General features: G+C 35.2%; 4 protein-coding genes and 1 pseudogene across 5 annotated transcripts; 4 read left to right on the top strand and 1 right to left on the bottom strand.

Annotated features, from left to right (window-relative positions):
- The first annotated feature begins 48,803 nt into the window (after positions 1–48,803).
- On the top strand, positions 48,804–49,930 carry LOC141696170 (xylan glycosyltransferase MUCI21-like). Its single transcript, XM_074500349.1, has one exon. It carries the CDS (start codon positions 48,872–48,874, stop codon positions 49,928–49,930), a length of 1,059 nt encoding a protein of 352 aa, XP_074356450.1. The 5' UTR covers positions 48,804–48,871.
- Positions 49,931–50,716: 786 nt separating this feature from the next.
- On the top strand, positions 50,717–57,346 carry LOC141698561 (tRNA (cytosine(38)-C(5))-methyltransferase 2). 2 transcript variants are annotated; one of them, XM_074503260.1, is made up of 10 exons: positions 50,717–50,847; positions 50,950–51,060; positions 51,640–51,733; positions 51,838–51,956; positions 52,079–52,201; positions 53,424–53,748; positions 53,890–53,984; positions 55,548–55,619; positions 55,696–55,760; positions 56,870–57,346. In XM_074503260.1, the coding sequence occupies exons 1-10, from the start codon at positions 50,800–50,802 to the stop codon at positions 56,943–56,945; spliced, it is 1,128 nt and encodes a 375-aa protein (XP_074359361.1). In that variant the 5' UTR covers positions 50,717–50,799; the 3' UTR covers positions 56,946–57,346. The 2 variants fall into 2 exon arrangements, with proteins under 2 accessions (XP_074359361.1, XP_074359362.1); XM_074503261.1 differs by lacking the exon at positions 50,950–51,060 and having other exon boundaries at positions 50,742–50,847.
- Positions 57,347–57,608: 262 nt separating this feature from the next.
- Positions 57,609–59,534, top strand: LOC141697771 (uncharacterized; annotated as a pseudogene).
- Positions 59,535–61,903: 2,369 nt separating this feature from the next.
- LOC141697870 (uncharacterized) lies at positions 61,904–63,699 on the top strand. Its single transcript, XM_074502425.1, has one exon. The coding sequence runs from the start codon at positions 62,122–62,124 to the stop codon at positions 63,367–63,369; it is 1,248 nt and encodes a 415-aa protein (XP_074358526.1). The 5' UTR covers positions 61,904–62,121; the 3' UTR covers positions 63,370–63,699.
- An 872-nt stretch (positions 63,700–64,571) lies between these two features.
- Positions 64,572–69,693, bottom strand: LOC141697651 (uncharacterized). Its single transcript, XM_074502144.1, has 3 exons — positions 69,479–69,693; positions 65,603–65,834; positions 64,572–64,977 (listed from the first exon to the last, which is right to left on the bottom strand). The coding sequence occupies exons 1-3, from the start codon at positions 69,595–69,597 to the stop codon at positions 64,681–64,683; spliced, it is 648 nt and encodes a 215-aa protein (XP_074358245.1). The 5' UTR covers positions 69,598–69,693; the 3' UTR covers positions 64,572–64,680.
- Positions 69,694–72,089: the final 2,396 nt, after the last annotated feature.

The raw sequence follows: 72,089 nt of genomic DNA, 5'->3' as shown, positions 1-72,089 counted from the left end.
ACAAGTTAATCCATTAACAGGCATCGCCTGGGAAATATCGGTGAGTTTTCCTTTCCAACTAGGTACGACTTCTTGGTGGAGCCGTATCAACAAGTTTCTACTTGAGGAAAGTGGGGACGAGCTTTACGTTTCAGAGTCATGGATTTCATCTGAACTAGGAGTGGCGTAAGTGGTCGAGTAGCGCCGGCCCAGCCTTATTATATTGGCCCAAATGGCCTGGAAGTTCCGCTAAGGCGGTCCATTCCTTAGGAGTTCAGTGTTCGGTTGACAAGTAAATCCGACAGGTTCTCCTCTACATGTAGAAAATGGTGGGGTCGTACTACTACGACTGATCATCGTAAGTGGTCTTCCTGGCGCGGCAAACTCCCGTAATGAGTTCATCATCCATTTGGATAATTCTGCAACACTACCCGTAGTATTTCGATCGAAAGGCTACGAATGGGTGGTTGCCGAAGCATTGACAGGGTCAAACAGTTTTATTGGTGTATCCATTGAATGAAGTATCTCGTAACTTCATTTCTTTTCAAAATATTTCAAAGATCAAATATTTTCAAGTTTTATTTGTGGTCTTATCTATGGGATGACCTCTCGAATCTTATTATACTTGGAACAGTAGTAGTTCTAATAGATTCTAAAATGGTATAAGTGTAGTGAAGTAATTGGTAACTTCATCTTCTTTTAAAACTTATACCCAGTAAGTAATTACCTTACACATGATAAAGGATTCTAGTAAGTATCCATTTAGATACTTGTATTATTGTTATCACTATAAATTATCTTGCGAGCTGTAAGGCTCACTCTTGCTTTATTTCTTCATCACACAACAACAGTTAGGAAAGATGGCCAGACTCCAGCAGACCCAGCGCAAGCGCGTGGGAAGCGTCCCGCGTCTTCCCGTTGATGTTGTAGCTGCTATAGCTGCAGAGGTAGATCTATTGGTAGATCAGGCATTCTACTTTTGAGAATCAATTATGTATAATTATAACTTAGTGGAAGATAATGGCAATTAACTGTAAATTTATCAAGTAATCATTTTGGGTTGTAATAACTTTTAATTGTGGATTCAAGGACTTATACTTATTTCAATTTCATCTCTGAGACTATAACGGGTTATGGTGTGTGTTAGTGTGGGGTCACAGCATAAGGATATTTATTATTAATTAAGTGAAGTGATAATGTGGAAAGAAAGACCGTGACGACCCGGATCCCTGACCCCGGATCTGGGGGTGTTACACTGTACCTCGAGATCTCCAGTTTAAATTAATAGAACACTTAGGCTTATCGAGATCTCTAGCACTCCATATTAAGTTTGGCTTGTAGAGGTCTTCAGCTTGTCGAGATCTCTAGTCTTCACATATTCACTTTAACTTATCGATAACTCAGAGTTCTCTACTGAATGTAGACTTGTCGATAACTCTAAATTTTCTAGTTTTTTTCGCTCCTCCAATCTTCATTTCTTCAATTTTGCTTGTCGATATCTTCCTGAGGTCTCTAGTAGCTTTCCTGACTTCTCCACTCTGAATTCATTCATTTCTTCTATCCCGGTGGATATTGTTCATCCGTCGAGTAGTGATTGTATCCCGACGGATGTGCCTAACAGCAGTCATCCGTCGACTAGCCAAACTACTATTCTGATGGATGTTCCTCATCCGTCGGTACTCTCTGCAACTTGAATGACTTCTCGATAAGCCATTCTGGAGTTCTCGAATGACTTCTCTATAACATTAAATCTGTGACTTGTAGAGATCTTGACTTAGGGTATTTTTCTCCAAACAGATTTATTCAACTCCAAGCTTCTTCAAAATTCTTCTGAGGCATGATCTTCTTGATCTTCTTCCAGATAGAATCCTTAGGCTTGATACTGTTATAGGAAAAAGTCTCCAGTCTGCTCCTTTGCATTTTTACAAACTTTAAGTGTTACAAGTACAAAATACAAATTTAGATAACAATACAACTTACTCAGGGTTGACCCCAAGCTTAACTGATTACTGAAAATAACTGTTCATTAATCTTCTTCTCAGATCAGATGTCCATTTGACTTGCTTCATACTTTGATCAGAGATGCTAATGACATTGTTATCTCCAATAATCTTTGACATCATTAATTATATATTACAATCTCCCCCACCTTGTTCATTATGAAATTATGCCCAAGTTCTGATTGATGATGTCAAAATTTTAACTAAATGCAGAAACCAATCTTCCCATCTGGTCTTCTTTTGTTGAGTTGCATTTAGATTTATTCTTCTCTCCCCCTATGAAGAATATAATATTTTATTATATGGCAACATCCATCAACTGTTTTGGCAGGCATTTAGATATATTCTCCCCATTTTGACATTATCTCCAGGTAGAAAGATCCAGCTAGATGCACATTGTTCAAGCTACTGTCATTGTCCATTTAGAACACTGTCTACAGCTTCAAGCTTCAGTGAGATTTGTGGTGATGAGTTTATCAAATAGAATAGAGGTTTCACTTAGATCTGCAGAAAAAGTCTGTCAGAAAAAAAAAATCCTAAGCTCTCTGTTCTTTTGAATAAGTAGTCTCACTACTTCTCACTGCACTAGTTTCATGACTTTTGAGAGTCAGAGTTCCCTCACAAGGATTATTAAATTCATACACTCATGTACCTCTCTTTTTGCCAGGAAGGATTCCTGCCTCTCTTATTCTCTGTTTTTCTCTCAATATTTTCTCTTATTCTCACATGAAAGGCTCAGTTGTGTTTGACTTACAGAAATAAGAGGTGGCTGAGAAGAGTTGTCTGTGATCGTATGATTAGGGGTAATCCATATAGGTCTAATCATACTCATTTCATCAGAAAAGAGAATATTGGCTTGAAGTTGTGAGGTGAATGAATCATTAAGAACACATGTGAATAGGGTCACAGTTTGACTCACAGATTGCTCTATGGTTTTGATAGTGTGTTATTCATCACTTGTAGTGGGAACCTCCAACTGAATTGGAGGGGATTTGACTAGGTTACTATCATGTACACCAGCCTCAAACCCTTGTGTGTCTTGCAACACACTGGCACATAAATGTGCTATACTTGCCCTTCTCATGCATTGTCATAGGCAATTGTACTTCTAGCTTTGACTGATAAGGCAGCTTGTGCTAGAGTTATGAGGGGAGTTGTTCCTTTTTTAGGAACCTCCAATTGAATTGGAGAGGATTTAGATAGCTCCCCCTCAGGAGTACTACCCTCAAACCTTTTAGTCTGTGAAAACTGTTTTGCACATGAAGGTGCATTAGGAATACTCGTGGGATATTCAGTAAAAACTGATAAATTTTCCATGTTTGTGGTGGTTTCTCTTCTCAAACAACAAAACAATCTGAAGAACATTATGAAATTGTTGTCCTTTTGTAGAACAGGTTTCTTAAAAGAGTCACCTGAGTGGGATTGTGTTTGAGTTTGTGTTTGTGTTGCTGTATTTGGGAGAACTGCAGTTTGGTTTATAGATGTTTTAGCTGCATTTTAACACAAATACCTGTTGATTGAAAATTTAAATATCCTGTTGTTGTCTGAGTGAATTGTGTTGAACCCGTAATGCATTGAACATATCTGGAGTTTTGATTAGGCATAAGCATTGAGACATACGGTTGTAAGCATTATGACAGGAAAACTAATAATTAATTAATTTGTAAATACGAGGCAATCATGACATAAACAATCAAGCAACAAAAACAAATTGATAAAGAAGAAGAGAATTTTCATTAATATTAAACATAGAGTACATTAAGATTCAGATTACATCAAGTAAATCCTAATCCTAACTACTCTATTTTGGGCTTCTTCTTCTCGGCCTCCAACCTCCTTGCCCTGCGCTGGTAAGCTCTGGACATGGAGTGTGCAAGAGAGATGATCCTCTCCTGCAACTCTAGAGCAGCAAGGCATTGCTGCTCAGCTACCCTTGCACGTCTCTCTAGCTCCAGAGAGACTTCCATCTCAAAGAAAATAATGCTGAGTTGATCATCCCATGAGAGTTCGTCAAAGATCTCTCGTGGAATACTAAAGGGGCTGCAAACAACCCCCTGAGACGAACACGAAGTTCGAAAGGATCAAAGTAAATTTGGTCTTCAGCCAGATGATGGACAGGTTGGTAAACTCCATTAATAAGTTTGTAGAAGACTGGGGCATCCATTTGAGAGAGAGAGATGAACAAGAGGTGATTTTTGAAATTAGATGTTTGTTGAGAATAAGAGTAGTGATGAATGATAAAGAGTGAAGCGTTTTAATTTATAGAGGGAGTAAAGATAGAAACCAAGAGACTCTTGAGTTGCCCGGATAATAAGAGTAATAATCACATAAGCATACTTGACAGTTAGAAATGACTAGTTACTATTCCCCATGCAAGTACTCAAGAATCTTAGTTCACTCTTTAGGATAACTATTCCCCATGCAAATAAACAAGTACTCCCTACACAAAAAGTAACTCCTCCTATCAGCATACAGTCAAATAAATTTAACCATTATCAGCTTTCTCAAAATATCAGATATAATGTACTAGTCTACTTACATTAGACTAACATATTTCCACATTAAAAAAATAGCACATAAGCACATAAATGTGTCAATAAGTCAGAGTAATTATAGACAAAGTATGTCAAAAGTATTTTGCTGAACATAATTTATGAATTAAATTATTTCATTTTTTCATACTTTTTACTTCTTTTGATCTGTTATTTATTAACTTCATATAGTTAGAATATGAATTAATAAATATTCAATTTGCTTAGAATTTCGAGAAAGTCCAAGTTAAAATATTCGAGAAGTCTGGGTATTTATAGTAAAAGAAGATGACTTGTCGAGAACTCAAAATAGACATTTGGAGTTTATCTATCGAGAAGTCATTTTGAGAAGTGAAGTACATGTCGAGAAGCCATTTTAAATTACTCTTATAGAGAACTCAAACTTGACTTATCGAAATGTCAAATAAATACCCAGTTTGTCCAAAAATTGGACTAAACTAATTCTAAATTTTACTTGAATAAATTCAAAATAATATTAGAATAAATTTTCCAAAAGTATTTTACCAAAATAATTTATCAATTTAAATTATCTCAGTTCTGAGTTATTGATAAGTCAAAAATTGTACTTGTAGAGAACTCTGTGAATGAACACTACTAGAGAGCTCTATAAGGACTTATCGATAAGTCATTTTAAGCCTATCGAGGAGTCACTCGAGAAGTCCTATAATGACTTATCGAGAAGTCAATTTATACTTATCGAGAACTCAGTTCTATAAATACTTTTGGTTAATGTAATTTTGTCTTGTGTTAATTTTATATATTAAGGATGTAAATTAACAACTAAGCAGTTTGCTTAGAATTTGAAAAATTCCAAGTTAATTGAATTTGAAAAACAAATATGCAGAAATTTCTGAAATATTTATAATTCATATTTCAGCTAATTTCCAATTTAATCAAATTAATTTTGATTTACTGGAGATTAATCTGCTGCAAAACATTAGCTGAGTTCTTGCCTTAGGATGAAGAATTAAGCATTCCAATTTCACTTACAAGTCTAGTGAAAGTTGCTTCATCCAAAGGATTAGTAAAAATGTCAGCTAATTATTTTTCTGTTGGTACAAAAATGAGCTCAATGGTACCATTAGTAGCATGTTCTCTAATAAAGTGGTACCTCACATCAATGTGCTTTGTCCTAGAATGATTAACTGGATTAGCTACTATAGATATAGCACTAGTATTGTCACATATTATAGGAATTTTGTGTAACACTAGGCCATAATCCATTAGTTGATTTCTAATCCAAAGCACTTGAGCACAACAACTTCCTGCAGCTATGTATTCAGCTTCATCTGTAGAAGTTGATATAGATTGTTGTTTCTTGCTGTACCAGGATACAAGTCTTTGTCCAAAAAATTGACAGCTTTCACTGGTACTCTTTTTGTCAACCCTGCATCCAGCAAAATCTGCATTTGTGTAGCCAACAGCTTCAAAACCAGTTCCCTTAGGATACCATAATCCCAAGTTTGGAGTCCTATTCAAGTATCTGAAAATCCTCTTTACAGCCATCAAATGTGATTCTTTTGGATTGGCTTAAAATCTTTCACATAGACATGTTGCAAACATGATGTCTGGTCTACTTGATGTTAAGTAAAGCAAAGATCCAATCATCCCTCTGTAGCTTGAGATATCTACACTCTTTCCCTTTTTATCTTTATCCAACTTTGTTGCAGTACACATAGGGGTAGATGCAGGTGAACAATCAACCATTCCAAACTTTTTCAAAAGATCCTTGACATATTTAGTTTGGCTGATGAAGATACCATCACTTCTTTGGCTGACTTGAAGTCCAAGGAAGTAACTCAGTTCCCCCATCATACTCATTTTATATTCACTTTACATAAGCTTGGAGAATCTTTGGCACAGCTTCTCATTAGTAGAACCAAAAATGATATCATCCACATAGATCTGAACTAGGATCATATCTTCACCATGTTTTTTATAGAAGAGAGTCTTGTCTATGGTTCCTCTAGTAAAACCATGCTTCAATAGGAAATATGATAGTGTGTCATACCAAGCTCTAGGTGCCTGTTTTAGTCCATATAGAGCCTTGAGTAACTTATACACAAAATTTGGAAATTTTGGATCCTCAAAGCCAGAAGGCTGTTGCACATAAACTTCTTCTTCTAGCTCACCATTCAGAAAGGCACTTTTGACATCCATTTGATACACTTTAAAATTTGAATGTGCAGCAAATGCTAGAAAAATTCTTGTAGCTTCAAGTCTTGCAACAGGAGCAAAAGTTTCATCATAATAAATTCCTTCTTCTTGTGAGTAGCCTTTTGCAACCAACCTTGCTTTGTTTCTGGTAACTATACCATTTTCATCCATTTTATTCCTGAACACCCATTTTATTCCAATAATGCTTTTGTTCTTTGATTCAGGAACTAACTTCCAGACTTTGCTTCTTTTAAACTGATTCAGCTCTTCCTGCATGGCAGATATCCAGTCAGGATCCAGTAGAGCTTCATCAATTTTCTTAGGCTCTACTTGAGACAGAAAATATGCATGTAGGCACTCATTAGCAGTTGCACTTTTAGTCCTCACACCAGCAGTAGGATCGCCAATAATTTCTTCTCTAGAGTGACTTTTATCCCATTTCCTTGTGTGAGTTTGTTGACTTGTGCCTTCATCATTTTCTTCATTATTGGTATGACTGGTAGATCCTTCTTCTCTTTCTCCCCCTGAGTTTGTGCTATCAAATTCAGATGTTTGAGATGAGTTTTCATTCCCATGATTTTCTTGTTCAGTAGTCTCTTCATTCATCAACTGTTGTGCATTAACTTCATCTTCTCCATCAGAATCACTATCAATGTTGAGGTTTTCAAATGCAAGGGCTTCAGCTTCATTACCATCAAGGCATTCAAAGCCTGGACACTTGTCATCATCAAAGGTCACATATGTGCTTTCCATGATCTTCTTTTGATCAATCACATAGACTTTGTAGGCTGTTCTTTCCAGTGAATATCCCAGAAAAATGGCTTCAAAAACCTTTGAGTCAAATTTTCCCACATATTCAGAGTTGTCTTTCAAAATGTAACACTTGCTTCCAAACACATGAAGATGCTTTATAGTAGGCTTTCTCTTAGAAATGATTGAGTATGGTGACTTGCCATGTGCCTTGTTAATGAGATATATGTTCTGAGTATAACAGCCTCTTCCCAGAAACTTGTCGGCAACTTGGCATCTTGCAGCATTGTTCTAGGCAGCTTCAACCAATGTTATGTTCTTTCTCTCAACTACTCCATTTTGTTGAGGTGTTCTGGAAGCTGAGAATTCTTGAACAATGCCTTTGCCTTTGCAGAATTCTCTTAATGTAACATTTCTAAATTCTGTTCCATTGTCACTTCTCAGTCTTTTCACACAATTATAATCTTCAGCCTGTTTTTTTATCTTTTTGATGTGCTCAATTATGATATGTGAAGTTTCATCTTTAAAGTACATGAACTCTACCCAAGTATATCTTGAGAAATCATCCACCATCACAAGTGCATATCTGTTCTTTGAAATTGATAAGACATTCACTGGCCCAAACAAGTCCATGTGAATAAGTTGCATGGGTGCACTAATAGAATTCAAAGTTTTTTACTTATGACTAGATCTTTTCATCTTTCCTTTCTGAAAAGCTTCACAGACTTCAACTTGAGCAAACTCCAGCTTGGGCATGTCTCTCACTAACTCCTTTTGACTAAGTTGTTAATTGCCTTGAAATTCAAGTGAGACAGCTTCTTATGCCATAGCTTGCTTTGTTCTTCTGATGCCTTGGTGTAGAAGCAGCAAATACCATCCTTATTTGTTGATTCCAAGTCTGCGACAAACAAGCTTCCTTTCCTTGCTCCTTTCAGAGCAATTTCACCAGTTTTCTTGCTGATAAAGGTGCATTCTTCTTTTTTGAATATAACTTCAAAGCCTTTGTCTGCAAATTGGCTAACACTGAGAAGATTCACCTTAAGACCAGCTACTAGTGCTACATCATCAATGATAATATTTTCAGAAACAATCTTGCCATATCACATTGTGAATCCTTTGTTGTTGTCTCCAAAGGTCACCAATGGGCCAGCTTTCTCCTCAAATTGTGATAGCAGGGCCTTATCACCTGTCATATGTCTGGAACACCCAATGTCAATGATCCATATGACTTTTTTCACTTTGCCCTGCACACAATGAGATTCAGGTGTGTTTAGTGACCCAAGCAGTGTTGGGTACTTTCTTCTTGTTAACTGATTTAGAAGTAGAGTGATTTGTTTCAGATAAAATAGAATTCAATGATTGTTGTGCACTATCCCGTTCTGATGTAGACTCAATTTTTGATTCTTTAAGGTCTACTCTCAGTTTGTGGAAACTCTTTATCACTTTCAAGTTACAAGGGATGTAATCAAACTTATCACAGAATGAGTATGGATCATTTAAATCTGCTTCATTGTATTTGCAGGCTCCTTCCGTTATCTTACTAACACCCTTTTTATAAAGGTAAGTTGCGTGATTTGCAGAGCCATATTTTTCACACTTCTTTCCTAGGAACATCTACAACATAGGTCAGATTATTGCTTTTATTTATTCCCATTCTTCCATTTCTATTTTTCTTCTTCTTTCTTGTATCTTCAATTTTGTTTTCTTTGACAAGAGTCTTGGTACTTTGATTGTCCATAAGATTTTCTTCAATCTTAAAAGATTGAGTTGAATTGGTATTCCTCTTTTCATTATCCTCATCTGCAATTTCTTGCTTGATAATCAATTCTTCTTCACTGAAGTTTACCTCACAAGTCTTAAACACAGGTGACCCAACATTTTTCAGCATTGTTGGAACATTTTCGCTCTTTGTTGCTTTTCCTCTGTCACCAGTGTTTTTTTTCTTGTTGTTTAAGGTGTCATAATCAAGACCAATAGCAATATTAGCACATGGTTTGTTTTTCTCATGGTACTGACCAACCAATTCAGATGCATTCTTGAAGGACTTCAACTTTACTTCACTTTTCTCCAGTTTTTCTCTTAGCACAACCTCAATCTCATTTGCACACTTGAGCTTGTTTTTCAGATAACCATTTTCTTATTTCAAGGCTTCAAGCTCCACTGTCAACAATTCAACTTCTTGTTTTTCACTTTCAAGCTTGTCATTTAACTTTGTTAATCTGCTAACTTCTTCATTAGCAGCAACCATGCTTGTATGAATGTGAAACATTTATGTGCTCGTCTTTTCAACAGTTTCCTTATATTGATTCACATTTAAATCAGTGGAGGTAAGAGTTGGTACCTGTGATTTAGATGAGGATGACTCTCCTTGCTCCAAGGCCATGAGTGCATAGTTTCCTAGATCTTCATCTTCATTATTTTCAGAGTCATCCCAACTTTTACCTTTTGCCATATAAGCTTTAGTTTTTCTGTTTCTTCAGAAGAGCTTCATACTTTGCTTTAAGTTCAAGATAAGCTTTATCTTTCTTTGCCTTCTTGGGTTTCCTGCATTCTATAGCAAAGTTGCCTAGTTCATCACAACTAAAGCACCTTATATTAGATATGTTAACAGATCCAGTTTTGTAGCCATTCTTGCTATCAGAATTGTACTTCCCTTTTTCCTTCCAGCTGCTATCTTTGTTAAAGGACCGTCCTTTACTTTTGAAGTATCTTGGCTTCCTTACTCTAATGTTAGAGAATTTTCTAGCCAGATAGGCCATTGACTGATCTAGCTCATTCAGTTCTTCAGGAGTATAGAACTCATCCTTTTCCAACTCTAGTATGACTTGCTCATGTGAATCAATTGTTCTCTGCTCACTTGTTGAGGCAACTGGAATATGAGATCTTGGTTCATCATTAGATGTTTGACCTTCATTTACTATTAAAGCACTTGAGCCATCTACAACATGTCCTTGGACAGATCTCAATGATTGCCTTTGAATCATCTCTAGTTCTTATGTTTTGAGAATTCCATATAGAACTTCCAGAGTTATTCTGGTCCAGTCTCTCCCTTCCCTGATTGCTGAGATTTTCTATTCCAAATGATCAGGAAGAGTAAGCAAGAACTTTAGATTCACCTCTTCAGCTTCATAGTGTTTGTCATAAAGCTGTAAGTCATTTATCAGCTTATTGAATCTTTCAAACACATCAGTAATGCTTTCCTTAGGCTTAGCCATGAAACCCTCATACTGTGAAATCAGTATCCTTCTTTGATTAGATCTAACCTCCTCAGTTCCTTCACAGAGTATTTCAATCTTCTCCCATATTTGCTTGCAGTGTCACAGTCACATTGTCAAGTGACTCAATCAATATCAATTGCAAGCTGCTATCCAGGGAGACTTTCTCCTTTTTAGGGTCAAAATACTCAGCTGGATCTTTAGGAGCATAATGAGCTGGTATGACCATGTCTCCATCTGTAGATTCCTCAACTCTTACCACAGGAATGAAGGGTCCATTCTTGAGGATCTGAATGTAGAGTGGATTGGCCATCTTGATAAACAGCATCATTTTCTTTTTCCAAAGAGTGTAGTTAGCTTTGTCAAAGGTAGGAATTTTGATGCTACTGATTTTCTGTGTATTCATTCTTCCAAGATCTTGAATCTGTTTACTTTCATATTTTGCTCTGATGCCACTTGTTAGGTAATGAATCACACACAGAGGGGAGGTGAATGTGCTTTTTTTGATTTTAGGCTTTTCTTAAAAGTTAATGGTTGAACAAAGTAAATTAAATCTTGTATAGAAAGGTGTTCATGCAGAATCTAAACTTGCAGAGAATAAAGAACACAGATCTTTAAAACTCACTTAATTTTTATATTAAAAATTAAGACTATTTTGCTACAAAATTTCTAAGCTCTTTGATGTTAAAGTGCTCAGCTTCTTCTTGAGAGTGATACAAGATATTTGATCTAAATTGTTACTTATAACTAGAGAACCAGTGTTAACTTTATAACTCAGTTAACTGCTTGTTTACACAGTGAATAATAAACATGCTATTAGCTTTTCTAAACTATCACTTGTCATTTCTATTTATAGAAAAGCAAATCTTCCATTTTTGGCTTAGCATATCTTTAGAATCCCGTGTTCACTTTAATCTTCCTCTGTCAGTTAATCTTTCTCATTGATCTTGCACACTCTTCAAGCTACTTTTTATAGACTTGTCAATCCAGCTGTTAGATTATTTGTTGATTGTTTATCTTGGATATTGAACTGATCTGCAATTCTGTACTTTGAGACTGTACCTCGAGATCTTCAGTTTAAATTAATAGAACACTTGGCATCTCAATAAGTACATAGGCTTATCGAGATCTCTAGCACTCCATATTAAGTTTGCCTTGTAGAGGTCTTCGGCTTGTCGAGATTACTAGTCTTCACATCTTCACTTTGACTTATCGATAACTCAGAGTTCTCTACTGAATGTAGACTTCTCGATAACTCTAAGTTTTCTAGTGAAGGAATGACTTGTCGATATCTCTAATCTTCATTTCTTCAATTTTGCTTGTCGATATCTTCCTGAGTTCTCTAGTAGCTTTCCTGACTTCTCCACTCTGAATTCATTCATTTCTTATATCCCGGTGGATATTGCTCATCCGTCGAGTAGTGATTGTATCCCGACGGATGTGCCTAACAGCAGTCATCAGTCGACTAGCCAAACTACTATTCCGACGGATGAGTAGTGATTCTATCTCAACGGATGTGCCTAACAGCAGTCATCCGTCGACTAGCCAAACTACTATTTCGATGGATGTTCCTCATCCGTCAGTACTCTCTGTAACTTGAATGACTTCTCGATAAGCCATTCTGGAGTTCTCGAATGACTTCTCTATAACATTAAATATGTGACTTGTAGAGATCTTGACTTAGGGTATTTTTCTCTAAACAGATTTATTCAACTCCAATCTTCTTCAAAATTCTTCTGAGGCATGATCTTCTTGATCTTCTTCTAGATAGAATCCTTAGGCTTGATACTGTTTTAGGAAAAATACTTCAGTCTGCTCCTTTGCATTTTTACAGACTTTAAGTGTTACAAGTACAAAATACAAATTTAGATAACAATACAACTTACTCAGGGTTGACCCCAAGCTTAACTGATTACTGAAAATATCTGTTCATTAATTTTCTACTCGGATCAGATTTCCATTTGACTTGCTTCATACTTTGATCAGAGATGCTAATGATATTGTTATCTTCAGTAATCTTTGACATCATCAATTATATATTAAACTAGATCTTACCATCCTCAGACTAATGGTCAAACTGAGGTATCTAACAGAGTGATCAAGCATATTCTAGAGAAAGTTGTATGTCTATCAAGGAATGATTGAACTTTGAAGCTGGATGAAGCTGTTTGGGCTTATCGAACAGCATACAAGACTTCGTTAGGCATTTCTCCATTTCAATTATGGTAAGGGATGTCATTTGCCTGTGGAGCTATAGCACAAAGTGTATTGGGCTTTGAAGAAATTGAACCTTGATATAAATGTAGCTGATAAGAAAAGGATGCTTCAATTGAATGAACTCGACGAGTTTCGACTTCAAGCGTATGAGAACAACAAAATGTATAAGGAGAAATTCAAGAGGTGGCACGATAGGGGCTTAGTGCTCAAATCATTTGTGTCGGGGCAACAAGTTCTTTTGTTCAACTCTCATCTCCTTTTTTCCTGGGAAATTGAAATCGAGGTGGTCAGGGCCGTTTGTTATCAAAACTGTGTTTCCACGTGGAGTGGTGGAGATTCTTGAAAATGATCCAGGCCAAGCGTTCAAGGTGAATGGACAGCGACTGAAGCATTACTATGGGAATACGGCAAACCATGAGGTGGTTAGTGCCATTTTATTGTCCACTTGATCTCGGGAATTCTACGTCAAGCTAGCGACATAAACCAAGCGCTTCTTGGGAGGCAACCTAAGCTTGTTGTATATTAGTAGTGGGGTAGAGAAGAAAAAAAGAAAAAAACACAAAAAAATCAGAAAAATAGAAAAAAAAACAGGGTGTTTACCAGTATGACTTTCCAGCCGGAGTTGTTGGAGAAAATAAAGAAATGTCAGGAAGATGTAATGGATCAAGATATAAACCGTTTGGTAGGTGAAGAATTATGCACGCAAAAGGATGATCAAGGTATTCTGAGGTTTTCATCTAGAATTTGGATTCCACCGGTGACGGAGTTGAAGAATGAAATTTTACAAGAGGCACATAGTTCAAGATATTCCATCCATCCAGGGAGTACTCAAATGTACAGGGATTTAAAGGAGAATTATTGGTGGCCAGATATGAAGAGGGAAATTGCGAAATGGGTTAGCAAATGTTATATCTGTCAGAGAGTTAAAGCAGAGCATCAGAGACCAAGTGGATTGTTACAGCCATTGGAGATTCCAGAGTGGAAGTTGGAACATATTACCATGGATTTCATAGTTGGATTACCAAGGACAAGGGCTAATCATGATGCCATTTGGGTTATTGTGGATAGACTTACAAAGTCAGCTCATTTTCTGCCTATAAATGAAAGATTTTCACTCGACAAGTTCGTCCATATGTACCTAAAGGAAATTGTAGTTCGTCATGGAACTCCTGTGTCTATCGTATCTGATCGAGACCCAAGGTTTAATTCAAGATTTTGGAAAAGTTTTCAAGAATGTTTGGGAACGAGATTAAATATAAGTACGGCTTATCACCCCCAGACTGGACGGCCAAAGTGAAAGAACGATTCAGACAATTGAGGATGTGTTACGTGTTTATGCAATTGATTTCAAAGGAAGTTGGGATGAGCATTTACCTCTGGTAGAGTTTGCTTATAACAACAGTTACCACGCCAGCATTGGGATGCCACCCTATGAAGCCCTTTATGGAATGTAAATGTAGATCTCCAGTGTATTGGGACGAAGTAGGAGAACGCAAGATACTTGGACCTGAATTGGTAAAGCAGACAAAGGAAGTTGTTGAAATTATCCAGAAGAGATTAATAGCCGCACAAGATCATCAGAGGAAATATGCAGACCAGTCAAGGAAAGACATGGAATTTGAAGAAGGAAGCTTGGTATTACTGAAAGTATCACCATGCAAAGGACTAACGAGGTTTGGAAAGAAAGGGAAGCTAAGCTCAAGATATGTCAGACCTTTTGAGATTCTAAAGCGCACTGGCAAAGTAGCTTACGAGTTGGCGTTACCTCCGTATATGGAGCACATTCATAATATTTTTCACGTATCTATGCTTAAGAAGTATAATCCAGACTCCAGGCATGTAATAGAATATGAGCCAATAGAGCTTCAGGCAGATTTGTCATATGTAGAGATTCCGATAGAGATTCTAGAGGAAAGAGAGAAACTATTGAGGAATAAAGTGGTAAAGCTAGTAAGAGTATTATGGAGAAACCCAAAGGTTGAAGAGTCAACCTGGGAGTTAGAAAGCGATATGAAAGAAAAGTACCCTCATCTATTTTCTTAGGAGATTCTGAGGACATAATCCTTTTAAGGGGGAAGGATGTAATATCTGGGGTATATCGTTAATTATTTTTGCCAATAAATAATTATTATATGTGTTCAGTATCTATTCTGTGAATTAATTGTTAAGTGTTATCTGTGTTTGGATATTTAAAAATAATATTAATTGAGTATCTTAATTTTTATATGTCCAAAATAAAATTTAGATAATTGTCATATCTTCCTAATTATTTTTATGTTGATTTATGGATTTATAAGAATCATATGAAATTTATAAAATCTTTTTCCGAGTATTTAAAATCTATTTTATAAAAACGGGAACCAACCGACGTAATCCGTTGTTACGTTTTTGGAACCCGAAACTCTTCCGAGAACTCCTTCCTAACCTAATTGCAATATTCCGAGCATTTTCCATGTTTTGACTTTTTCGATCTGGCATACGGTTTGTCATGCGCGGGTCCCAGCGCAACATTTTCGATACAATATTCGTTTCGGTAAATCAATAAAACTCGTATTTTCGATAAACGGGAGCTTTTTATTAAACTATCACAATTATCACCTCGTAATACGTGTAACCAGGCGCTGAGACCAAGATTGCAGTACAAATTGTACTGATTTGGATAATTATCCCGAAAACCGATACCGTTTGGATTCAGTTTTTATAAATAAACGTACCGTTTTATATCCGGAATGGTCCAACGGGATACTAATTTTCCGTAATAATAAATAGCCTTTTTCCCGTATTTTATTTCGTATCAAAATCATTTGCAAATAGTAATTATATAATTTTCCTGAGAAAACCCCTAATTTCATAAACTGTTCTACGAATCAAACAGCAAAACGAAGGCGTTATCGATCTCTGTTTTCAAAGCTTGAGTAACCAAAACGAAGGATTTGAAGAGTACTATCAGATTATGAGCCTCGTTTTACTGCAGAAATCAAGGTTATTTTTTAATATTTTTATTTAAATTCGAATTATTTTTAATAAAAATATGATTTTTTGTTCGGATGATTGTTTGTATGATTTGATGATTGCATGTTGTAGAGCTTGTTTTCCTGATGATTTTGATATATTATACGTTTGATTTGGAGTTCAATAACATGTTCAAATTTGAGTTTGATTTTCGAATTTTAAAATTAGGGTTTATAACCCGTATGAATGTTCTTAATTGAAATTTGGGGGTTTCTTATTTTGGAATAGATAGATGTTATGGTATAGTGGGTTGTGTTCTCTGTGAAATTTGCAATCCAGCCGTACAAGTTTCATGAATCAACGAGGTCTGTAGAGAAGGGAGTTGTGATTTTAAAGTTACGTCGAGTTCGCCGGAAACCGGCGAACTTCCCGGCCATATTCCGGCCAACTCAGGGATAGTTAGGAGGAATTGATTGCATGGTTGTGTTCCTGGTGTTGTGTAGTGTTGATCTGGAGGTGTTGGTGGGGTGAAAACGCCGGGATCGTCTTCTCCGGCGAGACAGAACGTTTTCCGGCGACCCCCCTGGAAAATTACAGTTTAGTACCTGTAGTTTTAAAAACGATACAGTTTGGTCCCCCAGGTTTCCAGAACTTGCAAATTTAGGATTCCTGTTTACAAATTATTTAAAAATCATATTTCCTATTTATTTTTATTATAAAAAATCGTTTTTAATTTCTGAAAATTCTAAAAATTATTATTTTAAATACCCAAGAGCCTATTTATGACCTGAGTCTCCTTTATAAATGATATATCATTGATTCTGTGACATGTTATGTGTTATATGTGACTTGTTGGTTGACTATCAGTCTGTATATTTGATGTTTACTTGTTTATTGCATAACTTTCAATCCGTTAATCGGATTTGGGCGAAACGAAGGGTAGATAGAAGTATGTGTTGAATAGAATCGTATGAGTTGAATATTGATAGATGCTTATGATATGTGAGCAGAAGAGGCAAGGCGTAGGAAAGGGAAACAGGTAGTTGAGGAGTAAGACGGTTGGAATTGGAAGCGAGTGCAGTATAATAAGCTAATACCAGGAAAGTGTTCTGAACTTTCTCGAGATATTATAGTGATTGATAAACCTGTTCTATATTGCAAGTGCTTTGAAGCACTGAACCCTAACCATGATCCCAGTTTTGATCTTGAGCCGTAAACCTGATTCTTTCTAGACCATTGATTGTTGTATACCCAAATACGAACCACAAATATACGTTACTACTCCACAAATACATACAAACTAAATACCAAACACTGAATCGAATTACCTACATACTCAAACCATTGTATCTTATGCTTTGAAAGACCAAGTCCTTGAAACCCTGAAACGTTGATTCCTTTGTTATCCAATTCTTTCAATACCCAGCATCCAAGCTTTGAAAATGCCATATTGATCCTCATGAAAATTGAAACCATTTCATTATGACACATCCAATATTGTTAATGATTCTGTTTATTGTTTATTATTGCTTATTCTGTTGTTATGTTAGAATTGGATTTTTTTTATAAAATTGTGGACCAGATTCGTGGTCAGACCATATAATGGTCAAGTTAGGCCAATGTGTGCCTTGGATCCAGTAGTAAGAGCAGTACTGTGTGCTTTGCTCGGGGTTAGTGCGTGACTGATCAGCAGCCTAACCTTGGTTTTTAAAATAAAAGTATAATATCCAATTCTAAATCATAATCCATTATTCACTTGATGTCATAACCATATTCACCTGATGATCATTATTCTCAGTTTTGTCATTGTGACTTGCTGAGCTAGTTAGCTCATTTGTGCGATATTGTTTATATTCTTTTCCAGTTAAGAAGGAACCAGTTGGTAACGAGGATCCCCATTCCAGTGCGAGAGCTAGGGGTTCAAGTTGAGGAAGTTGAGTTAGTAGGCTTCTTTTGGGATAATTTAAGTTTGTAAAAGTTTGTAATAATGTTTAATACTCAGTTTTGAGTTTGAATAGATGGGATTTGAGCGGTATGTAATATAATAGTGTGTTTGGCTTGTGTGCATACTTTAACCTGTTGCGGTCCGTGGTGGTTAGTAAGTAGGGTCACTGCACATTATTATTATCTTTATTATTGTTATAAACAGGTTATAAATAAGGTGTGTATGGACCCCAAACTTCTGACCCAGGTTTGGAGGGCGCCACAGGTTTGGTATCAGAGCTATAGGTTATAAGTCACTAACACAAGCCTAGGTTGACGGGAGTGGGTAGAGGGTTAGGATTAGAAGTAAGGAATAGAAAGATAGAACGTCGAGAGGTTAAGTGTTACTGGTATAACCGGTATTAGTATAATTCGCGTTGTGGTTAGAGATTCTTATATTGCGATATAATTTCAGATAGTAGCGACGGCCGACTCTTTTATCCCCATATCAGCTGATCACTCAGAGCCTTCAGTTGGAGCACCATCATCAGATCCACGTCCTATTATTCCACCAGCATTGGCTATTCTACCTCCACCTGTGTTGCAACCCATACCACTGCAGGCTATTCCACCTCCAGGCATGAGGCCACCTATCAGAGGACCCCCACCAGCTGATTCAGATTCCACTGGGCATTCAGTTACGAGTGTCCCATTCCAGTCTATATTGCCCCCAGTTCTTTACTACCGGTATGAGGCTCTTCTATTGGAGCGTGATTCCTTGCTGGCCCAGATCAGAGAGCTACAGCATATTATTAGGACTACTGATGTTGATCGTGGTGTGAGGGAGCTTCGAGAGGAGATTCATGTGACACGGAGGGTTCTTGAGGCTAGGCTACATGGAGCTACACTACCTGGCAGAGGCCCTGATGCACTGATGGGCTGGGCTACTGAGGTGATGGAGGACTTTGAGAGGCTGGCAGGACCAGAGTTTCTTTGGAATTGAGTCAGAGATCCAGAGATGGAGATGTTGAGCAGTATTGTGATGGTTGTATAGTATGTACAGTAGTGTGTAGTGTGTATTAGTAGACTTTTGAGTTGTATTATAGACTAGCTATATTGACTAGTGAGTAGGATATTGTACCCTTTTTGCTTTTACTTTCGAAGCGTCTTTACGCTTGTACTACCTAAAACTTTTGGATCTATATATATATCATTACCTTTTCCTTTCCAGCACTGTCATTTACTTTATTGCCCCTGTTTTACTTTACCTTATTTATTGCACCAGTTATACCTTTGTGATACCATGTACCCTGTTTTCCATAACTGTTTATATTCTGTAAAGAAGCATGCAATTTACTTAGTTATAACTGTTTTCAAAAAGAGATATTTTTGTTTTACAAAACTTTTCTTTTATGCAAAAGATTTGATTCAAAAGCTAAATAAGTTGTTTGATTCTTTACAGAAAATGCCTCCTAGAAGAAATACCCGCACCAACACCCAGAATAAAGAAACCAACAACAATAACAACCAAGATGATGCAAACCAGAATGTGAACCCAGGACCCATGGACCCAGCAATAGCCCAGATTCTTCAAATCTTGGCCCAACAAACAGTTCACCTGGCGCAACAACAACAAAGACAGACCAATTCCCAGGTAACTTTCAAAACTTTTCAGGCAGTAAACCCACCAGAATTCAAGGGTTCCTTAGATCCGATTGAAGCAAATGTTTGGTTAAAGGAAATAGAAAAGTCATTTTCCTTAGTAAAGGTGAAAGAGGAGCAGAAGGTTGAGTTTACAAGTTACTATATGAAGAATGAGGCCACCTATTGGTGGGAGATGGTGAAGACATTGGAAGGTACAGATGTTATTACTTGGGAGAGGTTTAAGGAATTATTTTTAGAAAATTATTTTCCTCAGTTTGTCCAGGATCGGATGGAATTGAAGTTTATAGAATTAAAGCAAGGGAACATGTCTGTGATAGATTATGAGAGTAAATTTGAGGAATTGTCAAGATATGTGTCGTCGTATGTGGATACTGACAGAAAGAAAGCTAAGAGATTCCAACAAGGTTTGAAGCCATGGATCAGAGGGAAGGTAGCCATTTTTGAATTGGATACCTATGCAGGAGTGGTACAGAAGGCTATGATCGCGGAGACAGAGAGTGAGATGTCACAGAAGGAGAAGGAAAGCAAGAAAAGGAAATGTGAAGGAAATGAAGGTCAGTCACAACCAGGGAAGTTTCCAAATTTTAAGAAGGGCAAGTTTCAGCCAGGGAGGAATTTTAATTTCAAGAGACATAATGCAGGTGACGGAAGCCAGGGCAACCGTCCAGTTAATGCGAATCAGCCGAATCAGTTGAGATTAACTTTTCCAGATTGTCAAGTATGTGGGAAGAAGCATGGGGGAGTTTGTAATAAGTTGAATGTAGTTTGTTTCAAGTGTAACCAGAAAGGGCACTATTCAAGGGAGTGCCGAAATCAGCCAGCCAGAGAGTCAGCAAATAAAGATCAGCCTATCCGGAATCCAGCAGTGAAGGTTCTAGCCATTGGATTTACATGCTTCAAATGTGGAAAGCCAGGACATATGGCCAGGGATTGCAAGACACCAACCCCAGTCAGTAATGCATTGAGGATTATGGGATCTACCCCAACAGTGAATGAGACTCCAAGGGCTAGAGTTTTTGACATGTCTGTAAAGGATGCTATCCAGGATACGGATGTCGTGGCAGGTACGATTAATGTGAATTCCTTATGTGCCAAAGTGTTAATAAATTCAGGAGCAACCCAATCATTTGTTTCACAAGATTTTGTTAGTAAGTTAAATTGTCCAGTTGAGTATTTAAATGAAATGATGACTGTGGAATTAGCAAATCAAGAACGTGTATCTATTAATCAAGTTTGTGGGAATTGTGAGATTGAGATCTCTGGTAGTAAGTTTTGTGTAGATTTGATACCATTTAAGTTAGGAGAATTTGACGTTATCTTAGGAATGGATTGGTTATCTAAGCACGATGCCCAGATAGATTGTCGAAATAAGAAGGTAATGGTAAAGACGCCAGACGAAAGGATAGTAACATTCAAGGGCCAGAAGCAAGTAAAGAAGTTCTTAACAACGATTCAAGCCAAGAAGTTATTACGGCAAGGATGCGAGCATTTCGTAGCAAATGTGATCGACAGAAGTCAGGAGCCAGCAAAACTTGAAGATATTCCAGTAGTGAATGAATTTCCTGACGTGTTTCCCGATGAGTTACCAGGACTTCCTCCAGATAGAGAAATTGAGTTTGCAATCGACTTAGCACCGGGAACAGAACCAGTATCCAAGGCCCCGTACAGAATGGCGCCCGTTGAGATGAAAGAGCTAGCGAAGCAATTGCAAGAGTTGTTAGAGAAAGGAGTAATTAGACCCAGTATATCCCCGTGGGGAGCCCCGGTATTATTTGTCAAGAAGAAAGATGGAAGCATGAGACTATGCATCGACTATAGGGAGCTCAATAAGCTTACAATCAAGAACAAGTATCCGTTACCTAGAATTGACGATTTGTTTGACCAATTGAAGGGAGCCAAGTACTTCTCCAAAATTGATTTAAGATCGTGATATCATCAACTGAAGATCAAGCCAGAAGATATACCAAAGACAGCTTTCCGAACAAGGTATGGACATTATGAATTTTTAGTAATGTCTTTTGGATTGACCAATGCCCCGACAGCATTTATGGACCTGATGAATAGAATTTTCAAGGAGTATTTGGACAAGTTCGTTATTGTGTTTATAGATGATATTTTAATTTATTCAAAGACGGAAGAGGATCATGCGGAACATTTGAGAACGGCTTTGGAGATTTTAAGGAAAAAGAAGTTATATGCTAAATTCTCGAAATGTGAGTTTTGGTTACAGGAGGTTCAGTTCTTAGGACACATAGTCAGTAACGAAGGGATCCAAGTGGACCCAGCGAAGATCGAGGCAATTACGAATTGGGAGAGACCGAGAACACCCACCGAGGTAAGAAGTTTCTTGGGATTGGCGGGATATTATCGTCGATTCGTCCAGAATTTCTCAAGGATTGCAACACCACTGACAAAGCTTACACGAAAGAATGAAAAGTTTATATGGAACGACAAGTGCGAAGGAAGTTTTCAGGAGTTGAAGCAAAGATTAATCACGGCACCTATTTTGTCACTTCCAGACGATCAAGGGAATTTCGTAATTTATAGCGATGCTTCTCACAAAGGATTAGGATGTGTTCTAATGCAGCACGATAAAGTGATTGCGTATACGTCAAGGCAATTGAAACCACACGAACAGAAGTATCCTACTCATGATTTGGAACTAGCAGCCATAGTGTTTGCTTTGAAGATTTGGAGACATTACCTGTATGGAGAGAAGTGTGAGATTTATACGAATCACAAAAGTTTGAAGTACATATTCACTCAGAAGGAACTTAATATGAGGCAAAGGAGATGGTTAGAATTGATCAAAGATTATGATTGCTCGATTGATTATCATCCCGGTAAAGCGAACATTGTAGCAGACGCGTTAAGTCGGAAGGAAAGGTTAAATGAGTTATCAGTACCTGAAGAAATATATAGAGAATTTCAGAAATTGGAATTGGAGATTAAAGTTCACAAGCCCGATAAAGCAAAAGTGTACAGTATGACTTTCCAGCCGGAGTTGTTGGAGAAAATAAAGAAATGTCAGGAAGATGTAATGGATCAAGATATAAACCGTTTGGTAGATGAAGAATTATGCACGCAAAAGGATGATCAAGGTATTCTGAGGTTTTCATCTAGAATTTGGATTCCATCGGTGACGGAGTTGAAGAATGAAATTTTACATGAGGCACATAGTTCAAGATATTCCATCCATCCAGGGAGTACTCAAATGTACAGGGATTTAAAGGAGAATTATTGGTGGCCAGATATGAAGAGGGAAATTGCGAAATGGGTTAGCAAATGTTATACATGTTAGAGAGTTAAAGCAGAGCATCAGAGACCAAGTGGACTGTTACAGCCATTGGAGATTCCAGAGTGGAAGTTGGAACATATTACCATGGATTTCATAGTTGGATTACCAAGGACAAGGGCTAATCATGATGCCATTTGGGTTATTGTGGATAGACTTACCAAGTCAGCTCATTTTCTACCTATAAATGAAAGATTTTCGCTCGACAAGTTGGTCCATATGTACCTGAAGGAAATTATAGTTCGTCCTGGAACTCTTGTGTCTATCGTATCTGATCGAGACCCAAGGTTTAATTCAAGATTTTGGAAAAGTTTTCAAGAATGTTTGGGAACGAGATTAAATATGAGTATGGCTTATCACCCCCAGACGGACGGCCAAAGTGAAAGAACGATTCAGACAGTTGAGGATATGTTACGTGTTTGTGCAATTGATTTCAAAGGAAGTTGGGACGAGCATTTACCTCTGGTAGAGTTTGCTTATAACAACAGTTACCACGCCAGCATTGGGATGCCACCCTATGAAGCCCTTTATGGACGTAAATGTAGATCTCCAGTGTATTGGGACGAAGTAGGAGAACGCAAGATACTTGGACCTGAATCGGTACAGCAGACAAAGGAAGTTGTTGAAATTATCCAGAAGAGATTAATAGCCGCACAAGATCGTCAGAGGAAATATGCAGACCAGTCAAGGAAAGACATGGAATTTGAAGAAGGAAGCTTGGTATTACTGAAAGTATCACCATGGAAAGGACTAACGAGGTTTGGAAAGAAAGGGAAGCTAAGCCCAAGATATATCGGACCTTTTGAGATTCTAAAGCGTACTGGCAAAGTAGCTTACGAGTTGGCGTTACCTCCGCACATAGAGCACATTCACAATGTTTTTCACGTATCTATGCTTAAGAAGTATAATCCAGACTCCAAGCATGTAGTAGAATATGAGCCAATAGAGCTTCAGGCAGATTTGTCATATGTAGAGAGTCCGATAGAGATTCTAGAGGAAAGAGAGAAAGTATTGAGGAATAAAGTGGTAAAGCTAGTAAGAGTATTATGGAGAAACCCAAAGGTTGAAGAGTCAGCCTGGGAGTTAGAAAGCGATATGAAAGAAAAGTACCCTCATCTATTTTCTTAGGAGATTCTGAGGACATAATCCTTTTAAGGGGGGAAGGATGTAATATCTGGGGTATATCGTGTAATTAATTTTGCCAATAAATAATTATTATCTGTGTTCAGTATCTATTCTGTGAATTAATTGTTAAGTGTTATATGTGTTTGGATATTTAAAAATAATATTAATTTAGTATTTTAATTTTTATATGTCCAAAATAAAATTTAGATAATTGTCATATCTTCCTAATTATTTTTATGTTGATTTATGGATTTATAAGAATCATATGAAATTTATAAAATCTTTTTCCGAGTATTTAAAATCTATTTTATAAAAACGGGAACCAACCGACGTTATCTGTTGTTACGTTTTTGGAACCCGAAACTCTTCCGAGAACTCCTTCCTAACCCAATTACAATATTCCGAGCATTTTCCATGTTTTGACTTTTTCGATCCGGCGTACGGATTGTCCTGCGCGGGTCCCGGCGCAACATTTTCGATACAATATTCGTTTCGGTAAATCAATAAAACTCGTATTTTCGATAAACGGGAGCTTTTTATTAAACTATCATAATTATCACCTCGTAATACGTGTAACCAGGCGCTGAGGCCAAGATCGCAGTACAAATTGTACTGATTTGGATAATTATCCCGAAAACCGATACCGTTTGGATTAGTTTTTATAAATAAACGTACCGTTTTATATCCGGAATGATCCAACGGGATACTAATTTTCCGTAATTATAAATAACCTTTTTCCCGTATTTTATTTCGTATCAAAATCATTTGCAGATAGTAATTATATAATTTTCCAGAGAAAACCCCTAATTTCATAAACTGTTCTAAGAATCAAACAGCAAAACGAAGGCGTTATCGATCTCTGTTTTCAAAGCTTGAGTAACCAAAACGAAGGATTTGAAGAGTACTATTAGATTCTGAGCCTCGTTTTACTGCAGAAATCAAGGTTATTTTTCTATATTTTTATTTAAATTCGAATTATTTTTATTAAAAATATGATTTTTTTGTTCGGATGATTGTTTGTATGATTTGATGATTGCATGTTGCAGAGCTTGTTTTCCTGATGATTTTGATATATTATACGTCTGATTTGGAGTTCAATAACATGTTCAAATTTGAGTTTGATTTTCGAATTTTAAAATTAGGGTTTATAACCCGTATGAATGTTCTTAATTGAAATTTGGGGGTGTCTTATTTTGGAATAGATAGATGTTGTGGTATAGTGGGTTGTGTTCTCTGTGAAATTTGCAATCTAATCGTACAAGTTTCATGAATCAACGAGGTCTGTAGAGAAGGGAGTTGTGATTTTAAAGTTACGTCGAGTTCGCCGGAAACCGGCGAACTTCCCGGCCATTTTCCGGCCAACTCAGGGATAGTTATGAGGAATTGATTACATGGTTGTGTTCCTGGTGTTGTGTAGTGTTGATCTGGAGGTGTTGGTGGGGTGAGGACGGCGGGATCGTCTTCTCCGGCGAGACAGAACGTTTTCCGGCGACCCCCTTGGAAAATTATAGTTTAATACCCGTAGTTTTAAAAACGATACAGTTTGGTCCCCCAGGTTTCCAGAACTTGCAAATTTTGGATTCCTGTTTACAAATTATTTAAAAATCATATTTCCTATTTATTTTTATTATAAAAATTCGTTTTTAATTTCTGAAAATTCTAAAAATTATTATTTTAAATCCAAAAAAAAAATTTAATTCAAAAACAAATTTGAATTAATTAGTTAATTAATTTCAGTTAATGTTTAATTGATTAATTGGTCAATTAATTCGAAAATTAATTGATTAATTGATTTAATTAATTATTAATTGATTTTAATTAATTATTTAATTAGATTTAATTATTTAAAAATGATTTAAAAATTCTGAAAAATAGTTTCGAGCTTTAAAATATTATTCTAAATTATTTTCAAGGCTCGATAATTACTATAAAATTGTTTTGAAGCCAGAATTGGCCAACCGAACCCTGTTTAATATTCCGAAACTAATCCAACGACCTGTTTTAATTCCGAAAAATGTTTTAAAAATCATTTTAAATACCCGAGAGCCTATTTATGACCCGAGTCTCCTTTATAAATGATATATCATTGATTACGTGGCGTGTTATGTGTTATATGTGACTTGTTGGTTGATTATCAGTCTGTATATTTGATGTTTACTTGTTTATTGCATAACTTTCAATTCGTTAATCGGATTTGGGCGAAATGAAGGGTAGATAGAAGTATGTGTTGAATAGAATCGTATGAGTTGAATATTGATAGATGCTTATGATATGTGAGCAGAAGAGGCAAGGCGTAGGAAAGGGAAACAGGTAGTTGAGGAGTAAGACGGTTGGAATTGGAAGCGAGTGCGGTATAATAAGCTAATACCAGGCAAGTGTTCTGAACTTTCTCGAGATATTATAGTGATTGATAAACTTGTTCTATATTGCAAGTGCTTTGAAGCACTGAACCCTAACCATGATCCCAGTTTTGATCTTGAGCCGTAAACCTGATTCTTTCTAGACCATTGATTGTTGTATACCCAAATACGAACCACAAATATACGATACTACCCCACAAATACATACAAACTAAGTACCAAACACTGAATCGAATTACCTACATACTCAAACCATTGTATCTTATGCTTTGAAAGACCAAGTCCTTGAAACCCTGAAACGTTGATTCCTTTGTTATCCAATTCTTTCAATACCCAACATCCAAGCTTTGAAAATGCCATATTGATCCTCATGAAAATTGAAACCATTTTATTATGACACATTCAATGTTGTTAATAATTCTGTTTATTATTTATTATTGCTTATTATGTTGTTATGTTAGAATTGGATTGTTTTTATAAAATTGTGGACCAGATTCGTTGTCAGACCATATAATGGTCAAGTTAGGCCAATGTGTGCCTTGGATCCAGTAGTTAGAGCAGTGTTGTGTGCTTTGCTCGGGGTTAGTGCGTGACTGATCAGCAGCCTAACCTTGGGTTTTAAAATAAAAGTATAATATCCAATTCTAAATCATAATCCATTGTTCACTTGATGTCATAACTATATTCACCTGATGATCATTATTCTCAGTTTTGTCATTGTGACTTGCTGAGCTAGTTAGCTCATTTGTGCGATATTGTTTATGTTCTTTTCCAGTTAAGAAGGAACCAGTTGGTAACGAGGATCCCCAGTCCAGCGCGAGAGCTAGGGGTTCAAGTTGAGGAAGTTGAGCTAGTAGGCTTCTTTTGGGATAATTTAAGTTTGTAAAAGTTTGTAATAATGTTTAATACTCAGTTTTGAGTTTGAATAGATGGGATTTGACCGGTATGTAATATAATAGTGTGTTTGGCTTGTGTGCATACTTTAACTTGTTTCGGTCCGTGGTGGTTGGTAAGTAGGGTCACTGCATATTATTATTATTTTTATTATTGTTATAAACAGGTTATAAATAAGGTGTGTGTGGACCCCAAACTTCTGACCCGGGTTTGGAGGGCACCACAATACTTTTACAATTCTCAAACCTAAATCTCTCTTAAACACTTCTCTTTTCTCAACTTATTCGAATTCAATGGCACCCAAGAGACGGAGGACTCAAGTTAGCAGCAGCACCACCGATTCTTTAAGTGTTGGAGGTGTGAGGCCTAGGTTTGCTACTCCGGAGGCTGAAGCGGAGTATACGAGGCTACTATCAAAGTCCATAGCGAAGGAGCGAGGTTTTATTCCATCGGGGAGGGATGGTAAGCTTTTGGAGATGATTCTGGAGATGGGTTGGGTCTCTTTTTATAAGGCACCCGCTGCTGTGCCCATGAGTGTTGTTCGCGAGTTTTACGCGAATACAAAGGTGGACAAGAATGGGTACTCGGTGGTTCAGGGTTTGACTGTGGATTATACTGTGGAGGCTATTCGGAGGGTGATTAACCAGCCTGAGAGACAGCCGGTTCAGGATGATTGGGTAACAAATTTCGGGGAGGATTTTGACTTGGACATGATTGATGCAATGCTGTGTGTCCCAAACACTCACTGTAAGTTCAAGAAGGGGTCGAACGAGTATGCCACTTTCCCTGCCTCTTGCATGAACAGGTTCGTTCGTGCATGGAACTCTTTTATTTGTGCAAATATTATGCCTTCTTCACATATGCATGATGTTACTGTGGATCGTGCCAAGTTATTGTGGGGGATCTTGCAGGGCGACTATGTGGATCTTGGCTCCATTATTTATCAGGGTATATTGAGGTTTCTGCATGGGAGTACTACGGGTTCTATTTCGTATGCGTCGATTGTGACGAAGCTGTGTGTGACGGTTGGAGTTTATTGGCACGCACACGAGCATCTATAGTTTCCTAGTGCCCCGATTGACAGTTCGACGATCGTAGTGATGCATGAGTGGTATGGGGGAAAGGCTGATGAGAAGGGGCTCAGTTATTCCTATGATCACTTGCTGGGTGGCCGGTCAGCCGATCAGACATATGCTGGTGGGTCAGCTCAGGCTAGTAGAGCAGCATGGAGACATCAGATGGGGGAGGCCGGTTCTTCACAGCAGCAGCAGGAGGATGTCGAGGACAGTGCTGGTTTGGGTTCAGCGTAGTATAGGCGCTTGATGAGGCGGATGGATGTGATGCATGACATCCATAGCAGGTTTGCACAAGACCTTACCCAGGCGTTGGGTACAGCTTTCAGAGCCACAGGAGTTGACATTCAGTAGACATTTTTTGGTGAGGATTCTATGTACCCGCCTCCTGACACTCCACCCGCAGAGGGTGATGATCCTGATTCCGAATAGGTATGCCTGATTCCTTACTATTACCTTCACTGAGGACAGTGAAAATTTTAAGTTTGGGGGTGGTAGTTAAGGAATATGTTTGTGTGTGTGTGTCAATTTAGTTGCATATTCATGTTAGTTTAGTTCATATAGTTGCATATTTATCATTTAGTTTTTTTTTATTTTGCATATTTATATTGCATGTTAGTATGTTGCATATAGTTGCATGTGCATTTATCATGATCCCCTAAGTTTGCTTTTCCAATTAATTTGTGATGTTGATGCGAGTGTAGTGATGTTGTACAGAGGGATATTAAGTCCTATCGAGTTGATTTGCATGCTAGAAGCAAGAATTTTTCACTAAGTCTTATAGGTTGCTTGCGTGCTAGATCATGGTCATGGTTTGTTTGTTTGTTGAGGTTTAATCACTTGTTTATATTTAGAATGTATGATATTCTCTTAATGGTAAAATAACATGGATTTTAAAAATTAAAGAAAAACATTGGATTTCATTGCTAGTTGTTGTGGCTAGGTGTCAAATGGCTAGTAGCCGGCTTATTTTATATGAGTAGTCTAGGGTTGAGCGAGATGGAGCGAAACGCACTCGTTCAGAAATCATGTGAAAAAAATGTTCAAAAAAAGAAAAAGAAAAGAAAAAAAATATATGTATTGATGCATAATTGATCACGAGTGGGCTCCTTAATACTCGAGTTATTAAGTTCTTAGGGGACTTTATGCCTAGTGACCTAAGGCTTTTATAGTCTGGGATCCGCTAACCTAACGCTCGCTACATGGGTATTATTGCATAAGTTTTTTGTGTTGTTATGTGTTATAAATAAAAGCATGAATCCTTGTATAACTCCAATAAAATTGAAATGTTGTCATTCATTTTGAGTTTAGCATTTATTCTATTTATAACCTTGTGATTGCCTTGATAAGTAGTGAGTCATGATTATTGATCTAGTTGCGATAGTATATCTGTTAAGTATTTGCACACACGCACGCATCTCGCTTGTAAGTTGAATTGTGGGATTTGATTGATCTTTGTGCGAATAATTGCATTTGTTGAGATGTTGCTCATTGGTTGGTTTAGTAATTTTGAGGGCATCGTTGCATTCATGTTAGTTGCATTCATGTATTTTTATTTCTTGTTCTTTGAGTCTGTTTATGCTTGAGGACAAGCATTGATTCAAGTTTAGGGGTATGTTAAATGGCATTTATATCCACTTAGAACATCCTATTAAGGCTCGAATTGGTGTTTTGTACTCAAGTTATTTGTGTATTTGATGTGTTTTTGTAGTGTTTTGCATTTCAGGGCATAATCGGGAGCAGGATTGGTTTTATTATATTTTTATGCTAAGAAGAGTGTTAGGATGAAGCCTCGGTTGATGGTGCGAAGAAACCAGCAAAGGAAGGCAAATAAATGAAGAAAATTTCAGTTTTGGCAGAAGGTCAGCGCGCCCGCGCTGTGTTAGCGTGCGCCCGCGCCGGTTGAACAGAGATACAGCGCGCCCGCGCTGGGATAGCGCGCGCCCGCGCCAGGTCGAATTCTGAGATTCCTGATTCAAGTAGAAGATTGATTTCCTGGACTTCTATTCTGATTGGGCTGCTATATAATGACTCTTTAAAGATGTTTTTCACAACAGAGACTAAGGAGAAGACGGCGAGATGACCTAGGAGCACAAATACAACTAAGGAGAAGAAAAGCTTGTTTATACTTGTGATTCTTTAATAGATTTGTAATCTTGGATGCTAGTTTCCAGAACAGCATTACTTTTTACAACTGGCATGATTGATCCTTCCTTTATTGAATCTATTACTCTCGTTAACGTACTTTGATTAATTATTCAGTTTATAAAGACTTAGTTTATTATACCATGCTTTCATCAGAACCCACGGTGATGATGAGTTCGGTTATGAACTAATCGTTATCGTGGGGTTCTAGCGGATTTACTTATGGATTTCAATAGTTAATTTATTTCGATATCTTAGTGTGTGGTGATTGTATGATATCCTAGTAATGGTTGTGCTTATTCGTGTTATGAGCATCGCGAACTTATAAGATAGCGTGTTAATCTCTATTGAAGTGAAAGTGAATATTGGGGTTTAGAACTTGCCATGCTAGCATAGGTTCATGTATTTGTTATGCATGATTCGTAGGTAATTTTAACCATCTTACTTGCCCTATGTAATCACGATAGATAACTTGCGCATAAACCGTTATGTTGTCAAATTCTATAGACATATAGGGTCTCAACATAATCGGTGTCTATTCAGCTTCTATCTCTTTTGTGCATGTCTGGTAGTAGGGTATTCGTACAACGAAAGTTGGCGTTTACTAGTTTCGTGTTCCGATTAGTTGTCATCACCATTGCATGTTAAGGTTAAGAACAATGACTTTGAATAAAGTAGTAATGAAGTTAGAATCCCATGTTTGTCTCGTATAAGTAATTCAACTCTCTTATTCTCTTAGTTAATCGTAGTTATAAACAATCTCAACTTGTTATCATCTTAGCATTAAATAATAACCATACCATTGTTGTATAAGTGCATAGATTAAAGTTAACCTAAGTCTCTATGGGAACGAACTAGAAAGAATTCTATATTACTTGTGAACGCGTATACTTGCGTGTAAAATTAGCGCGTGTTTTCATCTTAACACTTCTGGAACTCGGAGCTATGAGCGGAGTATATCCGTGAGGATAAATGATACACTAACCCTAAATCGAGTGATAGGGTGCTGAGCAAAACACCGCGAGAAGCCAGTGAGACACCTAGCATCCAAAATATACCTTATAGACATGTCACAATACATAACAAAATCATATCTTGAAGAGCAGTTGGCGTTCAAAGATGAATATCTTGAAGAACAACTGGCTCTAAAGGATCAATATCTTAAGGCTGAATTTTCTGTTAGGGATCATCAAATTTCCCGTCTTTCTGAGCAACTTGAACTTCAACAAGCATCATTTAAAGCTTAAGGGAATTTATGGAGCAGTCACTTTCACACTCAGGAAAGGGAAAGGTAATTGCCAATATTGAGCCAAAGATCTCAATTAGCAAGAAAGTGCCAATCCCTACTACCACTAGAATAGTTTTTTCCAATACTGGGCCAAAGACCTCAGTCAGTAAGCAAGTCTCTATTTCGAAACCACTTATTCAAGACATTCCTGACTTGATCTTTCCTGCTCAATCAACCCCGGCTCTGAAGGATAAAACAACTTAGGGGAGAAAAGGGTAAAGCAAGAAAAAGTAGCTACCGCTATGGATTTAATTCAAGATGTATTTTAAGCAGCTGGATCTGAATATGATGAGTTTGGTGATGAGCTAGAAGAGGAGAGGGGTGAAGAAAGAATTGATGAAATGGTACTTGTCAAAGCAAGAGCTGCTAAGAAGAGTTCTATAACTCAGGGGAGCAATCAAAATCTAAATAAGATCTTCTGAGCCAAGTCATTAAATCTTAGAGGAGTCTTCTATCGGAGGTATATGCTCCAAGGCCCATATTCTTAGAGCTTGAGTTGGAAGGTTTGGAGGAAGGGGAGATAGACCAGAGCGATGTTCCTAGGGGATGTGAACCAGTATTTGAAAATGTAGAGATGGAAGAAAGGAGAATAATCTCTGAACGAGGAATATGAAGATGAAGATGCCTTCTCGGATGATTGCTTGTACAATGGACTGTCTGAAGAATTTAAACTATCTTATGAAGCAATTCAACACGAGATAGAGAAATCAAGAGCAAGAGTACAAAGAGCCATTCAGAGAAAAGAAGCCAGAGAAGTTAGAGATTTATATCTTCGTAGAAACAGAAAAGGAAGTGTATGTGATGATGTGAAAAGGAAAATGGATAAACCTGAACTTCATCTTAAATTAGACACTAACAATAGGAATCTTCTTAATATTATGGAAAATTTCAGAAAACTCTATGTCAACATTCATGAGTTCTATCACGAGTTCAGTCTAGTAATCACCGGTATTACGATGAATGTTCTAAAGAATGGGTGGAGAATTCATGTTAATCACATTGATGAGTTTCAAATGAAGATATCCACCAGTGTTTTGAGAAAGCTAAACATTGTTGAATTGTTTGTCCTTACCTCAAATAGTCTATGGCTGATATCAAATGAGAATGAATATTTCATAGACAAGCTTCGGAAGATGATGATGGGTATGTCTCTTTAGGAATTCCTTAATTCATGCGTGATCAAGAGGTTTGCATATGGCAGAATGTAGAACATCACATTATCTGATGAACATTTGAGACCCATTTGTTATCAACAACTCACTTTTCTGGAAAGTCAACTGAGAAGCAAGAGAGTGAAGTTGGATGCTCCTGGAGTAAAAAGGTCAGAAGCAGATCTCAAAGTTGTTGAGGCACTATATGCTTATAGGTTGAATGATAAGATGATTAAAGATTCAGATAAGTATACAAATAAGCTAAGCAGAGCATATTATGAGATGGTGTTCATTAATGGAGAGGCAAAAATTGATCTTTTAGGGATAGTGAACCTATTATTAGCAAAGATGAAGAAGAGGATCTAGTCTTTGAGATCAATAAAAAGAATATCAAGATCAAATATTTCAGAGCAAGTGAATCATACTCAATCAAGCAATCCGTGATGGATGTCAAAATTTCCACATGTAAAGCTGATAAGGTTGCACTGATTTCAATCATGGAGATACTTGAAGAAGTAGAAGAAGAAGAGTCTCTCAACAACACCAAGAGAGTACAAGGATACCCTAAAAGGATAATTTTCTTTGTAATGGAAACAAGATCTACATTGTTGTTTGAACTTATTCCTAAAGTCTCCAAGATCATATATATTCAATTGATGCTCAATGAACTGAACAATACATCTCCCATAAATACACTTGAAATTGAAGCTCGTGATTCTGTACAAGCAAGGCTGAATGAACTTCTGAATCGAAGCAAAGGAACATCTCTTCCCGACTCAACACGGGCATCAAATCCCAGGAAGAAAGCTGCCAAGAAAAAATCTGTTCAGACTCAATCTACTCAAAAAGAGAAGGTAGTCAAGGCAAGAAGCAAAAGAAGACAAAGACAAAGAAGACTTAGTTTATCTGTTCAGGCTAGATGAACATTTCTTTGTAATTTGTAATTTAAGAAATCTGGAATTGTATATGTAATCCGAAATGTGTTTAATATTATTCTCTATTTTCAGTACGTACTTTTTCTTATTGTCAGTTGAGTTATCCTTAAGGATTTGCTTGTCGAACTCTAATAAACAACCATATGGAAGATCATTAATCATAATATAACATAATATATAACCGAGGAAATATAACTCAACATGAAAAAGAAACAGATAAACAATATTAACTGTTAAGCACAGGAACCCTGAAGATGAAGACTGGTAAAATACAAAGAATTAAAAGATGGAATTAATGCTCCAAGTCCGTAACCAAGTCATGAAAAGAAGTTCATTAATATGTCCAAGCCTCCGTGAAGAACAAAATGTCAAAGGACTTTCAGTATCAGTGAAATGTATTGATTTGAAGTATTGAAGATCAGGGGTTCTGTAACGCCCTCCAAACCCGGGTCAAAAGTTTGGGGGTCCACAACACATACATTCACTATATTTAAACCTGTTTATGAATATAAGGATATATATATATGCAATGACCCTACTTACCATATTCCACGGATCGACGCAGTTTAAAGTATTTCCACAAACCATAACCTTATTTATATTACAAACGTTCCAAATCCCAACTTATTCTATCTTACAACTGAAGTTCAAACTTTATTATAAACTATTAACACAACCAAGCCAAACATCATCTGCTAGTCTATTCAATTCAACCTGGATACCTAGCTCGCACACTTGTCTGGGGATCCTCGCTACCACCAGTTTCCTTTTTCGCTGGAAAAGAATATAAACAGATTTGCAAGAGTGAGCTAACTAGCTCAGCAAGTCACAATGACATTAACTAAGATTAACAATGATCGATTGAAATGATATAAAAAATCAAGCCTACTGATAAGCAATGATTAGAAGTGGATATTCACTTTTATTTTAAAAACCAAGGTTAGGCTGCTGATCAGTCACGCACTAACCCCGAGCAAGGCTCCCAGCTTTGCTCTATATACTAGATTTAAGGCACATATTGGCCTACTTATGACCACGAATCTGGTCCGACCATGAATCTGGTCCATATTTGAAAACAATCCAATTCCAGAATAACAATATGATAAACAATGTAAATCAATAACTGAATCATAAACAATCTTTATATCGAAGTGTAAGGTGATTCAAGATTTTCAAGAAGGTATAACAATGGAATCATAAGAATTGGCTTTCAATCAAAGGAGGAATCAAAAGTAGAATATCCAGGGTTCAAGGGTTACAATGTTAAACAAAGCAAAAGGGTTGGTATATCAAGCAATTCAGTATCAAGAATAAATGCGTGGTATATATGTATTTGTGGAGTAGTATCGTATATGTGTGGTTTATATTTGAGAATTCAACAATAAATGGTTTATAAAGAACAAGGCTTATGGCTCAAGATCAATAAGAATCAGGGTTAGGGTTAAGTACTTCAAAGTACTTGCAATATAGAATAAGAACTGTTTGGAATAATTGCAATATAATGAAGGAAGTTCAAAATACTTGTAATATAATCAAGAAGAATAAAAACACTTGCCTTATCAATTCGCTTTCACTTTACTAGCACTTTTCAAGTGGTTCCCACTCACTGACTACCTGCTTTCCTTTTCTACGTCTCACTTCCTCTTGATTCTTACACTAAAACAGATGATTGATTCAGGGAGGAGGTGTTCGAGAGCTTCGTTTTGATATGCTGCACGCCCGAATTGGAGTTCGATAACGCCTTCGATCATACATTTGATTCTCAAAAACGTATCATTTTTAGGGGTTTTCTCTGTATTTCTTATTTGTTACTGATTGGTTATGATTTTTACGAATAAAATGAAATAATAAAATGGCTATATATATTTATGGAATATTGGTTCGTGTTGGATCGTTAGAGTAGTTACTTAGCCGCTAAGTAACTGCAAAAACGATCCGATTTAATACCCGTATTGGATAATTATCCCAACCGGACTTTTCATAAAACACTTTATACGAAAATTATGTAATATTATCCCATCTTTCGAGAATACAGGTTTTGTTGATATATCGAAACCATTATCGTATCGAAAAATATGCGCCGGGACGCGCACGGGTCAAACCATAATCCGGATCGAAAAGGTCAAAACACGGAAAATGTCCGGAATTACCAGATTAGGTTAGGAAGGAGTTTTCGTAAGAGTTTCGGGTTGTAAAAACTGTAAAAATGGTTGAGGTTGGGTGATTCCCGGCTTTATAAATTAATTTTGTAATTATTCAGAAAATAATTAATAAATTCATAAATCAATATAAAATCATATAATACTCCAAAAATTACCAGAAAAATTCCTTAATTATCTATATTTTATTCTGAACATAATAAAATTAACACACTCATATTTTATCACATATATACATCTAAATATTATTACCAATCAACTGATAGCCCACTAGAATTCACTTAATAATCCTTTATTGATAAAAATAATTACATGCGATATCCCGGATATTACATCCTCCCCCCTTAAAAGGATTCTGTCCTCATAATCTCCTAAGTAAACAAGTGAGGGTATCTTTCGCGCATATCACTTTCTAGTTCCCAGGTTGACTCTTCAACCTTTGGGTTTTCCATAATACTTTTACTAACTTTACAACTTTATTCCTCAATATCTTTTCTCTCTTTTCTAAAATCTCTATTAAATTCTCTAAATACGATAAATCTGCCTGAAGTTCTATCGGCTCATACTCAATTACATGACTAGAGTCTGGATTATATTTCTTAAGCATTGATACGTGAAAAACATTATGAATGTGCTCCATGTGTGGGGGCAACGCCAATTCGTAAGCTACCTTGCCGCCACGTTTCAAAATTTTAAAAGGTCCAATGTATCTAGGACTCAACTTTCCTTTCTTTCCGAATCTCAACAATCCTTTCCATGGTGACACTTTTAATAACACTAGATTTCCGTCTTCGAATTCCATGTCCTTTCTGGATTGATCTGCATACTTTCTTTAACGATCCTGCGCTGCAATTAGCCTTTTCTGGATGACTTCCACAACCTCTTTTGTCTGCTGTACCAATTCAGGTCCAAGTATTTTACGCTCTCCGACTTCGTCCCAATGTACTGGTGATCGACATTTGCGTCCATAAAGAGCTTCATAGGGAGGCATTCTGATACTCGCTTGATAACTGTTATTGTAAGCAAACTCCACTAAGGGCAAATGCTCATTCCAATTTCCTTTGAAATCAATGGCACACACACGTAACATATCCTCGATTGTTTGGATTGTTCTCTCACTTTGGTCGTCTGTCTGCGGATGATAAGCCGTACTCATGTTCAACCTGGTTCCCAAGCATTCTTGAAAACTTCTCCAAAATCTCGAATTGAATCGTGGATCTCGATCAGATACAATAGACACAGGGACTCCGTGACGAACTACTATTTCCTTCAAATATATGTGGACCAACTTATCCAGTGAAAATCTTTCATTGATAGGCAAGAAATGAGCTGATTTGGTTAGTCTGTCCACTATCACCCAAATAGCATCATGGTTCTCTTTCGTCCTTGGTAATCCAACTATAAAATCCATAGCAATGTGCTCCCACTTCCATTCTGGAATCTCTAATGATTGTAATAATCCACTAGGTCTCTGGTGCTTTGCCTTAACTTTCTGACATGTATAACATTTGCTAACCCATTCCGCAATTTTCCTCTTCATGTCCGGCCACCAATAATTTTCTTTTAAATCTCTGTACATCTTAGTACTTCCCGGATGAATGGAATACCTTAAATTGTGAACTTCGTGTAGGATTTCATTCTTCAGTTCTGCCACCTGGTGGTATCCAAATTCTGCATGAAAATCTAAAAATACCCTGAGTGTCCTTCTGGGTGCATAACTCATCTCCAACCAACCGATTGATATCCTAATCCATTATTTCCTCTTGGCAATTTCTTATCTTCTTTAGCAATTCTGGTTGAAAAGTCATATTATACATCTTTGCTTCATCAGGTTTGCAAATTCTGACTTCTAAATCCAATTTTTGAAATTCCCTGTATAATTCTTCAGGTATCGTCAACATGTTCAGTCTTTCTTTTCTGCTTAATGCATCTACCACCACATTCGCCTTTCCTGGATGATAGTTAATCGTGCAATCATAGTCCTTAATAAATTCCAACCATCTTCTTTGCCTCATGTTGAGCTCCTTTTGCGTGAATATGTACTTCAAACTTTTGTGATCAGTATAGATCTCGCACTTTTCTCTATATAAGTAATGTCTCCAAATCTTCAAGGCGAATACTATTGCCGCTAGTTCCAAGTCATGAGTAGGATAATTCTGCTCATGAGGTTTCAATTGTCTCGATGCATATGCAATAACTTTATCATGCTACATCAAAACACAACCTAATCCCTTATGAGAAGCATCACTATAGATAACAAAATTCCCTTGATCATCTGGAAGTGACAAAACAGGTGTCGTGATCAGTCTCTTCTTTAATTCTTAAAAGCTTTCTTCGCATTTCTCGTTCCATATGAACTTCTCACTTTTCCTGGTAAGCTTTGTCAAAGGCGTCGCAATCTTTGAGAAATCTTGAACAAATCGTCGATAATATCCTGCTAGTCCTAAGAAACTTCTTACTTCTGTTGGTGTCTTTGGCCTTTCCCAATTCATAGCAGCTTCAATCTTTGCCGGGTCCACTTTGATTCCCCTAATGACTCACCACGTGTCCTAAAAATTGAACTTCTTGTAACCAAAATGCACATTTTGAAAACTTGGCATACAACTTCTTCTTTTTCAGAATTTCCAAAGATGTCCTTAGATGTTCCGCGTGATCTTCGTTGTCTTGGAGTAGATCAAAATATCATCGATAAACACAATTACAAACTTGTCCAAATATTCCTTGAAAATTCGGTTCATCAAGTCCATAAATGCTGTAGGGGCATTGGTCAATCCAAAAACATCACTAAGAATTTGTAATGACCATATCTTGTTCTAAAAGCTATCTTTGGTATATCTTCGGGCTTAATCTTCAGTTGGTGATATCCGAATCTCAAATCAATCTTAGATAAATACTTAGCTCCTTTCAGCTAATCAAACAAATCGTCAATTCGAGGTAACGGATACTTATTCTTAATCGTAAGCTTATTGAGTTCTCGATAGTCGATGCACAATCTCATGCTTCCATCTTTCTTCTTAACAAATAATATTGGTGCACCCCATGGGGATACACTGGGTCGAATCACTTCCTTTCTCCAATAGTTCTTGCAATTGCTTTGCCAATTCCTTCATTTCAACAGGTGCCATTCTGTATGGGGCTTTAGATACTGGTTCCGTTCCAGGTGCTAAGTCGATTGTAAACTCAATTTCTCTATCTGGAGGAAGTCCTGGTAGTTCGTCTGGAAATATGTCTAGAAATTCATTTACCACAGGAATATTTTCCAGTTTTGTTGGCTCCTGACTTTTGTCTATCACGTATGCAATGAAATGCTCACATCCTTGTCATAATAGTTTCTTAGCTTGAATCATCATCAAGAACTTCTTTGCTTGTTTTTTACCTTTAAACGTTACCGCTTTCTCGTCTGACGTCTTCAAAGTTACCTTCTTGTTACGACAGTCTATCTGAGCATCATGCTTAGATAGCCAGTCCATTCCTAAAATAATGTCAAACTCTCCTAACTTAAATGGTACCAAGTCAGCGTCAAACTTATTGCCATAAATCTCAATCTCACAGTTCTTGCACACTTGGTTCACAGATATACGCTCCTGATTTGCTAATTCTACCGTCATAAGCTCATTTAACAATTTAATTGGGCAATTCAACTTATCAACAAAATATTGAGAAATAAATGATCGAGTTGCTCCCGAATCTACTAGCAATTTAGCATATAAGGAGTTCACAGTAAGCGTACCTGCCACAACATTTTTGTCCATGATAGCATCTTTTACAGACATATCATAAATTCTAGCTCTGGGAGGTTCATTCACTACTAGAGAGGCTCCCATGATTCGCAATGTATTATTGATTGGAACTGGTGCTTTGCAATCCCTTGCTATGTGTCCTGGCTTTCCGCACTTGAAACAGGTATATCCAATTACGAGAACCTTTCCTGCCTGATTTATGATAGGCTGGTCCTTGTTGGCTGGCTGATTACGGCACTCCCTTGAATAGTGCCCCCTCTGGTTGCATCTGTAGCAGACCACATTCAACTTGTTGCAAACTCCACCATGTTTCTTTCCACATACTTGGCAGTCTGGTATAGCTGGCCTCTGCTGGGTTGACTGGCTCCCAATGGCTGCACGGTTACCTGGCCTCCGTTGCCGGCATTCTGTCTGTTGAAATTTCTTCCGAGCTGGAACTTGCCTTTCCTCTGATTGAAATTTGGAAACTTCCCTGCTTGAAACTGTCCTTCACTCCCTTCAAACTTCCTCTTCTTTCCTTCCTTCTCTTTCTGAGACATTTCACTTTCTGTCTCCGCAATCATAGCTTTCTGCACAACTCCCGCATACGTGTCCAATTCAAATATGGCCACCTTCCCACGGATCCATGGCTTGAGTCATTGCTGAAACCTCTTAGCCTTCTTCCTATCAGTGTCCACATAGGATGGCACAAACCTGGACAACTCCTCAAACTTGCTTTTGTAATCTATCACTGATATACTCCCCTGCTTTAACTCCAGAAATTTCATTTCCATTTGATCCTGGACAAATTGAGGAAAATATTTCTCGAGTAACAATTCCTTGAATATATCCCATGCAACATCATCATTACCTTCCAACACTTTAACAGTTTTCCACCAGTAGGTGGCTTCATTCTTCAGATAGTAACTTGCAAATTCAGTCTTTTGCTCCTCTTTTACCTTAACTAAGGCAAATGCCTTCTCAATCTCCTTCAACCAGACCCTTGCCTCAATCGGATCTGCAGAAACCTTAAACTCTGGTGGATTCACCTGCCTGAAAGGTCTTAAAGGTCACCTGAGGGTTAGTCTGCCTCTGCTGTTGTTGAGTCAGGTGGACAGTTTGTTGGGCCAAGATTTGAAGAATCTGGGCTATAACTGGGTCTATGGGACCTGGATTCATATTCTGGTCATTGTTGTCTTGGGTATTGTTGTTGTTGTTGGTTTCTTCATTTTGGTTGGTAGCACGGGTGTTTCTTCTAGGAGGCATTTTCTGTAAAGAATCAAACAACTTATTTAGCCTTTAAATCAAATCCTTTTAATGAAAAGATTTTGTAAAACAGAAATATCTCTTTTTTGAAAACATTTTCAATCATTGAACTAAGTAAATTACATGCTTCTTTACAGAATGTAAACAATTAAGGAAAAGGGTACATGTTATCACAAAAGTTCATATCTGGTGCAGTAAGATCAAACAGGTATAGTAAGGTAGATGACCATACTGAAAAGGAAAGGTACTGGTGTATATCAAAGTTTGGTGGTACATGCGCGGAACGTTTTATTGAAGGCAATGGTGAAATAGGTCTATCCATTAATCTGCCAGTCTTCTTTATTTATATTCCTACCAGAGGTCTGATCTTACATATCCCACATTATTATACACATATCATCTATCACAGCATCTTCGTCGTCTAGTTTCAAGTACTCTCTGAGTCACCTGAATCACATTCCGAAATTCCCTCACATTCCTGTTGACATCTAAAGTCCTGATACCGTGTTGTAGTTCCCAGATCTATGCCACTAGAGCTTCTCGTGCCAAAAGAAGAGCCTCATACTAGAGATTACTGAAGAAATTCATTGTCATAGAATACCAAATGAAATTTCAAAATCAAGGAAATTGAATGAGAAAGAATAGTCAAGAAGATGTAGTTATGACTGAGAGCAACCTATACAAGTACATAAGATGGCCAGTCTTAGTACCGTATAGCTCACAACACATAGTTTGGTGGCGTCCCACCAGACCTTTTTGTCACACAGACAAATAGTCAACACATATGCATTGTTTGCCCCAATCGTCCGATAGAATCACCGAGAAAAGAAACAATGTTTAGACAGAAAAAAAATTCACAAATAGGGAAGGAAATAATCTGATTTATAATGGAATCAATAAAATCCTAAGAAGTATCCACAGTCGAATGTCCAGTAGAGTCAGAATTAGCAGGTGGAGGTCCTAGAATAGGTAGTCTCACACTTGGAGGTAGAATAGTTCGCATTGGTGCATTCGTCGTAACAGGTTTTATGGCTGACATCGGCGAAAGAGCAGGACGTGGATCAGATGACGGTCCTCCAAAGAAAAGCTCCGAGTAATCAGATGATATCGAAATAAAGGAATCTGCCATCGCTGCTTATATAAAAATCACGTTGCTAGATAAGAATCTCGAATCTCGGCACGAATCATACTAAAATTTACTATTTAGTCGCACTCAACCTTTCGACGCTCTATTTCTTTATTTCCTAATACTAATCTTAACCCTCTACCCATTTCCGATAATCTAGGTTTGTGGCAGTGACTTTAAACCGTATCTCTGATGCCAAACTGTAACGCCCTCCAAACCCGGGTCAGAAGTTTGAGGGTCCACAACACATACATTCACTATATTTAAACTTGTTTATGAATATAAGGATATATATATATATATGCAATGACCCTACTTACCATATTCCACGGATCGACGCAGTTTAAAGTATGTCCACAAACCACAACCTTATTTATATTACAAACATTCCAAATCCCAACTTATTCAATCTTAAAACTGAAGTTCAAACTTTATTACAAACTATTAACACAACCAAGCCAAACATCATCTGCTAGTCTATTCCATTCAACCTGGATACCTAGCTCGCACACTTGTCTGGGGATCCTCGCTACCACCAGTTTCCTTTTTTGCTGGAAAAGAATATAAACAGATTTGCAAGAGTGAGCTAACTAGCTCAGCAAGTCACAATGACATTAACTAAGATTAACAATTATCAATTGAAATGATATAAAGAATCAATCTTACTGATAAGCAATGATTAGAATTGGATATTCACTTTTATTTTAAAAACCAAGGTTAGACTGCTGATCAGTCACGCACTAACCCCGAGCAAGGCTCCCAGCTTTGCTCTCTATATACTGGATCCAACATATTGGCCTACTATGACCACGAATCTAGTCCGACCACGAATCTGGTCCATATTTGAAAACAATCCAATTCCAGAATAACAATATGATAAACAATGTAAATCAATAACTGAATCATAAACAATCTTTATGTCGAAGTGTAAGGTGATTCAAGATTTCCAAGAAGGTATAATAATGGAATCATAATAATTGGCTTTCAATCAAAGGAGGAATCAAAAGTAGATGATCCAGGGTTCAAGGGTTACAAGGTGTGGTCTTCTGTTGAACAAAGCAAAGGCTTGGTATATCAAGCAATTCAGTATCAAGAATCAATGTGTGGTATATATGTATTTATGGAGTAGTATCGTATATGTGTGGTTTATATTTGAGAATTCAACAATCAATGGTTTACAAAGAACAAGGCTTATTGCTCAAGATCAATAAGAATCATGGTTAGGGTTAAGTACTTCAAAGTACTTGCAATATAGAATAAGAACTGTTTGGAATAATTGCAACATAATGAAGGAAGTTCAAAATACTTGCAATATAATCAAGAAGAATAGAAACACTTGCCTTTTCAATTCGCTTTCACTTTACTAGCACTTGTCAAGTGGTTCCCTCTCACTGACTACCTGCTTTCCTTTTCTACGTCTCGCTTCCTCTTGATTCTTGCACAAAAACAGATGATTGATTCAGGAGGAGGTGTTCGAGAGCTTTTTTTTGATATGCTGCACGCCCGAATCGGAGTTCGATAACGCCTTCGATCGTACGTTTGATTCTAAAAAACGTATCATTTTTAGGGTTTTTCTCTGTATTTCTTATTTGTTACTGATTGGTTATGATTTTTACGAATAAAATGAAATAATAAAATGGCTATATATATTTATGGAATATTGGTTCGTGTTGGATCATTTTGGATGGTTAGATTAGTTACTTAGCCGCTAAGTAACTGCAAAAACGATCCGATTTAATACCCGTATTGGATAATTATCCCAACCGGACTTTTTATAAAACACTTTATACGAAAATAATATAATATTATCCCGTCTTTCGAGAATACGGGTTTTGTTGATATATCGAAACCATTATCGTATCGAAAATTATGCGCCGGGACACGCACGGGACAAACCGTAATCCGGATCGAAAAAGTCAAAACACGGAAAATGTCCGAAATTACCAGATTAGGTTAGAAAGGAGTTTTCGGAAGAGTTTCGGGTTGTAAAAACGTAAAAACGGTTGAGATTGGGCGATTCCCGGCTTTATAAAAATAATTTTGTAATTATTCAGAAAATAATTAATAAATTCATAAATCAATATAAAATCATATAATACTCCAAAAATTACCAGAAAAATTACTTAATTATCTATATTTTATACTGGACATAATAAAATTAACACACTCACATTTTATCACATATATACATCTAAATGATATTGCCAATCAACTAATAGCCCACTAGAATTCACATAATAATCACATAATAATCCTTTATTGATAAAAATAATTACATGCGATATCCCGGATAATACAGGTTCTGTAAATGAAGCAATGAATAACCAACCAAGTTGTATCAACTCAGAATTATATAAGAAATTGAATTAAATCAATTCAGTGTTAGTTGTTTGTGAATCACACCAGTGCACCAAGCATCAACACATCAGAAATGATTTAATTTGGTCATACAGAAGATTTAATGTTGATCAATTTACAAGTGTCAAGAGTGAGATTTGGTTCAAGTCAGAAACTGCACTAAAGAAAATATGTCCTTAGTATTCGCAAGTAAAAATTTCTGTTAAGGTATCACCCTTGTACTCGCAAGTAAAGGGGAAAATGGCTAAGGAAAATTCTTGTGTTATACTCGCAAGTTAGAAGAATTCTCCAAGGCAAAGCACTTTCCCTGTGGTCGCCACTAAAAGGGAAAACTACTAAGGCAAACATTTGCCTTGTGCTCGCAAGTAAGAAAACTAATTTTCTAAGGAATTCTACCCTTTTACTCCTCAGTAAGATAATGAAAGCACAAGGAAGACTTGCTCCCTTGTGGTCGCAAGTAAAAAGAAATCCAAGGCGAATTGATTACCCTCTTGTCGCCAGTAAGGGGTTGGTAATATTCATTGATACAAGGAAACAAATGTTTTGATTTTGTCGCTAAAACCAAGCCACATGTCCAAATATTTGAAAGTCTACATATAGAAGCAGAATGAATTTATTCATTAAGTTATCTTTCTCAGCAACCAACTGTATCTTTACGAAGCTCCATTGAAGACCATTTATTAGCTTGTAAACATACTGTTATGATTTTGAATTTATTGTAGCTAATCATTTGATTGATTAGATTGTAGCAACATCAAAGTTTATATTATAAAACAATACTTCCTCGAATTATTTTGTGTCTATTTTGATTCCGTAAATATAATGAAGAACTTGAAATAAATCGAAAAAAATTGTCGGTATCGTATTCAACCCCCCCCCCCTTCTACAATACTTTGGAACTAACATGTATTCACCCCCCCCCCCCCTCTACAGTTGATTAAAAGCCTAACATGTAAACTGTGCATGTTGATTTATAAAACATGTCACGGGTTCTTAGTTAAGAAGTAACAAACAGATCTAGAATTTCTTGTATTTTCTCAAAAAGTAGATGAGTTCTTAAACATTTAAGAACACAGATTTGTAGCACAATATATTTGGGTTTTAATATAAAGATCAAGTAAGTTTTGATAATTGTTTATGTGTCTTTTACAGTAAAATTAATTATCACTACAAATATTACATAGTTTGTTAAGTTCAAAAGTAAGTCAAACATATAACTTGATTTTAAGCAAGAAAATCAAGAATTACACATTCACCCCCTCTATATGCATTTCATACATAACAGTCTCTATTTGTGTTATTTGAGTTGATGAAGTTCAACCTTATTGGAGCTCCAATTTGTAGTAATTTTAATTATTTTTTAATCGTATTTCCTTAAAAAAATAATAAACTTAAGAACTAGGAGAATATTAAAGAGTCTCATCATTAACTTTTAAATATAATTTTAACATCAAGCTACTAGTAAGTTATTATTTATCAATTTTTCTTAATTTGTTAAATCCAAAAATACTCACTTCGGTTGGCCTTTAAAAATGAGGGAAAAAAATGATGCTTTGAACACCAATAAAAAGTCAAATATTCCATGTAATGTATTATTAGTGCTTGCTTATAACAATCATTTATCTAAAAAAATTTGAGGCTTTTACAAACATCAATCATACAAGGACTTTATCTTTTCATCTTCCGTGTCAGGCTAAATTCCATGACATAAGGGTAGACCCTAATAACCTATGTATAATGTGCCGGAATTAGAACTAGTATTAATCTGAGGTTCACCACATGCGAATCAAAATTTTATTGTTATTTTTCTGATTAAATCGGGCATAACACCGAGGATAACATATATTTGTTCCAACATAATTGTATACTTATGTTATATTATTCTATCGGAAAGCTAAAACCAAATAAGGCATGTAATGGTAATTTTTTTTTAAAAAAATCTTCTCCTTATTTCTATTGATCGAAAGTCTTTACTTTTTTACACGACTTATTCACACGTAGAATAATATCACTAGACATATTGGTAGGTTAATAAATCTAATATAATGTACTAATATCCACTTAATAATTACATTTTGGTCTACCAAAAAATTATCATAGTTAAAAATTCTTTTAATCATTTTCAAAGAATCCTAACTTTCTTGTACTTCAGATTTTTATCTAGTAAGACATATTAAAGTTCACAATCAATCATACAATTGTATAATTTTTCATAATAGAGAATCAAATATTCGACATATGGTCACTTGTAGTATTAGGCCTATGATTTTCTAAGAAAATGTTATGAACCTACAAGTTATTTTAAAAAAAAAAACTTAAATGAATATGTGGCACAAGATTTTTCCTATTTTTAATAAAACTTACGGTCCACGTGCATAAATATATGCAACAAATCAGAACTTGTTAATAATTTAAAAAAATTGGGGCAATCAATATCACTTGATTCTTTATCACGACAAATATTTAACATAATAATGATTAATAAAAACGGGCCCCTAACTACATTTTGATTGTTTTTAATATCCAACCAACTCATCTTTTACAATTCAATTGAATAATGAACAATTTTCACACTATATAATATAATGCGAGTTGAATTTTTTATTACTTCTTATCTTTTTCCAGTAACAATACAACTTTTGTAAATTTAAAAGCAAAGATTAAAATTTTCGAATTTATAGTGGAACGCATATAGATTTTAAGCTTGTAAATTCATACACATACCATCAAGTAAGAGTATTGCTTCTTCTATAAAACTTTTTCTTTGTGAGATTTGAAGGCAGGCATAACTTTGGATTTTTAAAGGTTAAGACCCAATTTTGGATTGATTTTGTTCCGATTCGTTATTTTAGCTCTTTATCTTGATACGAAGGTTAGATCTCTTTTGTTTATTTTATGTCTTTTTTATTTTTTTTAAATCTATCTTCACAAAATCACTTTAAAGTCTAACTATACACCTATGAAGATTGAGATAAAAAAATATGTTAATATAAATCCATGTAGTTCTGAAATAGTAGTCGGTGATGATGTTGATTATGGTGTGTGTAGTGAGGAAAGCGCGTTATTACCTGGGGGTAATAGTTGCAACGATATCTCTATTATGTGCCCATGAGCACATGATAAGCGCGAAAATTTATAATTTTAGTGCATCTTAATTGGTTTATTTTTTATAATAGTGGTGGACTCCTTGCATTTACACCAATTCCACCAATCAAATTGGCCTAAAATTATAAGTTTCCGCGGTTATCATGTGCTCATGGGCACACAATAGAAAAAATGTAATTGCAAAATATGACGACTGACACAATAAATTATCTAACTAAATTTGATAATAGGTAGCTAGTAGTTTAATCTTATTTGGTAGATAATAATGATCTTTTATTTGTTGGTTGTGGGTAAAGTTTGGTATGATTTTTGTTAGATAATGATTTGAGATTTTCGTTGACTTTTAGCAAAATTCTTGGGTTAACTTCTTACATAAATATATACTAATGTTACCCACTTCTGGGTTAATTTGATATAAACTTTTTCCGTGAGATACTCATTTCATATAATATAGTAATACAGTGTGAGCGCGCATAGTATTTCTAGAGAGTAAGTCCCTTTTTTAGATTATCCATGCCAATTAATAGAATATCTTAAAATCTAATTTATATAATGTAATGTACATGAATCCTAACCAATGAAAACATTCAATACTGTCATTGGTCCACATTACTAACACCACGTCATTTTTTAATAATTTTTTATTCCCAATTTTGTAGTAATAGCATTACTCTTAGTATAAACATGTAAATGATTGAGTTTTTAAGACATGTACATATGTAAATATATAAAAAAAAACAGAATGATCGGCTTTTTAAGACAGGTACGTATTTTACGGTCAAATATAGGATAATTTTTCTTAATTTTAAATTTTTGAAGTTTATCCGGAATTATGTTTAGTGTGGACCTGTAAATGTTTTACTCTACAAATATATGTTCATTTTGTTATTTGCATGATGTTATGTAAATTCACCCAAAAAATTGTCCATTAACTTGTTCGAACAGATGGAGAAGAAACATGAAAGGCTTATCTTTGGTGCAACCCCGTTATTGTTCTTGCTTCTGATCACTCTCTCTTACACACCATTATTTACATCAAATTCTCTTCTATTCAACCAATGTAATTCTTTATTCTCCTTTTTCAACTTTGTAGATTTTAGTATCATGATTCACTAATACAATAGTTTCGCTTACATTCTTTACATAAAAATCGCAGGGACGCAACAGTTAGCAAAATGGAATGTTTGTACCAGCGGGTTCAATGAAGCAAAACAATATCAAGAATCCTTTATGCCTATTCTACGAAAACTAGTAAAAGGTTGGTCAATTTATTTTTCTTAATTGTTAAAAATCAATTTTTTTTCTAAATTAACAATTTTATATACCGTTTCTGGAACTAACAAGAGAAGATCAAAGTAAGCTTGAAAATGATGGATTTGCATGTGATTCGGATCATTACTCCAAAGTTTGTGTTGTGAGTGAACCATCTTTAAGGATCGATACTAAAAGATTGACAGTTCAGATGCTACAAAATAAGATCGTTGTACAAGATAAAACAGCCACAATTCGACCATATGCATGGCAACGTTCAAAGAAAGTATTGAAAAATACAACACCTGTTCAGATTATACATCGAAACATTACCGGTTTACCGGACTGTCAGTACATTCATACTATCCCAGCAGTTATATTCTCCTCCAGTGGCTTCATAGGAAACTTATTCCATGAATTTAATGAGGTTATCATCCCTTTATTCATCACATCTCGTCACTTTCAGTCCAATGTACAATTCATACTTTCAGACTATCGCCCTTCATTTATGAGGAGATATGCACAAATTTTATCACATTTATCGAGTTATCAAGTTATGAATCCGGGTGCAAATGAAAGTATCCATTGCTTCCCTGCTGGAGTTGTGGTTGGACTCAAGTTCCATACTTATCTGTCTATAAATACTTCTAGCAATATAAATCCGGGAGGCTACTCCATGTTAAACTTCAAACAGTTTCTAAGAGAATCATACAATATCAAGGAAATTCATATGGATACAAAAAGGCCCAAGTTATTTTTAATCTCTCGAGTAAATTCAAGAAAATTCTTGAATGAAGAAGAAATGGTAAACACAATGGAAGACTTAGGCTTTGACGTATTCATTGGAAGGCCTAATCAGATGTCCAATTTAACAAAAATTTCAAAACTGGTAAGCTCAAGCAGTGTTATGGTTGGAGCTCATGGCGCTGGCTTAACAAACGAATTATTTTTGCCGGTAGGTGCAGTAATGATCCAAGTGGTGCCATTGGGGCTTGAATGGGCATCGACCGCTTATTTTGGTAAACCAGCACGAGTGATGGGACTTCATTACTTGGAGTACAAAATTCAACCCGAGGAGAGCTCACTCATCAATATGTACCGTCGTGACGATCCCGTGATTGTGAATCCACAGTCAATATTTGCTAAGAGTTTCAGAGCTGGCCGAGATTTATATATAAGTGGCCAGAATTTGAAGATTGATATTCGTAGATTTAGAAAGACTCTTGTTGAGGCACGTCAACTTATTGAACGTGATAGTTTAGCTCCTTGAGATGGATTTTATGAATAATTCAACATTATCTGTATCATGCCTTCATTTCAATAAGAAAAAATCTCTGAATCTTGATTATTTTATGCATTTTGCTACAATTATCCCATGACTGGTTTCCTTTGTAAAAAAATAAATAAATTCTGGAGGCACCAAATATAACACATTATCAGGTATGCCATGTACAACACCGATCCGTATGAAGAGAGAATATAGTATATTTGCTATATAAAAATAATGAATGTGTGTGTTCGATTAATTATAGTTTAGAAGCCTATTGTTATGGTTTCGGTACCATTTAATTTAATAATTTTTAAGTTTCAATTTTTTCGAGTCTTTAAAATAACCTTTAATCAAATTTATAATTTACTCACAAACAACTTAAGTCGAGGTTACTCACTATCTCAATATAATTTGAATTTAAATTTAATTCGTTTAACTAAATGAGCTCGACCTTGCTTGTATATGAAGTAGTTATATATACACATGTACACAAATAATAAAATGTGTGATAAAATCTCATTAAATACAATATCTTTTCTTACTAATAATTAATCTTAGACATATTTTATTCGTATATGATATAGTAGTTTAAAAATAGTGATCACATAAAATTCTCTACTTATATAGCTTTTTTTTTCTTTACTTATCTTTAGTATAATTTTTTTTATTCAATTAGAAAAAAAAAGAAAAAAATTGTTTTTCTTTTGGGAATTTTTAAATAGAAAATCTTCTATCATTCTTAGCATAAAAGAGTTTTTGTAATTTACATAATATGAAATTAAATATATTTTTTTTGCAAGGGTGATTCAAGTAAAATCAATTCTAGGTCGCCATGAGTTTGAACCTGCAACAACTCTAACACTAAAAAAATGGAGCCATGGAGAGTTCTTGAATTCTACAGTGGCATTGGTGGCATGGTATCTATACATACACACATACATACATATATTATGCTACTTTTTTTACTTGAATATTTTCTTGATTTCTTGAATTTTGTTCTTAAATTTTATTTGTTACAGAGATATTCTTTAGTGAAGGCTGGTGTGAAAGCCCAGTTTGTTGAAGCTTTTGATATTAATGACTTGGCCAATGATGTTTACCAACACAATTTTGGCTCTCGACCCTATCAAGTACTTGTTTATGCACTTGTTTTACATAAATTTACAATCTTTTTTGTTGTTCATTGCATAAAGTTTAGACCTTTAGGTGGAGAAAATGGTTTTTGTAATTTGGCAAAAGGGAATTCAGGAAAGTGAAATTGGTTATGTTTTGGTGAACTGGGGTTTCGATATTTTAAGGCTTGGACTGGACAAAGACTTGATTTTTTTTATCTCGTAGTCGATTTTAACACAACTGAGCAATGGTGATTGATAGTTTGGTATTTGACTTAAAGCTAAATAGAATTTGCAATCTGAAACATTTATGCTCTATCTGTATCTATAATAAGAATTTTTAGTTTCCCTTGTAGAAATTGTGTAAGCAAAGAAGGTTCAAGCCTGTGTATAAGGGGTCTATTTCCAGTATAGGTGTTAACTGTTAAGGCAAGCCCTTTCAGCTGGAGGCAACTTCCTAGCTAGCTTCCTCTCGAGGATGCTATAGAGTCCTTGAGTACTAGACTATCCAAGCAGTACAAATTGATTTTCATATGATTGTTGCAATACAATATGAGTTGATCATGGTAAGTGAGTTTATTTTTTGATTAAATGTAGGGTAACATTCAGAACTTGAGTGCAGCTGATCTTGACAGATATAAGGCGAACGTGTGGCTTCTATCTCCTCCTTGCCAGCCATACACTCGACAAGGTTTCTAATGGCATTTCCTCCTGCTCGATTCTCATAGAATAAATGTTGGTAGCTTGTCTTAAGTTTGTACTCTTTTCTCATTTTATAGTATTTTTTTGCTTTAGGTCTACAGAAAGACTCCGGTGATGCTAGGGCATCCTCTTTCTTGAAGATAATTGAACTTATACCACAAACTTCACAGCCTCCACTCATGCTGTTTGTTGAGAATGTGGTTGGATTTGAGGTCTGCTGTAGGAATTTACTATATCCAAGTACTGGTTTTATTTGATATGTAATTATCTTATAATCTTAGTTTCTACAAATTTAATTTAATTTTATATTTCTTACTTGTTACTTGTGCTTCAGACATCTGATACACACAGCAAAATGCTGGACATGTTGGAACAAAATCAGTTTACAACACAAGAGTTTATTTTGAGTCCTTTGCAGTTCGGTGTGCCATATTCCAGGCCTCGTTATTTTTGCCTGGTAATCCAAATTAAATCCTACATGTTTTTTTTTGTTTTTCAAATTTTGTGTTGGTAGTGGATCTAATATTATTATTGTATTGGCTTATGTTTAAAATATTTGTATTTAATATGTTGCAAGTATCTTTTCCAATTCTAATGTTGTTGAAATAAAAAAAACTACCTTCTATTATCATTTGATGAGGTGCGAGATGATCAGTTTACACACTTCCTATACCGAATGACACACTTTGTTATTTGGAAACCTACTCACCAAATCTACTTACCTAACACGCTCTCTGTGTCTACCTTTTCTGAGGATCGGTTTCTAATGAAGAAACGGCATCTCCTTTCTTCTCGTAGGGAAACCCTCAATTGATAGTCTTGCAGTATCATGAACTTGTTTTATAATTTTTTTTGCATCTAGTACTTTATGTGTATGTACGAAATGCATGATTTTACATATATTAAAAAAGAGTACATATAATGTTTAAGTTGACAATGAATCCAATTCACTTGAAAGGTCATCCATGTTGAAACAAAGGGTGCTAGTTACATTTTGTATAAACACAATTTTTTTATACATTTAATCATTTTCAATTACATTCAGAAGCATATATTATAACTATAATTTGTGATGGTTCGGCCTTTGTTGTTTTTGGAGATTAAGTAGTCTTGCATTTTGACTCAACTTCCAAGTTTCATTGTTTCACTAAAGATATGGTTTAGTTTAAGTGTGATAAATCATTTACTTTAATATCATTTAATTTCTAAAGTTTTACAATATTTTTGCATTCAGTAGTACTTTATGTGTACTGAATGTACGTAAGAGTTTATATAAATTTTGAGTTCACGGTGAATCTAATTCGCTTAAATGGTCATCAGTGTACAAACAAAGGGTGCTAGTTACATTTTGTATAAACATTAAACACAAAAAATATGATTTAGTTATTTTATAATAGTTTTCAAATTGAATTCAGCAGAATATATTATAACTATAATTTGTGATGGTTCGGCCTTTGTTGTACTTGGAGATTAAGGAGTTTTGCATTTTGACTCAACTTCCAAATTTCATTTTTTTAATTAAAGATATGGAGTAGTATTAGTGTGATATATCACTTAGTTTTTAATATCTGAACTGGGTTTTTGTTGTTATTGAAACCTCGGGTAATATTTCTTTTAACTTAATTCCTCTGTTCTGGTGCGGCCTTGACCTAGTTGTAATATGTATATACGTGCTGTAGGCTAAAAGAAAACCTTTGTTTTTTCGGAGCGTGGTGTCAAACAAACAACTGGTTTTGGACCCAAGTCCATTACTTAGGCATGATGAAGATATGATCAGTGGAGGTGACCAATTACAAAGGAATAGTGATAATTTGCCTACAACTTGTGAGCCCATTGAAAGTTTTTTGGAGCAACGGTGCTTCAGCGATCCAGTGAATCTGGAATCAAGTTGTTTACCAGCTGATATATCCAAGAGTTCTGAAGTTGAAGAAAAACTTGTTTCTGGCACTTTGAACCAATATGTCGTGCCATCAAGCTTAATAGAGAGATGGGGCAGTGCCATGGGTATCCTTTGATATCTATATACTTTTGAATTTATTAAAATTTTGTTTTATATTTTTCATGACGAGTCATGGCGTTTCTATTTCAAACCATATGGGTTCAATTATAAATTTATTTCTCTATTCATTCCTTAATAGAATATAGATATCGTGTTTCCTGAATCTAAGCGTTGTTGTTGCTTTACAAAGAGTTACTATAGATATGTCAAGGGAACAGGATCTCTTCTGTCAACTGCCCAGGTACAATTATATGTGTTGCATTCTATACAGCATAGGTCATGTATCATGTTTACAGTTCTGCAGTCTAAGCTATATATTTCTTTATTATCTTTATTATTATCTAAATTTTTTTTTTCTTGTAACTATATCTATGGTCTATGCTTATAGTATCTTCAAAATAAATAGAAATAATCTATGCTCATAGTTTGTTCAAACCTTTGTGGTTAAGTATGCGTATAACCGACCTTCAAAAAATGCCAAAGTAGGAGTAAAATTGTTTTTCTCCTGTCCAGTCCATTATACTATGTTACTATGTTACTATGACTCACCTTTTCTGACTCTTTTTAGTAGTGATTCCGAAATTAAAAAAAAAACTTCTTGTTCCTTCATCTCCCTTATATATATAATTCAGGTAAAACTTGTACTCTGGGCAACTGAAACATGGCCACCCATTTTGGCAGTTCTTCAAACAGTTGCATTTGGTTTCGTTGATTTCTTATCGATTATAATTATATAGACAAAGTACAACGACCTCCAGTCCAATACAACTCATCCTCACCCAAAATGCCAACGTTAAAGAGGGAACTCAGGATATTACTATGCATTAATTTTTGAAGATTTATCAATATTAACTCGACATGTAACATCCATTTTGGCAAATATGATTTTTTTTGCATTTTTCACCGTTTCCTGTAGGAATCAGTTTGCGCACATTGTGCATTTATAGAAAATTGTTTTGACATGCTTATGTTTTCTAATGTACTCTTAGCAATATGAGTGTGTGTGTGTGTGACTGTGTGTGTATATAAATATCTGATATAAAGGAATATCTGATGAAGTAGAGGAAGATAGGTATGTGTGTAATGTGTATACATTATTGATATATCCTTGTGTGATTCCTCTAGGCGTGGCTTGACCTATTTTGGCTTTTCCACCCTGATTTTTAGTAACTGTAAACTCAGCCTCCAAGGAGAGTTAAACTCAGAACTAATAACCCTAATCTTGGAAACCACTTGAACCTGTTGACCCCATAGTTCAATTTTTTATTTTTTAATTGATTTGATTAGTTAGATTTAGTACATATATCACATTTCATGTCGCAGACAATAATTGCCTCATGGTGGCCTTGTTTGGTGTGGAATACCCCTGCCTCAACTCTTGTCCTCCCTGCGCTTGATAGTGATCATAGTATTTATTAGTAACTTTGAATGCTTTGAAGTTGATCAAAATGTGTTACTATTAATATATCAAATGGTTGCAAAATCTTTGATAATTATCACTAAAATACAAGGATACTCTTTGTGCATCGAGATCATTTTTTTTGCTTGTATTTATGTACATGTTATTGATTCAGAGTAATGAAAAACATGTTGTCTTTCATTACTCTGAATCAATAACATGTACATGTATTTAGCAAAAAAAAAGGACATGTTGTAAATATCTTTTTAATGAGACAGATTTAGCCATCTAAACTCCATTTCACTTGCATTTTAGTACATGACCTAGAAAAATTTATTCTGTATTAGTGCTTGTCAGGTCACACTTGACTATTCTCTGTCTTGATATATTTTGTACTACATTCAGATGCAGCCTCAGATTAAGGATAAGACATCTGTGTTGATGGAGTTGGGTCTTAGATACTTTACCCCCCGGGAGGTATATGTTTTATTTCTGATTTTAGGTTATGTAAGTTGTTCATGTTCCTAAATTGAAAATTGTTTATGTCATTTAGGTTGCCAATTTGCATTCCTTTCCAAAGGAATTCCAGTTTCCTGAAAACACAAGCCTTCGCCAACGGTATGGTATAAATGTTTTTTATGCAGGTCGATTTTTGATATGATGTTTTTGTATTTATTGCAACAGTTCTAAATTTCCTAACGTACTTCTATCGTTTGGTCAACTTCTCATCATATAAATGTTTCGTACTGAAATTGAAGTTTAGCATAATTATTAGCAATCTATGTACTAGTATTTACCTATTTAATGATAACTAGAAGATTGGAAGATGCAGTTTTTAGTGAAGTACAAAATGCTATTAACTCTCAGTATAGCTCATCCTTCCTATATTATGGCATGTATTTTTTATTTTTTTTAGACATAAATGTGTATATCTGCAAAACATGGTGAGATTACTAAAAGAACACAGTGCATGTGTAAACTACAATGCCAGAATGTAACCTTGATCAAAATTCTCTTATAAACTATATAATATGCGTTTTGATGCATGATTTGTCATGATGTTTATTGTTAATATTACATTACTAGTGTTATCAAAATATATTACATTAGGTTGCATATTGCCACCAACTAAAGACTGAAAGAAGAGTTCCAGAACCCTCTATGCTACTTCTGTTTGAGACCTTTTTTCTAATGACCATTCCCTATAATCAAACCTTGGTACTGTTATCATTTCTCAATCTTATACAATTTTTTGTTTGGACTTTATCTTGGACAAAGGGTCTTGTTTTTACGTCTTGTTTTCCCCCCGCACGTGAAATCATGTATACACCTCTTGGGATGTAATTTATATTCAATAGTAGTACGTAATTTGAGACCCTTCTGAGAACATTCTGCAGATTATTTCAATGATAATGTTTTGTTTTTTGAATAGTATAATTAAGTAGATAAGCACTGTCGGTGTATTTTGTGTGGAACAGCTGTTTATTGAAAACTGAAAAAAAAAATCTACAAGTATAGTGTATATAACAAATCATTAAAAAAACAAATCTCAAGTACAATCCAGAGTGAAATCAGTTCAGGATTTTAATCTACAATTAAACCCAAGTTATATACTGGGATTTGTTATATACTCTAGACCGTAATCTAGAGTTTCTTAGCATGTCAGTTTAGGGTACCAAAATGTTTCATAGTAAATTTATATACTTAATGTCTGAATTTGTTTACAGATACGCATTGCTTGGAAACAGCTTGAGCGTAGCAGTGGTTGCTTCGTTGCTTTCCTATCTATTTAGTGAACCGTAGTTATTACTTGGCCAAGAGCTGTTATGGGCATCAAGACTGAGAATTGCTGAATTAGTCCGTGCTGTTTATGAAGCCTATGAATCAATGACACATGTTCACATCTATACAAAGTGTATTTCTCTACTCAACCGAGCAAAGATCAACCGGTAACTATTGATGATCAAGTGAATTTATGCGTATTTGACAGTAGCTGAGCAACCCGAGCAAGTATGGAGCTCCGGAATTTCCCAAGGCTTCAGCTAATTTATCCTGTGAATTTTAAGAGTTCCATTCTATTTTGGCCGTCTCTGATGTAAAATTATTGTACTAAATATTTTTAATCTTACAGCACAATATTATGTCAATATAATGCCTTCAAAGAACCTTACAATTAAAAAAATCAGAAATAATATAATTCTTAACAATAACAGTTTTGTGCTGACTAGTGATCACATACATTTACTTATTAGTGTTTTACATGGCACGATGACCAACTTCTATAAAATTATAGTGGTTCCTCGTATTTTTTTTGTTAATAAGAATTTAAATCGTAAACTTCTATTCATAAAAAGAAAATTTAAAAAATAATTAACAAGTCTATGAAATTACTTGCAAAAATCAAATTCGACCGTGACATCCCAATTTTTACTAAAAATCAATGGTTTTCTTAGCTAATATTTCAAAATCATCTCCATTTCTTCAGACATTATCAGGTACGTCATTACTAAATCTTCATCTGAATACAAAATATCATTTCTGCTCTGTATACCTGATTCTCATGTTAAATTACAAGAATTGCTTGGAGATAAGTATGTATCAGGGTTTATTAATCAACAAGATGCACTTGTTCTGTTTGATAAAATGCTCCATATGAAACCTCCGCCTACTGTTATTCACTTTACTCAACTATTAACAGCTCTTGTCAAAATGAAACATTACTCACTTGTACTTTCCCTCTTTCGAGATATGCGTGTTTTGAGCATTCCTGTTAATATTGTTACCTTTAGTACCGCCATCAACTGTTGTTGTCACTTAAATAGAATTGATTATGCATTTTCGTTGCTCGCTATGATCATCAAGTGCGGTTTTATGCCTAACGTCTTTACATACAACATAATTTTAAGGGGCCTAATTTCCCAAGATGAAGTTGTCGAGGCAGAGCTTCTGTTCAAGAAGCTCGCTGGATTTAAAGATATTCAACTAGACGTGGTTAGGTATACCACAATAATTGACGGCCTCTGCTAGAGAGGTCATACTTATATGGCTGTTACATTGTTCAAATATATGCAGAGAAAAAGTTGTCAACCTAATATTGTGACTTATAGCATACTCATTGATTCTTTGTGCAAAGACGGTTTAGTAGATCATGCTTTGGGTCTTTTTGCCGAAATGAGTGAGAAAGGCATAAAACCAAATGTTGTAACCTTTAACCTATTAATTCATGGCCTTTGCAACTTCAATCGATGGGAAGATATCACACGATTGTTACAAGAGATGAATATGGAAAAGAATGAAAGATAAAAGAAGCAGGGGATTTGATAGAATTCATGATTCAAAGAGGCCACTATCCTGATGTAGTCACATACAATTTGCTCATGGATGGATACTGCTTGCGGGGAGAAGTTGATGAAGCTTTAGCAGTGCTTACAACCATGACGAGAAAAGGAATATTGCCCGACACTCGTAGCTATAATATCCTGATCAATGGTTGTTGTAAAATGTTGATAGTGGACATTGCATTAGATCTCTTTCGACAATTGTCCCTTGCAGGTTTAACACCGACAATTGAAACTTGCAATACTATTCTGCATGGGTTTTTTCAAGTGGGTAGACATGTTGATGCACGAAAGTTTTATGAGAAGATGCTATATAAAGGTCTAAAACTAAATATGTTTACATGCAATACCATGTTAGATGGACTTTTTAAAAACCGATACGTGGATGAAGCATTGTCATTTTTTCATCTAATGCAGTGCAATGGCTTATCTCCTCATATTCACACCTACAGTATCCTAATTGACGGGTTGTGCAAGAATGGTAAACTAGAAAGGGCGAGAAGCCTTTTTGACAGCCTTCCTTCGAAAGGTTTGTGACCTAATGTCAAGACATACACAATGATGATTCGAGGATTATGTCAAGCTGGGTTCCTCGTGAAGCAAATAAATTATTTAGGGAAATGGAAGCAAATGATTGCTTGCTAGATAGTGGTGTTTACAATTCACTTATCCGCGGTTGTTTTTACAATAAGAAGTTCAAGGAAGCAGTTGTGCTCGTAGATGAAATGCGTGCTCGTGACTTCTCGGCAGATGCTTCTACTACCTCCATGTTAGTTGACTTGTTGGGATCGGAAGAACAGGATGACAATCTTCTTGCTTTGCGTAATAGGTTCTTGCCATAGTTACTGTTTCTCTGTTTCAAGTACTGAATGTAAATTCGATGATGGAAGATTATATATTATTTTCTTTTTAGAATTTGATGGAAGATTATACATCAGTTTCTTTTAGAGTTTACTTAATCACTTCTATTTTGAGCTGTAACTGGTGAGAAGTATGTATTATAAAAAGCACTACATATGCTTTTAAATGTACTTTTAATGCTCTACAGATTTCACTAGTCAACCCGATGTTGAAAGTTACTGTGTTGTACATATGCTTGTTCCGATAATCTGATAGGGACCAGTGCTTCTTCGACAACAATCAGAAGTGACGTGAGTGGCCTGGATGCTGGTGTTTGGCAGGTACTTATGTTTCTTCTTCAATATTATCTGAGCCATGTACTTGGATGTCTTGAGGGATACATCCACAGAACTGATACTAGAGTATTATGGAGGTACTAGGTAGAAATTGTGCGGATAGCGGGAGCTTCTAGTCTGTCATCTTATTTTTTCTCTACTTCTCTTTTCTCCACAACCTACAGACATTCTCCCTCATAGACATGCACTCGGTACTTCATTAGTGAAAATCTGGGCTTTCCAACTCCTTTGTACTTGTTTTAATTTTTGTAATTTCTATCTGCAAAAAATAGGAGTTTCCAGTCCTTTCTTTTTTTTGCTGAAAAAAACATTTTCAAAAGGAGGTTGGCATATTTATAATATTAACAAACATACTTGCCTATATTTTTTCACCAGGTGATTCTGTTCTATGTCTTAGTAGAGCCTTTTTTCTGCAGTTTTATTTTGGAGCAAGATTTTTGTCTACTTATCTGTGAGTTCAACTCTTTACTTGGCTCAACTTCATGTTTCCAGACGTCTCTCATAAAACCATCTTATTCCCTCCACCTCATATAAATAGGTTGATTTTTTTCAAAAGCATTAGTAGCTTCTAATCTTTTACCTGGTCTAGTATTGTTGTTTCTTTCATTTGATTAAATTTCAAATGCATTTCTAACATTTACTTCTGCCCATTCAAAGGTACAAAAATCAGAAATTTAGTTAAATTTACATGTTTCGAGTGAACTAATAGCTTGTAAGCTTTTTGGCAAATTTCATGGTGGATTGTAACATGTCATCTCCATTCTAGCAGCAAGTTCTGTCATGTCTGGAGTTGCTTCTCTATCTGACATGAGTATGATTACATATTTATGAAGCCTTAATTATGCAGGTATACTAGTAGGATGTAGTTCTTGTGGATCTTAGTCAATGTTGTGCAGGTGGTAATGCGGCTAATTATGGTTAGCAGGGATGTTGGACCGACATTTTCTCCTTTTTGTGGTTGCGCCTGGGCACTGGGCTTGTTGAATTAGTTGATGTGTTACAAATCTAATGAACATCCTTAGATATTAACAAGACAGCTATGTTTAGATATTAATAAGACAGCTATGTTGTAGGTTTTGCCGCTGGGAAAAATTCTGAGTGATGCCTGAAGAGTCTCTCCTCTCTACCTCTGTGCACCACCAGTCTCCAAGAAGCCAAGCGTTCATATCTACCTCTTTTCTCTAGACTGTCATCTTTCACTCCCGAGAAAAAAGAATGGAAAGTAGAAAATTTCTCATATATGGGAAAGAATATTTTGGATGGAATCTTTCACAATCTTAGCTATTTTTTCTATTGTTTGGTTGAAGTTACATTAAAATCAAGTATAAATTTCATATATTTTGAAATCAACTTAATTTATACTATTTCATCTTTATTTAAATAATAAAATGTAAATGTTTATTATAATAATAATATTAATTAATTAATTTTTTTATTAAATTATATAATATTAAATATCTAAAATATTTAAATCAAATATATTCAATACATTTATACATGATATCATAAATGAAAACTCACCCAATATACTCAGTTTTTTATTCCTATCTGATACCACTACTTCATTAATGAAAACTCATCCCATATGCTCAATTTTTGATTCCCGCCTGATACCACTACTTCAATCGGCACAAGAGAAATTAATTTTGTTCCCTTTTACTTCCTTATTTTTTTTTATAAAAAAATTCCGGACATACGATAAGGTTTCGAATTAAAATGATTAATGCATAAGTTTAAAAATGGTTAAATTTTATGGAAGGTTAGTCTAACTAGACTACATACATACATTTTGTATGGGTTTTTTTAGTATAATACGTAAATAAATTAACTTTTAAGAAATTATTCCTTTGTTGTCAGAATTTGAAATTTTCAGAGTTACTTGCGAAATCAATAGGCCTGCTCGTGCATTTTCTAATGACACGCATGGCTGCCATCTTGATTTGTGAATATTAAAGTTTATTTATATAAAAAAATAATAATTTTGTCAACTATTTTACTCGCTCGGTCTTAAAATAACTGTGCAATTTTGAAAAAAAAATATATTTTAAAATAATTATCCACTTTTAATTTCACTATTTATATTAAAACAAAATATTTATTTTTTCAAGATAAAATTCTACCCCACATATAATTATTGACAATTATTTTATCACTATTTTTTGTTTCTAAACGAATTTTGTAATATAAGTAATATTTTTTGAAGTGTACGGTTGGGAAGTATCAAACATGAAAGGGCAATAACTTATGACTTATGTCTCTGTTAAATTTATATTCCACATTAATTTTATTTTAGTTTGTGCACGTGAGTTACTTCTATGCTACGTGAAATCAGTCTGCGGACAAGATGTTTGATTAAATGCCCGAACGAACTACTAATAGTTAGCCCAAGAAAATTGGGAATTAACGGCCTGTTCTATATTGTACTTTAGGTAGTGCTGGGAAATAATGGTGTTGTCTAAACATGCTCACAGCCTTTTCTGTAAACACTTATACCTCAAAATCAAACCAAGTAGATGTTTGTATCACAGCTTAAGAGAACATCAGGTACAGAATTTACCGTCGAAATGGTACGAAAAGGAGTATCCAATGCTATTAAAATTGACCCATTTGTTGAAAGATTTGGACTTAATGGATGGAAAGCTAGTTAACATCAATGACAATGCATCAGTTTTTGATGACAATCTTTTGAGTAAAATCCAGGAGTTTAAGTCCATTGTTAGGACATATATAGGGTATTCTGAGACACAAGCATCGCTAAAATTGGTTTTGATGTCAGCAGAACCAGGATTAGAACCGCGGTTGTTGTTTAGTAAGGCGTGTGAAAGGCAGCCTATGATTGTGAATTCGCTCACTAAAGTGTGCAATTTCTTGGACATTTCTGCGCAAAGAAGGAAAGCAGTGCGGTTGTCGATAACTCCACAGGTTACGCAGCATCAGATATGGGCTGGTGCTATTGTGGAGACACTTAAAGCGCTAAAGTCCGATATGGATGTTTTGAGTCAGCAGGGTATTGGCAAAGTTGATAACATAGGACAGCAAGTAGTTGTTACTTGTTTAAAGTTCTTAGACACAGCAACTTCTTATGATCCCGAGTCCACTTCTTGGATGCGACCAGCGCCTGCCAAAGTGATAACTCCGCCTGCTTCGCAGAAATGGGAAGATGTTCTTGAGATGTTTAATGATCTAATCAGTTGCTTGAGGAATGAAAAAGAGCTAGCTTTACATCTTGCGAAACTTGAGGTCATGAAAGAAGGACTCTCTCAGATCAAGGATGTTTTGATTGATAAAAATATTGGATACAGGGAAACTCGTTACCAAGAAAGTTTGGTATCAAAGAAACTATCGAAGACATTAGGTCACTCATCTCCCTGCTTGTTCACACTTCTATTGTATTATCTCTATGGCAATGTAAAAGATATTGAAGTAGAGCTCTGCGGTGGGGTCAATTGTAATGAAGGAGGGAATCAGCATTGCTTGTACATGGGGAAAATTTTGATATTAGACGAGGAGAGAATGGTTTGGAGTGCAGTGAAGCAGCTAGATAGAGCTCTTGGACTGTTCAAGCTCGTGTGGGAAACGTCAGGTATGAAAGAATCTTTAGAGGTACAAGGTCATTTATGGTGTGTTGGAGCAGAGACACGGTTACTTACTTATAAAGGTAATATGTTCTTTGTGCATGGTATCGGTCTCTGATTTCTATCTAATTGACGTTACAGGAAGAGCAGTGTGAAATGCTTTATTGCTAATCCTATATGCGCTCTTTTCTGTTCATGTTTCACATTCAACAATTATCTTCGAGCACAAACATGTTTGTGATTGTGGCGTAAAATAGAACACATAAGTGAGTTAAAGATTTGAATTACTATTGTTTTGATCGGTTTTGTTTCGGATATATTGTTTATTCCCCCTGGTGTTCATTCTTCTTGATAACGTTGATGATTGTGTAATCTGTTTTGAGACATCTTTTGGGAGACCAAAAGTCTATATAAAGAAAATTGTAAGAACGTGTTATTGTGCGACCAACACACGCTAAAGGTTAAGAAATTTACACATTCTTCTCTTCTTTTTCTCGCAATGTGAAAAGACATGAAAGAAAATAAAGTCGTAACAGACTATTTGATGCTAGACATGTGCAAGTATGTAATGTATGCTGATGTCCAACTCAGGGATAGACAACAAAGATTCATCTTCCGAGTTGTAAAGATCTAATTGTTTCACTTTTTGATTTTTGCCCCTAATTACCGTAGTTCTTAAAGTTTCGGTCTCTAAACGATAAATCTCCCTCCCTGATTCCTCAATACTTATCTTGTCGTTCTTTTTACTCCATTTTTCAAATAAATTAATTTCGGTTTAGGAAAACCTGATGGAGATCATAATTCATAAGCTAGTGATATACCAGCAACAACATAACATGTGTTGGTTGGTCACTTTTCATAAGCAAGGAATCATTGCTTCAGCAGTAAACCCGGTTAACTCTTGAGCAATGTATGTTCTGTTTGGCCTTTATCAGATAAACCCGCAGTTTGTAGCCACAACTTACAAGAATGCACGTGCTACTTTTTGATCAAACTACTGAAAATAAGTTTGTTTTTATAGATATGAGCTCTGTTTCAGTTTTAATAATGGGCTTTCTTTAAGTATCACAAGTTGAACTGTGCCAAATGCCAATACTCAATACTGATGACGGCAAGGAATTTTAAAAAAAAAAAAAAACTAAACAGCAATTTTGTTTAATATGTACTGTGTTGTTTGTACATACTGGGTCAAATCTAAGGAACAAGGAAACAAATATGTTTATTCTTAGATTAGGTTTTATTTTTATTTTTTCCAGGTTTAAATTGATTTTGGATATCAAATACTTGTATATGAAGATATTGTGCAGGGAACATTTCCTGTAGAGAAGTGTGTTTTAAATATCCAAGGTCACAAGTTCCATTACTTCATCGAAAGTAGTAGAATTTTCCACAAAAAAAAGTATTACAACACTGACTTGTAGAGCCTAAATCATCTCAGCTTTGACTTTTTCGAGCTCTTTAAAGGCTGTGCAGCAGGGCGAGCGGTGGCACTTTTTGTAATCCTTTTTGCATCGTACTTGATGGAGGAGAAAGCACAAACCACCGCAATCAAGATGGTTGGGTAGACAAAAACAGCCTTGGTAGGGTCTGTGCTAGCTGATTTCCCTAGTATCCCTTCTTTAACAAGCCCCCAAATGATTAGAAGAGTCCCAAACATGCTCATCCTCCCAGGTTTCATAATACCGATCAAAGCTCCTGCTACAGAAAAGTAGCTTCCAGCCAGAACCTGGATGCAGATACTTATAAGAACAAAATAACGAAACGACGGAACACTAGTTATAGGATATACCATATCCTATAGCCTGATTCTAGAATTCTGACATGAGTAGCATATCTGGACCTTACTTTTGGAACAAAATTAAAGTGACATTACCAGCATCAGGCCATCGATTTGCAGTATGCTGGGTCACTAATCTTATAACGGACACTTAAATAGGTGTATATTGGAAAGTGATTGTGACTTGGAGAATAAGGCGCTACAATCAAAACACATTGAAATGCAATATGACAAGCTTTTATGCTCAAGAGAAAATCTCAGAAAGCATTATCAGTCTAAATTGAGATTTAAATTAAAGTAAACTAATTACTCTTGGATTATGACGTTTAAAATATGACGAGACAAAATTAACATAGAGGTGGTATAATAAATTTATGGGGGTTGATAGCTATGGGGTCAGCAAAGAAGAATAATATGCTACCAGATAATACACACACACACATAAACACACACTACCAAATCGATAATTTATTTAATAACCCTACTATCAGCCAGCCTCACGGGCAGGGTAAAAAGGTTGAACTGCTTTTGGTGTAATGCTGAAAATCAAAACACGGATATTGATTAAACAAACCTCCAAGCGCTGCAGATCAGGCACTGGAGAAGCCTCCTTTGCATCAGTCAAGTTGTAAATTTTTAACACCTCGCCCCATCTTGGTACTGTCATGTTACTGACAAGACCATTTACAATGGCCCCAGGGTAAAGAAGGGTCTTCACTACAGGAACAGGAAAGATATCACTTGCTATCAACTGAGAAGCCGTGACTTCCATTGGTGTTCTACACATTCCAGACCTACATTGTATCCTGATAAAATAGTCCAGAAAAAAATATAAATTAAACAAGTTAATCATCATAAACTACTAATAATAGCTAGGAAATATATCACTTAAATGAGAGATAACTGGTCACCGGTGCCAAAGATTATGGCAATGGCAAGTATTGAATTTCATAAGAAAGAAAATCAGAGTAGGACATTTGAAACCAAAGTGAACCAAAGAATTCAATCAACAACAAAATACCACGTTAACTGAGTGTTATCAATATCATTAACCCCCAGTATGAGACTATTTTTGTGCACTTTGGCATGCTAGTTGTGTCTGTCTAGCACAGTCCTCCAAACGAATCTACCATAAGTATGCATACTAGACAAAGAATCAGATATCTACGTACAAGGGTTGGGCAAACTGATGGTTCAATCAGATAAGATTACAGAGAAAAGCAGCATAACAAAGCTCGAGGTAATCGGTGCACTGAAGGATAAAGGTAAATTCAGTGATTTGAAAACCAAACTATACTCCAGCGGCAGACTACGAGCACCAAATCTTTGGTGCTTCATTCACTCCAATGACAGTCAGGACTGAAAATGAACTCAAGTACTTGGTGCTCAATTTGATACAGTTTTTTCAAATTTTCAATTAATTATAACTCATACCTAACTGAGAAATGAAAGCAAAAATAATATGGCCACACTATTATCTTGCATTTGTCTTAAATAGTTCGAATAATGCAAGATTGTTTTTGGTAACATAAAATTCATAAACAATGGATTTCAATGACATGTATTGAGTTTGAGTGTCATTTCAATTATCAAATTTATGCAGTGTTCTAAAAATCCCCGATTTTTTAAAAAATCCCCGATTAATCCCCGATTAATCCCCTACAAAGTATCCGACCGATTCGATCTTTGAAATCCGATTTATTTTTACGAATTTTTCTTTATTGCAGTATATATAATTATTTATTAAAATTAAAATACTATATTAATTTAAATATGAATAATTATAGAAATTATAATATAATAAATATATATTTGTTAATAAATAACTAATATAATCATAATAATATATTAAATCTAATTTAATATTATAATACATCCGATTTTTACTCCGATTAATCCCCGATTTTCAATTAATCCTAAATCAGTAGCTCGACCGATCTTCCCCGATTCCCGATTTTTACAACACTGAATTTATGCTTATATTTCAGTATCTTGGAATTGAATCAAATCTAAATTTTTTTGATTATTCAAACATGTCAGTTGTACCATAACAAGAATTTCAAGTAAATTCCAAGTATCCAAACAGGCCATACTGTTTGATATAACATACTTGATTCAAGTTTACCAATTTTCTTCATAATGCACATTTAAATATGTTATCTACATTTGATATATAATGTAATACTGTGCTAATAACTATACAGTACAAATTTAACTTGTACCTATTTTATGTCAAATGTTTACTGTTCAGCTTAGAAACAAAATAAATCTCGTATTTAGTAGCTGGCATTCAGCTCGCACTAATCACAGTGGAAATTTGAGAGCTTATGTTCATGACTAGTTGAAATTAAATATGCACAAATCAAAATCGTGTTACATAAAAGCAAGAAGTAAAATATAATCATGCTAATACTCAAAGTATTCAATAGTTGTATTTCTAGTTTTACTAGTTTCTACAATATAATCCTATTTCATTTTTTTTCATGCATCACCTATTCAAACTTCATTAATGAGAGTCACTAAATATAAAGAGTACATCCAACTCATTACTATGATTGATGGTTACAACATCTCATTTTGCTACACAATATTATAACAGATGTACATAAATGAATAGAGGGGTAAGAATTTTAGGTGTTTAATAAACACCACTACGAGCATCCCCAAAAGCACCTGCCCTGATTCAAGGTAGTCTGTGATGTTTGTAACACAACCCTCATGCCACGACAACAAAACATTAAACACTAAATGCTAGATGAATTTAGCTCGGCACTGAAAGAAAGAAAAGCAAAAAAGAACGGTTACAACTTGGGCTTATTTCTCTCCGGTGGTTGCAGTGAGAGAGTGTGATGCAGGACAACACTAAGAATAAGGAAAAGGATTAAGTCCCTCAAACAAATCTCATGAACCCCCTTTAAACGAAAGATGAAAAGCAAAAGAGATCTGTTTTTTACTCTTGCTTAAATGTTACCCTAAGGTATACTAAATGTTATCCTAAGGTACAACTTAAGGATTTTTCAACAACTATACGTAAGAGGGGTTGAAGAGAAGGGAGGACATGATTAATAAGTAACAGGAAAGGTGTGTACTTAATAGGAGAGGTGTGTAATGTGTGGAACATGTGGTAAACAAGTGAAGAAGATGTGGATGTAGAGAGGGAGGGGGAGGAGAGGTTAGGCTGCAGAACAATGTTTCCCCTTCCAAACATGCGACCCTTCACTTCCTCTTTTAAAAAAACCAACTTCTACTCCATCAAAACTCTAAACTAAACCCTAGTTTGTCTCTGTGTCATGAATGTTCACTTGTATATAAGCAAGTGTAACTATTGATATTTAGCAACAACAAATAAACGTTGTAGCCACTGGTCTTAAATGAATTGATCTATTGTTAAACAGCAAACCCATCAAAGAATAAGAGTCTTATCTTCCTCCAATTTTGCATCAACTATTTCAGGTTAATTAGGTTTCTCCATCTTTAGTTGGTACACATGGCGCATCAAATTTTAACTTATTAATCAAGTCCAACTACTTCAATTTTGCAACTTTGACCACAGTCCCTTAGGCATGCTTTTGTCCACAACACCACTGTTAACATCATCACTAACACCGACACTGATGACACAAATGCATTGTGATTCAGCATTGCACACCTCATCTTCATTACTCGTATTCGTTGATTTCAGACATCATTTTATTGCCTGAATATTACTTCATCTACCATCATATAGAGTAAATTTAAATTTCATATGTCATAATCATGACCTCAACTACAAGTCTACAAGCACACAGATCAATTAACGGATTAACTTAATTGGTAAAGTAAGCGTCAGCACTCTCTAATACTAATGGTGTCATTCACAAAAAACACCGCACACTTGGACTTTCCAAGACACCAATGGTTTAGATTTAATGTTGATGCAGGAGCTTGTAAGCTTTTTTTAAGCCTTCCTAACTTATTTACCACATCTGTTACTCAACTCACCTCTCCTATAGATGCCCTTAATTGCATTTTCTATCAGAAAAGCAAATTAAAAAAACCAAGGCAAACAACCTAAATCTTCAAATGGTAAAAAAAAATCATATTATAAAATAATCCCTGATTATAGCCTAGTTGATGTCTCTCACTCTTGGAAACAGTAGATCGATAATTCGTGTCTCGGTTAACCTAAATGTCTGCATAAGTATTGCAATTCATATAAAATCAATAGCAAGATTACATATCAATACATGTGCATATCTGCTTATTATGTACATGATCAACAAATAAATAATCACTTAAACTAAAATAACAAAATATACAAGAATCAGATCTTCCAACAATCAGATTAAACAAAATTCTGCATATCAGTCTATTCAAGTTAAAACCACCTATTAAGGGTGATTAGACAAAGAAAATACACAAAGATTAAGTAATGAAAGAAACTAAAAGTACCCAGATAACTAAATAGAACCTGAAAAGAGGAATCTGAAGGAAGATGAGGAAGAAATAGATGCGAGATGCGTATGCAGGTAACTTATTTAACCATCTTCTTCTTGGGGCGATGGGGATTGCTACGGGAGATTGATTCATCTCTCTCTCTCCTCTCTCTCTCTCTCTCTCGGCCGTTTTTTCTACAGATGTGCAAGGTTTTTAGTTGGATGGCCTATCTGGAGACCGGAATCGAAACGGGATCAATTATTGGTAATTTAAAAAACAAATTACTTTATTCATAAATTATAGCCCAAAACCACTTTTTCATATATAAACAAATGTTATTCATTTTTTAATAAATTTTATTGGAAAAAAAATGTAAAAGCAAATATTATTAATAACATCGAATGTAATTTATTTATAAAATTAATTTTAAGTGGCCTCAATTATCCTATCAAAAAAAGTGGGCTCAATTATTTAATATCTATTTTATATATAATAGGAGAAAAAATTCATGAGATTTTTTATTCTCATTAAAATAACTATTTTACCATTGTATGTGTTATTTATTATAAAAAAATCTATTTATAAATGTTACAGAATTACTTCATAAAATTTTAAAAGAATTTATAAAATCAAACAAATAGTTATGACAATTGAGTCGAATTTATAAAAATAATTTTAAAAAATAAATAAATATTACTATTGAATTAGTATATAGAGAAATGTTGAAATCATTCACGAATAAAAATCGTCAAACGATTAAAATAACGCTATATTAATCCCTATGTATGACCTAAGTAGTTATCTTTAACATATTCTCAAATACAAATCTCATGTCATGCAACATGCATATATAACAATTTTGTATTCCATCACTAAAAAGTTTAAACAATCGCCGGGTATAAACTGTTTTGAGTGATATTTTTACTACAGTTCAAATAAATTATTAAGTACTATACATTTTATTTTCTAACACAACTCATTAGAACTGTTCATGAACCGAGCCGAGCCGAGTTTTGATCGAACCAAGTCGAGTTTTAGTTTTTTTTCTGACGAACCGAGCCAAGCCGAGCTTTCTTAACGAACAGAAAACCGTGTTCGAGCTCGTTAACGAATGAGCCGAACACGAGGTTTTATCGAACAAAATCGAGCCGAGCCGAACACGAGCTTTTTCCATCAAAACGAGCCAAGCCGAGCCGAGCTGAAGTAAAAAAATCTAGTCAAAACACCGGTTGACTATTAAAATAACAAACCAAATACATTTATTTTTTTCTAAAATATTCGTCATATCACTAAAATATATAGATCTTAACATTCGTACGGTTGGATCATTCATAAATATTTTTTAAAAAATTGAAAAATTAATATGAGCCTAAACATTAGTTACAAGTATTGTTCAAACCATTGATGATTATCAAAATAACAAACAAAATAAATTTATTTTTTTCTAAAATTTTTATCATATCACTAAAATATATAGATCTTAACATCCGTATGGTTGGATCATTCATATATATTTTTAAAAAATTGAAACATTAATACGAGACTAAACACTAGTTACAAGTATAGGTCAAAACACCGGTTGACTGTTAAAATAACAAACTAAATACATTTATTTTTTTCTAAAATTTTTGTCACATCACTAAAATATATAGATCTTAACATTCATACGGTTGGATCATTCATAAATATTTTTTAAAAAATTGAAATATTAATATGGGCCTAAACACTAGTTACAAGTATAGTTCAAACGATTGGTTGATTATCAAAATAAATTTATTTTTTTCTAAATTTTTTATTATATTACTTAAATATATAGATCTTGACATTCGTACGGTTGGATCATTTATAAATATTTTTTTAAAAATAGGAACATCAATCAGGAAATAAATATTAGTTACAAGTAGTAGTTAAATCACTTGTTAATTATTAAAATAACAAATTAATAAATTAATTTTTACTATCTGCTTTTTTTTCAAATTACTAAAATATATACTTTGACATTCATATGGTTCAATAATTTAAAATTATTTATAAAAAATCTGAATAAAATTTACAATATTCAAATATATATAAAATTAATTTTTTTTGAATTTTTTCGAGTCAAACCGAGCCGAGCTCGAGCCGAGCCGAACTCAAACCGAGCCGAACTCAAGCCGAACATGCCAAAAGCTCGGCTCGAGCTCGTTTTCTTAACGAACACATTTTTGTGTTCGAGCTCGAACTCGAGCCCTTAACGAGCCGAGCTCGAGTTTGTTCGCGAACGGTTCGGTTCGCGAACAGCTCTACAACTCATATTAAAGTTTTTTTAAAAAATAAAAGTAACTTTTTTTGTCTTTTTATGATAAAGTCTAAAAACAAAACTTTGTATATAATTAATGGCCATATTTTTTTCTTATTTTTTAATTATTATATATATTTGCACATATTTTTAAAATTGAAAGCTGAAAAAACTGATAATTAGACCACATTAAGTGATTACAAATGATAACTGGTTGAGATCGATGAACAAAATGATATATGAGCTCCATTTCAGTGACCAGTTTAATATTTTACACACTGAAAATATTGTAAAATATTTGATGTTATATCAAGAATATCATTCTGAAACTCTGTATTCCAAGTTAAAATCATAAATATATTCCGTT

This window comes from Apium graveolens, chromosome 11, assembly GCF_009905375.1.
Source record: "Apium graveolens cultivar Ventura chromosome 11, ASM990537v1, whole genome shotgun sequence".
In the NCBI taxonomy this organism is placed as follows: Eukaryota; Viridiplantae; Streptophyta; class Magnoliopsida; order Apiales; family Apiaceae; genus Apium; species Apium graveolens.
The sequence above is the reverse complement of the archived record's forward strand: the minus strand, read 5'-3'. Positions and strand labels throughout refer to the sequence as shown.

What these genes read in the sequence shown, in the direction of transcription:
- LOC141696170 (XM_074500349.1), top strand. Translation starts at nt 48,872, where the DNA reads ATGCTACAAAATAAGATCGTTGTACAAGATAAAACAGCCACAATTCGA.
- LOC141698561 (XM_074503260.1), top strand. Translation starts at nt 50,800, where the DNA reads ATGGAGCCATGGAGAGTTCTTGAATTCTACAGTGGCATTGGTGGCATG. An exon ending in TTGGCTCTCGACCCTATCAA is followed by an intron (nt 51,061 to 51,639) that starts GTACTTGTTTAT and finishes GATTAAATGTAG; the next exon opens with GGTAACATTCAGAACTTGAG. An exon ending in GAGATGGGGCAGTGCCATGG is followed by an intron (nt 53,749 to 53,889) that starts GTATCCTTTGAT and finishes AATAGAATATAG; the next exon opens with ATATCGTGTTTCCTGAATCT.
- LOC141697870 (XM_074502425.1), top strand. Translation starts at nt 62,122, where the DNA reads ATGGTGTTGTCTAAACATGCTCACAGCCTTTTCTGTAAACACTTATAC.
- LOC141697651 (XM_074502144.1), bottom strand. Translation starts at nt 69,597, where the DNA reads ATGAATCAATCTCCCGTAGCAATCCCCATCGCCCCAAGAAGAAGATGG. An exon ending in CTTCAGATTCCTCTTTTCAG is followed by an intron (nt 65,835 to 69,478) that starts GTTCTATTTAGT and finishes CTATTTTATCAG; the next exon opens with GATACAATGTAGGTCTGGAA. An exon ending in CTGATCTGCAGCGCTTGGAG is followed by an intron (nt 64,978 to 65,602) that starts GTTTGTTTAATC and finishes ATCTGCATCCAG; the next exon opens with GTTCTGGCTGGAAGCTACTT.